Source organism: Canis lupus, chromosome 4 (assembly GCF_003254725.2).
Source record: "Canis lupus dingo isolate Sandy chromosome 4, ASM325472v2, whole genome shotgun sequence".
NCBI lineage: Eukaryota > Metazoa > Chordata > Mammalia > Carnivora > Canidae > Canis > Canis lupus.
Window position 1 is genome coordinate 76,875,592 of NC_064246.1, and position 72,089 is coordinate 76,947,680.

General features: G+C 35.9%; 1 pseudogene; it reads left to right on the forward strand.

Annotated features, from left to right (window-relative positions):
* The first annotated feature begins 44,912 nt into the window (after nucleotides 1-44,912).
* Nucleotides 44,913-47,849, forward strand: LOC112652698 (transmembrane protein 125-like; annotated as a pseudogene).
* Nucleotides 47,850-72,089: the final 24,240 nt, after the last annotated feature.

The window sequence follows — 72,089 nt, forward strand, 5'->3', positions numbered from 1 at the left end:
TTAATCTTTGTACATGGGGAAGGATTTATTTTTCTTATTTCCAGTACCCAAGAAACAGATTCCTATAACCTTGGTCTCGAAGATATTTAAAACAGCCATGAACATAGCACCACGAGGTTTTAGGTTTGGTATGTGGTATAAGGAGAGAACAAAATCTAGTCCTCAAAAATTTCTTTTGCTTTTCTCTAATTGTCCTGTTGTTTCCCGCCTCTTTCTGCTTTCCTTTCCTAATTTCCTCCCCCTTTTTCTCCCCTTCCTCTTCTCCTTCTTCTGCCTGTCTTTCTCCAATAATGAAGTTTTCTTTTAGGAATATTTATGACCTGTGCTTGCTGTGTGTTGTAACTTTGATTTTGTTAATTTTCATGCTACAATCACTCATTTTCACACTGTGAAACTATTACTTTCAGAAAAAAATGCTTTTTTAAAGTCCTTCCAAATTGTAGCTATCTACTACCATTGGATTTCTAATTTTAGATATTAAACTATTTTTAATTTCATTTTTTTTTAACTTTTTTTTTTTTTTTTTTTTTTTATCCATGATAGTCACAGAGAGAGAGAAAGGCAGAGACACAGGCAGAGGGAGAAGCAGGCTCCATGCACCGGGAGCCCGACGTGGGATTCGATCCCGGGTCTCCAGGACCGCGCCCCGGGCCAAAGGCAGGCGCCAAACCGCCGCGCCACCCAGGGATCCCTTAATTTCATTTTTAAAAGATTTATTTATGTAAGAGAGAGAGAGAGAGCAAGAGAGAGAGTGAGAGAGAGAGAACAAGGGAGGGGTAGAGAGACGGGGGAAAGAATCTCAAACAGGCTCCCTGCTGAGTGTAGAGTCCAATGGGGGCCTCGATGTCATAAGCCTGAGATCATGAGCCGAGCCAAAACCAAGAGTTAGATGCTCAACCGACTGAACCACCCAGGTGCTCCTAAACTATTTTTTAAATGTTGGACCCTTCGTCCAATAAGCAGATGCAGTAGAAAGAAAAAAAAAATTTGTTGATACCTATTCTTTTGTTGGTACCTATTTGTTTTTGAGAGATACCTATAACAGAAAGTAGGAGGTACTTAATTCCTTGGGATAGACACATGATTGAACTCAGAAAAGAAGTGATTCTGTATCTTTATGTGTATGTGTGAGTACATATGACTTACATGTGATTTTTGTCATGTTAATGTACCTTCTTTTGGAGGACTAGAACTGCTTTCCCTTTCTTTCACAATGTTTTACAGATTTTAGGTGGTATTGATGTTTCCTTCCTACCTAAGTGGCTGTGTTATGACTGAGACAAGTAAGAATGAAAGTTCTCCCATCCCATGGCCAAACGACTGGTTCCAGAATGTGCTCCTGAGCTAACATGGGCCAATCAGAGTTTTCCTTGGGATTTGTGTTGAGCTTTCAGGAGAGGTATGGCAATAAAGCATGTAGGACTGGGACTGACTGTGGTTACCTTGCTACCCTAGTAAGAGTTTGTCAGAAAAATGCTACACAGAGGCAGGTTGAGTTGAATGAGAGCAAGAAAAGAGATTGAGTGGGTTGATGCCATTGATGGCATTCTTGGAGGTTTATACATGGAAGGCATTTTCCAGATATATATGAAATGGGTGATGGAAAGGATGACTTTATAGGAGAGAGAGCAATCAAAACAAATTCAAGGAGGAAAAAGGAGCATAGCACTTCTGGGACTTCAGGATGGGGTTCCAGGATGTTGGCTCTTTAGTGGCAGAGATGAGCTGAAAGGCAATAAGGGACTGATGATGGGGAGGACCTTGATTTCCAGGCTAAAGAGCTTGGATTTGATCATGAAGACAATGGACCCTTTAAAGGCATTTAAGGAGACATCTGATATGGTTAAGTTTGCCTAGGGCTAGTCTGTGTCAAGGAAGTATATAAACTTGGAATGAGTTTTATTTTTTTAAATTTTAATTTTTTTTGAAATGATTTTTAAATATCATTACTGATGTATTACATTCAGAAGCATCAAGCCAATAATAGGAAAATTTGAAGGTCTAAATCTAACTCTTAAAAATCAATTTTTTTAAACTGCAAGTTTTTCTTGTCATTTATGATATTATAAAACAGCGTGGAGACATTGTTATGAATATATCGATTTGATCTTAGACATTCCAGTTATATTAAAAAAGCTAAGTTAGCAAACAAAAAGCATTACAACTGCTGAAAACCAAATCAGAGAAATAACTAAAGTTAGGAAATAGAAGAGCTAACTTTGCAGTGAAGAACTACAATGAAAACTGAATTTGTTCTAATGCTCAGAGTAGATGACTTTATTAAAAAATCAAGTAAACCATAAGTGTTGTTTAAACATTTGGTATATCCGTAGTCAATTTTTTCTAACCAAATTCTCAAAATAAGTATTTTGTAGATATACTATTTTTTATTTAAAATGTACAAATTGCAATACCTATATATAAAGTAGTCAAATTTGAAATATATATATATATATATATATATATATATATATATAAAGATTTTATTTATTTGAGAGAGAGAGAGAGCACACAAGCAGACAAAGTGGCAGAGGGAGAGGGAAAAATAGACTCCCCACTGAGCAGGGAGCCTGATATGGGGGCTCGATCCCAGGAACCTAGGATCATGACCTGACCCAAAGACAGATGTTTAACCCAGCCACCCAGGCACCCCTGAATAATATATTTTATGTTAATATGCAATGCTTTTTAGTTTGTAATGCTCTTTTCTATCTATGTCTGCTACTCCCGACATCCCTGTGATATAGACCCTGAAGCTTATTTTATGGATGAGGCTTGAAGATGGTGGTAGTAGCATACTCAAGGGCACACAGAGAAGCTGGCCACATTGGGATTTGTGTCTGTGTCTGAATCTAAAGCCCAAGACTTTCTGGTTTGTTTTTGCTTCAAATACTGTATCCTTTACTTTTCAAGGCAGCATAACAGATGACGCAGGCCAGCAAGCTAACTAAGTGAGGACTTAGGCATCTAGCCTGCACCACCGATGCATGGGATGGGTCTGGCAGTCTAGTGGAACCAGTGCCTTCTGCAGATGAGCCTTGTCATTAGGCTTTTGATTACATTTCCTCTGCTATTTTACTTCCCTGAAGGAGAGTAATTTTGCCCTTGATTCTCTTATATCTTTTACTTCTCCTTGCCAAACAAGGTAAAGATGGGAATCTTTTCCAAGTAGTAAGGTGACTAAAAGTCCCATTTAGATGAGTGACTACCTTCCTTCTAATGGGCTGATTACCAAGTATTGCTACTCTACACAACTTGAGGCATTTCTCACTGTCTGAACTCTTGCTGTTGACTTGGTTAGGAAGAAGCCAGCCCAAATCAATATGGGGCCACATGGCATTTTGGACACTACATTTTTAATTGATGACCATATCTTCAGAGATGAGTACTGAGCTGTCCTTACAGATGGATTACCTGGAGCTCCCAGATTCCCAGTCTTGCTCATGTTCATGCCAGCAGGACCTTTCCTCTGGGTTATCCGGCTAATTCCTATTCCTACTCTCAGCTCATACATGTCTTCCCCCAAACCTTTCCAGACAGATTAGGTTTAGGTTCCAGACAGACTTAGGTTTTTTCTCTGAGAATTCCCAGTTGTGTTACAGAGGTCTCTGCCTTGAACTCTAAATGTCAGCAATCACTGGCTTTTTAGATGGGGGGCCTATGTTTTAATCTTTCTGGCTCCATTGCCAGCAACAAGGAGTCTGGAACCAATGAAGGCTTGTCTAGCTCAAAACTGACTGACTGAATGAAAATGATGGGCCTTTGAAATAATGAAAGTACATATCCTGAAATATGTATCTTCCATGTATAGATACTCTCTGTGAATGGCTTCTGCTCTTGGTCTTACTTTAAAATTGTTGGAAGAGACTCAGTGGGAGTATACTAGGAAATACTATAGCCATTCGGTAAAAGAAAATAAAGAGAAGTGAGCTAATATTTGTTGAGGACTATGTCCTAGGACTGGTGAGGACTGGCTTATGTATGTGTTATTCCAGTTACAGCAATTGCATAGGCAAATATATTTTATCTTCATTTTATGGATGAATAAGCTAAGTTCTAAAGAAGTTGAGTTACCTTCAGAAAATCTAACATTTAAAGTAGGACAGAATCCCAGAAAAGAAAGGGCTCAAAAGTCTGCTAGACAAACTTAAATGCTCACTCTGCAATTATTATGGTTAAAATATGGCAAACATTTATTCTTCCTGAGGCTCTTCTGTGTATGTGCATATCCGCGTGTATGGGTGCATCTGTGTGCATGAACCACGGAGCTGAGAATGCCTGGTCATCCGTGTTTCGCAAGGATAAATGAGCTAAGACACATAAAGTGTGTAGCAAAATGCCAGGTATTAGTAGCCTGGGTGACGATCATTCTGCTTTCATAGACTAATAATGACTGAATATACAATATACTCTCTTAGCGCCATAATGTGCTTCCATTAGAACAAGCAAATTACTGCCATATTGTGGATATCAGTAAACAGTATATGGCTCCTAGCTAGCTGCACAGGGGGCAAAGAAACACCTAACAGAGAAATTTTGCTACTAAGCTATTCCTTAAAGAATGACAGAAATCCAAGGCAGACCTAGAAATGAGATCCTGTAATGTTGGCCTTGGAAGGTCCAACCCTGGTAGATTCTTATCCACCGTAGCCTGATATTTGAGGAATCTGACTGTGTTGGATGTTTGAATTGTCTACATTGTGGTCTTTGCATGTTGGGAATCATTCTAGGTATTTGGAATTCTCCAGAGCAGAGGATCCTGCAAGGTGTTCCCTAAGCATTCTTAAGCATAAACAGTTGCTCTCTTACCCTGTTAGTTCAGAGCTCACACTGAGATAGATCTCAGGGACTGTCTTTATTTCCGGAGGGTAAGGATCAAGCCTGGGCTTGGATTACTCTCTCGTATTTCTTTAGCTCCTCTCAAACACAGAGTACCAGCTGACTAACACACTGAGGTAACCTGCAAAAAAGAAAAGGAGAAAAAAAATGCCTACCTAGTACATATGGCATGCAAATACTACCTACATGTGGAAAAAGTTCAAAAAATGTGACAAAGTAATAAAGTCTCTTATTTTTGCAAATTGGAGAAGACTCATCAGACAGAGTTAAGGGAAAAAAATCAAGGGAGATAAAAATATTTCTCTATCTATAGTGGCTGTCAAAGCATTGTGCTTACGGATGCTACATTAACTGCCTACAGCGTGCTCCTGTGCTTCTTAAGGCAATAGAAGCTTTCAGGGCCAAGTGGAGCTGCACTTCACAGTTCCTCTTAATGAAGTCAGTGAGAGCCCTCTGAATAAAAATGCCTCAAAGGATGTGGAATGGAATGAGAATCAGGTTCACCAAAAATGATAAAAAAAAAAAAATACAGATTAAGTAAAAGAAATTTTACCTTAGAGCATTGACAAGAATTGTCTCGGCTCCTTGGGGAGCTCAGCCCTGTGTCGGCAGCATTCATGGTAACATTTCCTTTCTGAAACTTGGCTTTTTAAAAGCTGCCGTAACTTGAATCAAAGGGTCTTGTGAAAACGGAAGTTAACATTTTTTTAAACTTTCTGAGTTATTAGGAAAGCCCCTTCAAATGAAATTAACTTTAGGTCATGGAAAACAGTATTTTGCCTAGGAAACACAGTTCATGCACTTCAGATGAGCTGAAATACAATATTTTATTCATTGAGTGGGTGGGGAGGGTTTAGGAATTACTTTAAAAAGAACTAAAACAGTTCAAAGCTATTTCTTAAAAATATCTTATTTCATTGTAGAAAGATCTCTTACTGCTCTTATTGAAGATTTGGTTCTGTTAGTAATGATTTCTTACCCTTGCCTACAAATTCTGTGATTCATTTCTGTTATAACATTCTCTGTTTTATGAAAAGGTTTTTTTTTTTTTTCCTTTTTTAAATCCAATCTTACCTGTGATTAGTCCTGCCCTACTTTCCCATGTCACCTTCAACAAAGTGATAAAGCCCGAGTTTCCTCCAAAAATAGACATTATTTGAGTCTCCTTGTTCTTTAGCTGTGGTGTCATTAGGGACTTATGTGGCAGTGCAGAGACGAAGAAGAAATATGTCATTTGGTTCTGAGGTCAGCCTAGTCTGGGGAGGAAAGAGCAATCTGGTGGTGAAACACCCTACAAACTAATATCTCTGATTCAATTCACAGGAAGTTCACTGGGATTCAAAGACATCACCCACATTTTTTCCCCATAAAGAGACCCCTGTCTACGTGACCTAGATTATCAGACCATTAAAAGTGAGTATGCATCCTTTGCAAAGTACGATCGTAAATTTGGGGGACTAAGAAGAAGCTTAACAGCTTTCTATTTCAACTCTTCTAATTCTTGAATCTGTCTTCAATAGTTTCTCCATGTGGTTTGGTTCTCTTGTCTTTCTAGTTATATTCCCTAAAAGGAAACCCCATACTCAAGATTGTGAGCTCTTTGAGGGCGTGGGCACTGGGTGTTTTTTGTTTTGTTTTGGTTTTTTTCTGCCTCACTAGCTTCTGAATCTAAATAATGACTGGTACTTATTAAAAGCTCACTAAAGTTTTGTTGAATAAATTAATGAATGAAGGACCACTTCAAACTACTCTTGACATAACTGCATACTAATTATGATGTAAAACATATATGTGACCTACCCTCTTTGTAATCCTTCTCTCGCCATCTCTTCACCCCTTCCTCCTCCTTGTGGCAGGCATAGAAATCACCCACGCTGGAAATGAGAATCTAACACTTAGTTCTTTGTATACTCAAAGTAACTTCTTACCATTCTTGCGATTGAAGGAGGCCTCATTTAATGTAAGTTAAGGTTTTTCTAGCTAGGTGACCATTATACTCAAGTTCTGCACATCTCAATTTTTCCATCTGTAAAATGGAGATAATAATTGCATCTATCTGAGATGATTATGTGAAAACCCAATGCCATCTTGCATATACAGTTCTTCAGAACAGTGTCTGACCTATAGTAAGCACTCAGTACAATTAAAAAAACTGATGCCTTATGAAAAAGCATTTTCTACATGTATTCATCTTTGTTCTGATTCTCTCTTGTTGCATAACTGCATCATTGTCTTTCGTTTTCCTCATGTTGAATGAGCTCACATGTGTGATTGTCACTTGGGCTCCTCACATGTACATGTAGGAATCCAGAGACATCAGAATATTTGCGAGTTGGATGTCTGAGAAGGCACATGCCAAGACTGGGAGTTGGAGCTGCCTGTTGTCTGAGAGCTCAGCTGACTCAACACTAGAGTATCTACTTTTAGCCTTGCCAGATGATTTGAGCTTCTTATAGCTTGGTGGCTGGGTTATAAGAGCAAGCATTGTGGGAAACCCAACTAGAAGCAACAAGGCTGTTATGACCTGGCCTCAGAAGTTCCATGGCACAACCTGCTATATCCTGTTGGCCCAAGCAGTCACAGAGCTTGCCTAGATTCAGAAGGGTAGATAACAAAGACTGTAAAGTGCAAAGACTTTGGAAAGTTTCATTCGCTGCATTGACTATCATAACTTTTTCTTTTATATTTGAGATGAAACTCGCTTATGTATTATCTTTCTTCTCAAATGTTTAAAGCCATATAGAAAAGTTTAAACCCTCAAACCCTCTTTTCATAGGATAGGCTTTCAAAAGTCAGAAGATTGTTAATGTGATTTTAGTGAGTGTTTCTCTGAATAAATATTTGTAGATGCTTCAGTTTTTCTATAGAAAAATATGGTTTAAAAATCTTTTGGTTTTGTTCTCGGTCTTAGGGATTGGATGTGGTGACTGAAATAGGTCGAAAAAGTAGCTAAAAGCAATATACCATACTTGGTTGGTCTCATTAGATTGGGTTGAATGGTTTAGCTAGCCATCCATTTCACTCTTTTATCTTCAGATCAGCCAACAGAAATAAATTTGAATCAAAATCATTCATAATGTATATTACTTGGTTATTCATATTCCTATCTCTACCCTATCATAGTTCTAGCATAATAATAAATAAGATTTTATAGCTCTCCTTAGCTCATATAGTGTTTTTACATAAAATATCTCATTTGATCTTTATAATACAAGCTGGGTTACCTCATATATATTATTTCTGCTTTCTCATGAATATTTTGGAGCTCAGAGGGATTAAAAGATTTTTCCAGTGAGGGGGTGAGGATATAGGTATCCACTTTTTGTAAGTTCAGAAATGCTCATTTATTTATCAAATTTCTGATTCTTTTCTGTACAGTCTTCAAAATCAATAGCAGATCCAACAGTCATTCTCAACATCTTTCCACCTGTTTTATACTAATATAGTATTTAGAAACGCTGTACTTATTTTTCCAGCTTTCCCTGTAGCTAAGTGCTATCGTGTGAGATATTTTTGGCCATTAAGACATAAATGTAAGTCTTCTAGGAAGATTCTGGCAATATTTATCCTTTGTTAAAGAGGAAGGATGAAGCTGATACTGTCCTTTGCATTTTCTTTCTGCTATGAATGTAGTGAAAATGTCCACATGTGTTAAACAAATACAGTCTTCTTGGTTTAAGCTGATAATGGTTGGGTATTGTTACCAAAAGCAGAACACATTTTTTAGCTAAAATTACCCATCTACCTGTCCTCCTCCTTCTCTCTCTTCCTTTTTCCCTTCCCTTCCCTTCCCTTCCCTTCCCTTCCCTTCCCTTCCCTTCCCTTCCCTTCCCTTCTCTTCCTTCCACATGTGATGAATATATGAATATTGAAAAGTGTGAATGATACTAAAGAAGAAATAAAGCTATTTTAGAGGAGTTTGATGGCTATTGTTAAGAGATTTTACTATTGACCTTTCATTTTTAGGAAAAGAAACAAAAACAAAGCAATGGGAATGATAAAGTACTGAACCTAGACATACTCTAATTGGCTAACAAGTTACAGAAGTACTGTTTATTTTCTTGTCTCATTTACTCAATATGAATATTTGATTTATTAACTGTTTAATGATTAATTAATTATTTACTACACTGGTCATAAATTGGCCATAAATGAGCCATGAGATTGGGAAAGATATTTGGAAGTATTTTGTTGTTGTTGTTTTAAGAAAGCACACAATCAACCATGGATTCACTCTGGTGCATTCGATAAACCATGCTGTTGTACTCAAAGTATTAATGTCTGTAAAACAACCAAGAGGAAGTGTAAGTGTATGTTCTTTTTCTTTTTTTTTTTTAAGATTTTATTTTCTTCATTTGACAGAGAGCAAACGCGCACAAGCAGGGAGAAGGAAAGGGAGAAGCAGACTCCTTGTTGAGCAGGGAGGCCAACGTGGGGCTCCATGGCAGATGGAGATCATGATCTGAGCCAAAGGCAGATGCTTATCTGACCCAGCCACCCAGGCCCCCCTGGGAGCGTATGTTCTGATAAACATAGATGATGCATTCATTGCAGTTGGTTACATCTCTTTCCATTACCCTTTTCCTGTCCACACTTTAGCTCAGGGCATGTAGAGTTTCTTACCAGACACTTGCTTGGTCCAGTTTCCTTTGCCTGCAATGTATTTTCCTTTTTCTTTGCTTAGTTTATATTCATCCTACAAATCTCAGTTAAGGCTCACTTCCTCTGGAAAGATTTCCCTGATACATAAGGCTAATTTCTTTTTCCATTTGTTTCCATAGGGCCTTGACTTTCCTTTATCATGACTCACAGTTGCTTGTTGACTTGTCAATTACTTGATAAAGTCTAAGTTCCATGAAGATAAAGTTAACAGCTTTCACCTTTGTATTCTTAGAGCCTTGCCTGGTACATAGTGGGTACTTAAAACTTGTGGAATAACTGACAGAATTAATTCAATCATCCTTTTATAATTCTTACATTTGCTTTAAAGTCTTTACTTAGTTGAAAGTAGCAAGTCTACATCATTAGATTTACTTGTGTGATTTTACTTTTGCCATCATGACAGAAAGAATAATCCTTTCTTTTACTTTTTTATATTTAATACAGATGCCTATCTAATTTTCCAATTTTTTCTTTGACATTCTTTATATGCCAGAGAGTTATCAGTCTCCTTATTTCCCAAATCCTTGTTTGCCAAGTGTGAATGTTCAATGCTGGAATAATTTCGACGCAACATAGACTGCATTTTCCTACCTAAAAGATCAAAGAAAGATACTATGCTTGACATGATTTATTTTTGACAAATATGTGTAGCCTACCTTAATATGTGAAAACATTTTTCATTAGGTTCCTGAGGGGGAGAATTATGTCTCACTGGATATATATCTCCATTTTAACAAAGTGTGTTACTCTTTCCAATTTTGTTTTGTGTTGTTTTATCACCTAGTATCTCAAAAGAATACATATTCTTAAGTATAAATGTTTCTGGGACGGATTTCACAGTATATACTATAGGTGATTCTAAGACCTCTAACAGTGAGGTTGTTTAAACCTAATTTGAAACTCGTTGGGTTTTCTTTTGCAAGATTTTTGTAAGATTCGGATAACATTAACTAATAGCCAAATCAATATTCTAAAACTTAAATCTCCTTTCTTCACCTTCCAAACTGGCTGATTGATCTACATTTTCCTTTGTGTAATCTCATATCTTTCAGTTCATTTACACAATTATTTTCATTTTCTTTTTGTGTTTTATTTTGTGATGTGGCACCTCTGACACTATTCTTTTATTCATATTATTTTTTTAAATTATTTATTTATTCATGAGAGACAGAGAGAGAGGCATAGAGAGAGGCAGAGGGAGAAGCAGGCTCCATGCAAGGAGCCCGATGTGGAACTCAATCCGGGATCACACCCTGGGCCTGAGGCAGACTCTCAACCACTGAGCCACCCAGGTGTCCCTATTCATATTCTTTTTTTTAGAACATCTTACAACAATTATACAGCTCTTAGAAAATTCAAAATTGAAACTCATTGGCCTACTCACTTCTTTTTCTTCTCATACTTTTAGGGAATATATGATGATATGTGACCGTATATAACTCCTTAATCCCCAGCACTTCTTTGCTAACAAAGAGCACCAGACACCACTGTGTTGCTTAAGCAATAGTTGGAAAGCATTTTTTTTTTTTTACTCTTACCTTTTACTAACTCTCCATATGAAATAAATCTCAAAATCCTCTCCATGTGTTCCCTCAATATCTCTTGTATTAGTCTATCTCTCCTCCCCACTGCTACTGTCCCACTGGGCTTTTGTCATTTCTCTAGTTTAGCGAGAAAACCGCCTACCATTCCTTCTTTCCCATCCTGTCATATCTCCTTCCAAGTGATCTTCCATTGAATCTTATTCTTTTGCCTTCCTGATCTCTGACCTTTGGCACATACTCATTCTTTTGGCTGAAAAACTCTCCTCCCTAACCTCACTGCCCCACCCACTTTCTGTTTCTTCCCAGGCTAACTTGTCCTCAGGTCTCAACTTCAAAAAGCCTTTGAAGCCCACCCTTTCCTTCCAAATAGGAGGTTCAGTGTTTTCCCTTGAAGTCCCCTACTCTCCTTCTCCTCTCTCTTAGACTACTGAACTTTTATGGTCCCTTGTGCCTTCCACCTTACTGGAAATTCTGTGAGACTATCTATATATTTTTCCTGCCTTGCCCCTGATTCAGAGCACATAATTGTTACTTATGAAATAAATTAATTCATAAAAGTTACTTCCTGAATGGTTTTGATTGTTTCCTCTCTTCTCTTGGGGACATCTCTAAGAGAGAAACTATTCCTTTAAGGAAATAAAATGCTATATATTTTTTTCTATCAATGTTATGAGCTTTCTAAAATTATGAATTTGAAGTCTATATTTTTAAATCTTTCTCAGACCTCTTTTAGTATTTCAAACTCCACAACTTTGTGATCACTATCTTTCAAATTGTCTTTCTTGAGAAAAATGAGTCACTGTTTGATTTGTATGTGCACTGACTGTGAGACCTTAAATTGTTACTTTATTATGCATAACTCATAGGGGCTTAGATTTACTTAATTGGAAAAGTCCAATTGTGTGGTTTCTAATTCTGCTAATGTGATGCTGTTGGACCAAGGGGAGGTATAGAGAAGTTTTTAAATTACTTGCTATTTCTATTAATTAATAATTGGTTCAGTTTTCCTTAGTAAAATGTAATATCCCTTTAATTGTACTAAGATCCCTCTATTATGGAGTGAAAATAAGGTAAAAAGCTATATGACATGCTATTTTGCAGATAAAGCTTTGCACAAAAAGGTTTAGAAAATTAGTAACTGGTGCTTTGTCAGGACATGAAATGATTACTAACTCTCTAATCTAATAGAGAATATTTTATATGATGAGAAAATGAGATTAAATAATTGCCTCCTCAAATACAAGTTTTTCTAGACTTGGAACTACCAGTATGAGGGAGAAGAGAAGTAAATTTAAATTACACAGCACTAAAGACAACAATTTATGGTCACAATTTTTTTTTAGGGTTTTATTAGTGAAATTTCATAATCCACAAGAACATGAAAGAGGATGCTTACCTTTCTTTTCAACCTTAAATCCTTCAGGAAGATGGATTTATATTCACGGACACAATTCACTTACCAATAGCAACTTATAGATGCATGAAAAAATATTAAGACATTGAATTCTAATATCTAGCCATGAAGTGGCTTCTTAAGATCATTTGGCAGGCAGTTCACTCACTTGTCTCCTCAAATGCTTTCTTTTGTCCAGATAAGTAACCACACACTATTACCCGTTAACCAATCTCTGATTACCTGAGTCATCATATCCTTGTAGTAGACATCTATTCAGATATCATCAGCAGAGCATATCTTTTCTGCTCTCCAAGAGTAGGCAGGCCCTAGACAGCCATATTTCTGTTGTGTGGTCCTATACACCCACCTTCACGGCCATGACATGCCTACCTGCTATGTTGAACCTCAATATATCCAATACTTAGTATTATCATTGCAGATGGTAGATGCTCAGTTCTTTTGAGTTAGTACATAAACGAATGATTGAGTGCATAACTCAGGCTGGACTCCTCGAATCCTCTCACTTTAAAATTACAACTGAGAAACATGGAACTGAGAATTGGTGGCTCAGTCCTATTAATGACAAAGCTCAAGAGGAAAAAGTCTACAGGTTGCTGATTCTAAGTTAGCCTATTCCACTGAAGTATGGCTCCTTTTCCACTGAAGTATGGTTGCCCAGCTGTCCTTTGAGTATATATAGGGTAATCTATTGAGAAAGTTACATCTCTTGCAGTTGCCAATTCATGTACTCTCAGGCATCATTTCGATCTTCTGAAAGTGTGTGAGTTTGTGTGGGTAGGACTATATTGCACATATGCACGTATATATGAGTATGTATTGTGTTAATTATAGCAGACACAAAGGAAATATATCAGTTGGGTGTCTGTGAATTGTATCTGTAAATGTGTGTTTATCGACCTGGAATTACATATAGATTATTACTTTTTGTAGGTTTTTCTCAACATCAGATATGTGTGTATCTGTACATAGAAATTTGGGAAGACATATGTTTCAAATTAGTATGGGTTATGCATGTGCAAATAGATGTATTTCGGACAATATGTGATTTTAGTGTAACTTACCATTTATTACAGTTCTCATTATGGATTAAAAGTCATTATGCCCTCTTTTATCTTTTTCAGATTGGAGGGATTTTATTACTCTATTTTGTGTCTATGTGTTGTTTTTATTAATTTAAAGATCAATCTATTTTTTAAAAAAAGTTCTAAGAAACAACAAAAAGCAAAAAAATCAAGATATTTCTTAGCTACTTATTGTTTGCATCTTCTTCTTTCTCCTCTTACATTAGCCACATTTGTTCTGGTTCATTGGTCAAAGTAGGCATCTTATGAGAAAGATGTTTCTATTTAGAGTTTCTTACACTTGAGAGATGAAAGTGTTAAATAATGTCTAATTTTGAGGTTTCCATTTCCTTTTGTTATATTCTTTCATATTAAAGGATTGTAGCCATTTTTACTAATGCTACTTTGATTAACCTTTCATATCATAGACTGTTTTAAAAACAGAATATTCAGAGTTTGCTGATTATTGCATGATATTTGGAGCTCTAATTTCTGTTTATTCTTTTCATAAGCTGGAAATTATGAAGAGTTAATAGATTAGTCTAAATTTGTACTTCTAAAGCAGAAACTTAAAACATTTCTAAATAATTATGAATATGTCGTTATGAATATGAGTGGATGTTTTCCTGAGAGGAGGGGGTGTTTTAAAAATGCACAGATGTGAAACTCAAGATTCACCGAGCTTCTTGCAGGGTCCCTATTCCAGGCTTGGTAATAATCCTTTAATGGAGAGAAGCTCCAAGGGTCTGGAGGATCCCATATGACTTAAAATTCTAATTGCATTTTTGCATTTTACTTTACATGGTGATGAAATGACTGCATGTGAATAGTTTGATGTTTTGTGTTAGAATTTTCCCATCTCTGCAGGATGTTAATTTTCCCCCAAATATCAACATATTTTGGAGATGATTTTCAGTAGGGTAGGGATAGGAATCATTCAAAGGGAACTGGCTTCAACTTTATTGTGATGTGAGCATTAGGGTTGTTGAGGTTACACGGTAAGCAGTTTTAATACTGGCAGTTCTTTATTTGAATCTTTTCTCATCTTTTGTTCTTAGATTCATTATTTAATGAAGTCTTTAAGGGATGATGAAACAATACAAAGGATCAAATTGTAGCTTAAACCCGGGGCAATCAAAGGACACAGGCAATTGCTTCTTTCTTTGGGGAAGTTTATCTCCATCAACTCAGCTCTGAAAATGTCCTTCATCTCATTGTCAAAGCCAGTTGCTCCCCACTAAATCCATGCATTCCATGTTTTTCTTTAATAAGTAACCTAGAAAATCAAGTGTATCTTTCTAAAACTATTTCATAGATAAGTAGCAGCGTCCATTATATTTCTGCTAGTATTTTATCAGGAAGTCTAGTTAAGAGCCGTATTTACACTGGCATTTGACAGAGGTGATTTTTTTGTGGTTTTATCATTTTAGAAAAGTTTATCTTTCTTGGTTTCAATTGGTTTATCATAGTAGTCTATCTTGCTTTGTTGTCTTGTAGGATATTCCAAGATGGGTCAGGAATTTAGGGTCTTCAAGGTTAACCTGGCAGTCTGAAAGGATGAGGGTATATTTCAAGTAATGTAGGACTGACGTAGGTGCTAAAGCATGATGTCTGTGATGTAGTTTTGATCTGTTTGTGTAAGATACCCTGTGGCATCATACAGCAAAGGCAAAGTTCATTATATAATGGAGATGATTGTACCAGAACTATGTAAGAAATTCTGGTTCCTACTTAAAAATATACTTCTTGAAGTTTTAAGACTATTTTCCACGAAATGTTTTTTTTTTTTTTTTTTTTTTTTTGTAAAGAAATAGGCCTTTAGTGAAACACTGGGGAGTCATGTCAATTCATTGAGAAAAATGCCACCAGCTTATTTTTATTGATCATATTTCCATGAGTTTAAATGTAATTTTTAATTAGAGTTGTTACCAAAAATACCCTTTTCTATTTATTTTTAAAAATCAGATCATAGGGATCCCTGGGTGGCGCAGCGGTTTAGCGCCTGCCTTTGGCCCAGGGCGTGATCCTGGAGACCCGGGATCGAATCCCACATGGGGCTCCCGGTGCATGGAGCCTGCTTCTCCCTCTGCCTGTGTCTCTGCCTCTCTCTCTCTGTGATGACTATCATAAAAAAAAAAAAAATCAGATCATATTTTGACCCTTTTAACTTATAGCTAGAATAACACATTTTTGTGAAGAGTTAGAAAAATTCAGTCTGTGATCTGCCCTTGACATGATTGGTCAGTTATTTCCTATGTAAGTGATAATAACACTTAAAGAACAGGCTATAGAGCTGATGCTTTTTCGCAAACCAAGTATATTAATTTACAAAATTATTAAATTGTATAAAACAGTTTGAAAAATCCACTACTATCTTCCCATATTTAATGATGTTGATTTTAGGAAAAGATCACAAAGACATTAAATACATTGATGAGTATATGTAAAGTATATAATTGTGATATTTATCCAAATAATTTAGTGCAGTCATTATCTTTGCTTGATAAATTATAACAAAAATGGGCTGTTATGTTGGCATTTACATTGGAACTATCTAAAATTTTCAGTTGTGCAAACAATTTTTCTTTAATCTCAAAATTCTTTTGTTTCTATTTTTTATAGTGTAGCAATGAAATCTTATATGAATCTGGAATTTCAAGAGAGTCTGTTGAGTTTTAAATAGTTCAAAGTTTGACAAGTTGTGATATAAAATGATATATATCTGTTCTGGTCCTGGGCCTGTTTTCCTTCAGGTCAGTTCTTGCTTTTTTTTCCCAGAAAGGAAAATCAAAGGGGGATTGCCCCAAAAGGAGGTGTTTCTCCTGTGTATCTGTCTTTGGTGAGATTTATCCAATGAGAGTTATCAGTTGGCAACTGGAGGGCCCTGGAAAGGATTATTTCTCCTGTTTGCTCTACCTCAGAAAGTTTCTTAAGCAATAGGTTTATCTCCTCCATGGGTCCACCTTGGCCCTAGTCTCCTGGTAATCAAGGGCCCTGGGCCCAGATAATATCACCACTGCTTCCTGTTATCTCTCTAGTCTATGGGTAGAAGTGGTTTCATGCTTTTGCTAATCTCTGTGTTGCTTCCTCCCTCCTTTCTGGTCATTCAGCAATTCCATCATATGCTTAACCAATTCCCTGCATTAAATTTTATCAGATTCAAATACTTAGTGATTTCAGTTTCCTGGCTAAACATTGATAACATGTTCTAAAGAATACTGATTGTATAGCCTCAATTTTTTTTTTTTTTGTTACTCAAAATCAGTTTTATAAATTGGAAGATTTCTGGTAGATCAATACTTCAGGAGTCTGCATAGGGTTAGTTTAGATAATATAAAACCAAGAAAGCAATTGGGAAATTCATTAATATTACTTTCTTTTATAACCTGTTATTTGCTTCTCCATTACTATAAAGCATTGAAACTATTTCTGTACTAGGAATTACAATGCTACTGGTGCTGGTTGTGTGAGAGTTTTGTGTGTTTATGTGTGTATGTGTGTGTGTGCCTGTGGATGTGTGTGATCACGTTCCGGGAACATTTATTTAGTGGGCTTTAATGCTATCACAGCTAACATTTGTGTATGTTTGTTTTCTTTATCTCAGCTCTGGTAAATCCATGAAAAACAGATGAAAGCCAAATCTTTCATTATTCCTAAATCCCTGATTATGACATGTTTCTCCTAAGATGTGTCCCCAAAGAGTGAATGAGGCATCTGTAAGTATGCACAGGTTATGGCGCAGTCCCCTCAGTGGCATTTTGTCCATATGGAGCTTAATTCTGTAAACTACCTATAACTAGGTGTAAAATTCAGACAGAAAATAGCAATTTATCACAAGTGTCCAGCTGGTTTCTTCTTCCAAGTGGTTATTTCCTAATCTGAAATCCAGCCCATTCACTGCCCACTTACATTTTTGAGCTATAAAATCAATAATAAATAGCAAGAACATTCCCTGGAGAGATTAGCCATGCATTCCAACTGGGAAGAACAAATGAAGGGCAATGCCATATTACTTTGTACTTGGATTTTAATGTGAAAAATAAAATGTGGAAAAACGGGAGTGCTCTTTTAATCCAGTTGATCAATAATGCAATGTAAAATTAAGTTTAAAATTCCTCCTAAATCTGGAAATGCTACTTAAAAGCAAATTTTTAAAGAGATATGTTTGCAATTAGTATGATCTTACAAATGATTTTTTGTGTATTTTACTGACTCACTGATTTTCCTTTAATATAATTGAAACTGATAAGTTCAAAATACACACTTTGAGCTCTTTTTAAAATGAAATCTTAAAAAATATGCCTTAAAATGTTGATATATTGCCCTCTGAGGAATTGTATCATTACCTCCAAATGCACATCCAACAGAACTATGCTGTCCAGAAATATCTACCCAAGATAATTTCTAATCTGGCTTACTTGCATATGTGCATATACAGATGTTTGAGAGTGTATTTTTGTTTATATAAACCTATATATACACATATACATGTACACTTATGTATATATTATCTATAAACTTAAATAAACAGATACGATAAACATACAAATATATTTATAAATAAACATACAAATATACATACATGCATACACATACACATAAATTTAGCATAAATTATTTAATGATAGGAAATTATCTTTCTATCATGTTCTTATTTATTTGGTTTATTCTTTCCCTAAGTGTATTATAGGAAAATGAAGTAAACAATCATTATTAAATGTTTCCCATAATTCAATGTTTAGTAATAGTATATAAAATAAAATATAATATAACTCTTTGGTTCTTAAGGGTTTACAAACTAAATGGTAAACAGAAACATATAAAAAATGTAGTATTATAGCAAAATCATAGTCAATAAGTACCAATGCTATTTTACTGAATTCTTACCATCACACTAGGAAATAGTTATTACTAATTTCATTTTAGAGATAAGGAAATCCATTCAGAAGTTAATTTAACCAAAGTCACATGGCTAGTGTGTAACTTACTGGAAATTTGAACACAAATATGACCAATTCTAAATCCCTATTCTTTTCAGCATATAATACTGACTTACAGAATAAAAACTGATACAATAAAATGAAATATATTGGAAGGTAGCCTGTAATTAAAAGACAATTGAATACAATAGAAAATAAACTAGCCATATTCAGAGTAGCTTGTGAAAATTTCATAAAAGAGGAGAAGTTTTATTATATCTTAAAAATTAGGTTAGGCTGTAAAGAAGAGAGCAGTATTAATGTGAAAAATACAGAAAGTGAGAAGGCACAGGATACATGTCAAGGAGCCAAAAATAAAATTTAGCTAGAGTATAAGATCCAAGAAGGTCAGAGTTTAGAGATATTGTAGAAAATGTTGATTACATCCAAATTTAGAGAGATATTAATTTAAGTTCATGAAGTTTAAATAATATCTTGGCACATAGGAAACACTCAATAGATGTTTTTTAGATTTAATTAATTAATTTATCTTGTAGGCAGTAGGGAGTGTTGATGCTTGTTAGCGTAGAAGCATGGCATGATGACAGGATTCCTTCACAGTGATTAATCTCGTGGCATTATTCAGCATGGGCAAAACTAAGTTAGGAGACCTTTAAGCATGAGATAAAGTCAGAAGAATTTTAAGGAATGGATGGATGAAGGACTCATTTAGAAGTCATATCAGGAAGTCAACTTTTATGGGTCTCTGGAAATGGAATAATTTATTAAATGCTACTTAAAAAAACATGGGCTGAATACCTACTAGGTGCTAGGTAAACAAAAGGGAACAGAGTAATGAACAATGTGGGAAAGGTACAGGAACATAAGAGATGATTTACTATGAGATTAAGAGTAATAGGAAAGTCATAAGGGACAGCTAGTTCTAGTGGACTTGACCTCAGCTGAACATTGAATCTTGAACTTGTTCAAGGATACCTAGTGCATAATAGGAAATATCTACCGTCTTACAATATACAGTTTTTCTCATAACAAAGTCATTACAATAAGATGAAAATACTGTAAAGTAATTCGGTTTATATAATTAGACATATATGTGCATGATTATTTCCAGGTACTATGAAAGGCAGTTTGTTAGCCATTTGTAAATTCTTTGAGAAGGGGAATTTTGGTTTTAATTTCTGTAATGGAATCTAGAAGAAATCCTAATCTATTTAGGAATATATTTTATATGTCTATATACATTAATATTTGCATAGTTATATATAATATTTATATAATACATGTTATATAAATAATACCTACATATAATATTTATATAATATACAGTATATAAATAAGTATAACCTTGAATAAATTATATAAATAGCTTTATTTTAATATTTGAATAATAGTGTATCTTCAGATTCTGTGAATTCAAAATTTTGATCTTTGATACTTTGGAGTATGTACATTATATATATAAATATTGTTCTTATACATAGAAATATAGATGCATTATATAGTATATAATATCTACAACAAAATAACATCTATATTGCATATTAGGCCTGTTAATATGTAGAGAAGGAGTTGTCATTGGAAGAGTTAATATATAAATTTATTTTTGGATTTAACTCAATTTAGAATTTTATTCAATGAACATTTAATGAATTCAACTGTGAATTCAAACAAAATGGGATTGTAATTCTTTGTTGTTGTTGTTGTTGTTTTAAAGATTTTACTTATTTATTCATGAGAATAGAGAGAGAGAGAGAGAGAGAGAGAGAGGCAAAGACACAGGCAGAGAGAGAAGCAGGCTCCATGCAGGGAGCCTGATGTGGGAGTTGATCCGGGGACTCCACGATCACGCCCTGGGCCGAAGGCAGGTGCTAAACTGCTGAGCCACCCAGGGATCCCTGTTGTTGTTTTTCTTAAATAAATATTTTATTTATTTATTTGACAGAGAGCACAAGCAGGGGGAGTAGTAGGCAGAGCGAGAGGGAGAAGCGGACTCCCCTCTGAGTAGGGAGCTCGATGTGGGTCTTGATCCTACGCCCAGAGATCATGACCTGAGCCAGAGGCAGACACTTCACTAACTGAGCTACCCAGGGACCCCTGATTGTAATTCTTTGAATTCAATATTCATAACCTCTCTTTTGTTAGAAAGTCCATGATGTTTCATATTTGTTTCTGGACAGATAACTTTCTAGAAAAATACATTCCAGCACTAAAAATGTCACCAGCATAAAACTGTAAAAACTACATTTCAAATGCAACAACATGGCGCATGTTTTCCAAACATAATTGATATGATTCAGAACTTTCAGGGAATGGAATTAGCAAACATTTTTCTCTTTTTTTTCTCAAAGGTATCTCCTTCGTTCTTGTGAACAAATAGAGTGAATGACTAATGTAGTGATTTGTGTGTATTGCCAAGTAATCGTGTTCCCTAAACCTACCTCTAAATTTCTGAACTGAATTATGAATGTGAAATGGTGATTTTCAGATGCTTCTGGTTAGTTAATAAGGAATTTTATAAAGTTTTCAGCTTGGTGTTGAAAGAGCTTAGAATTCCCAGTATGATTCTCCATTCTCATTCCATAATCAAAGTATTAACCAAGTTGATAGAAATGTGTAGAGAACAATAAAATCCAGTCTAGAAGTTTTTTTTTTTTTTTTTTGGTAGAAGTGGATGAAGTTTCTCCCCTATTTCATTATTTAAATGAATAATTAAAGAAAACAAGTGTTGACATATTTGAAGGGTTGACAAGGGAGCAATTGGAATGTGAATATGACAGTGATAATCTGCCCTGTTAGATGGTGTGGACCACATTTGCTCTCATAGGGTGATGTTATATTCCTTTAAACTTTGTGCAACCAAAATGCTTGAACACTGGCCATTTTTGTCTCATACACTCTGAAAGGAGCAATTTGCTATCAATGAATAATACAACATAAAGATAGAAGGATGCCTACCGTTATTCAATAAGTAAGACATGAACTAATTTTTTTTATTTCTCAGGATATTCTGAAAGTACAATATGAAACTTTTACAGGAAATGTTCATATAAAAAGTAAAAAAAGTACTGCAACTTTTGGGAAAATTATTTTCTCAAAGTAGCTCATTAGAGATTGTATGGACAGAATAATAAATAACACAAAGAATAAAATCTGGGTGGAAAGTAAGGCCAACTGGAGCAAAATAATCTCCCCTCAAAGTTGTGATTTCTCTTTTAGAAAAGGTTTTTATTTTTGCAGCTTAATGATGCTATATCTTGGAAGTATCTGAGAAGGTTTTACTTCCAATACTAAAATAGCACAGTAGTTTCAAATATGAATCCCAAGATCCAATTTGCCTAAAAGTTAATAGTAACAAGAGATAGGAGTAAGGACATTAACTTTTTTTTCCACATTAACTAATAAATTTGATCCATAGGATGCTCACAATCAGAACTTTGAAAGATAAAGTTTGAAAGTTAAATTGTTTCATTCCTTAATCAATTTTTTAAATCACATAACAAGCGTTTCTTATTTATTAAATAATTTGATGATTTAGTAAATGGCAGGCACAGTGCTACTTGCTAGGAATTCAGAATCTTAGGAGATGATCCCTAGACATTACTGGAAGGATATAATGAAAGTTCAAATTCCTATTTGATTAAACATTCTCACAAATTAGAAAAGATGGACTTTCATTGCTAGCAGGTTTTAGAGAGTGAGACAGAGGAATACTTATATTTTACTACAAAGGGACAAAAAAATTAGCTGAACTAAATCATATGAATTTAATACAGCAAACCTATCACAAACTTTACTTTCTTGGTGAAAATGAGCTTCCAGGGCCTCACTGTTTGATTTTTCCAAGCCTTATTGTTTTATGCTAAATTTGGTATCTTAGTGACAGCTTTAAAGGAATGCCCGTGTATGCTTCTAGAATGGGCTGCAGCTGCTTCTCAAACTAACATCTTGGCTTGGTTTCCACAATTTTCTATTTGAACATGAAACTGTATTAGCGTCCCAAATACTGGCTATTAATCCTCTCGCCTAAATATGTGGCAATTCTAAAATTCTGAATGGCTTGCTTTTAAATTCTTTCACTCACTTCATTTGATTAGTAAGTGTTCCTTTTATGTAACTTAAACGATTATTTCAAATACTTCTTAAAAAGGCAAGTCTGTTCCTATTTAAGTACTTCTATACTACAGCACTTTGTACATGTACATAGCATTTCCATTTCCAAACGGTAAAGGTATGGAAGAAGGAAAAAGAAAGTTTTTAAAGTGATTGAGCCTATACAGGTATGTATTGAGCCTATACAGGTTTTTTTCTGTGTTATATGTGGACTCTTCATAGACGTTATCTTCCTGTTTGCATAAACTTTGTCATCTAGAAGTGGAAGATGGATAGAAGAAGATGCTTAAGGGTTGATTACTGTTCTGTGACCTGAGGAAGCTCAGAAAATTTTGCTTATTATCCTAGATTTTACCAATGTTTTAAACTGGACACCAGAATTGATTATTAGGTCAATATATTTTTTAAACCATTGGTTTAAGAGTAAGCTATTTTCCAATAATAAGATAAATAGACAACATTTCGGGTTAATTCCTATATTAAGACATTCAGAGACCAATTTCTAGATTATATGAACTATCATGGACAAAGAAAATGTGAATTGTTCAGGTGATTGTAAAAACATATCTGAAGATAAAGGAAAACCAGTGATAGTATCTAGAGCAAGTAACTTTGTGTGCCTTATGAAAAGGTGTCAGAAAAATTTGAAAATAAGATAGATTTTTAGAACGACCTATTAATTTAGGGCATCTCAGGTGGCTTGCTTGGTTGAGTGCCCAACTCTTGATTTTGGCTCAGGTCTTGATCTCAGGATCCTGGGATCAAGACCGACAACAGGCTCCGTGCTCACTAGGGAGCCTACTTCTCACTCTCTCTCTGCCCCTCCCCCTGCTTGTGCTCGCTGTGTCTCTCTCAAATAAATAAATCATTTGTAAAGAGTTCTATTAATTCTACAATGAAACATTTTTCTCATATTTGAAAATCTTGTAGAAAATGCAAAGAAATTCATTTGGCCTATTTATTCTGGGAATTCAACATGAGATTAGCATCCAAAAATCAATGAGTGTAATTTACCATGTTAGCAGAATTAAGGAGAAATATATCATATAATAATTATAATATATGCAGAACTGATATTTGATAAAATCCAACACCTTTTCAGGATAAAAAATTTTAACAAAGTAGGAATAAAAGGAAACTTCCTCATTTTCATAAAAGGTATTAACCAAAATGTACAGAAAACATATCCTATTGAGTGGTTAAATATTGAAGGCTGCCCCTTGAGTCAATGGGATAAAAATGCCATTATCTCTTCTATTCATCATTTTTCTGAAGAGCTTGTCCAGTGCAATGGAACTAAATAAGTAGAAAGGAAAAGTTATTGAAAGAGAAGAACAAAATTGTCATTATTTCGACATAATTTAAAAAAAAACTAGTAAAAATGAATGTAGATTCAGCTTCTGAATATAAAGTTTCTATATAAGATATTAAAAATAAACAAAAAAATTATTTCTAATGATAAGGGAAATTTAGAAAAATTATGTAATGATAACTTTAAGAATAGCTTTAAAGTACATCAAATAACCAAGAATAAATCTAACATAAGATTTGCAAACTCCCTTCAACAAAACTACTAGGTATGAGAGAAATTAAAGAAGAATAAATAAATGGAAAGAGGTTCCATATTCATGGACTGGAAAGATCCAATATTGTAACAATATAAAATGTACACTAACTGATCTATGTGTTTAATGGAATTCCAGTAAAAATTTTATCTTTATTTGGTAGAAATTGAGAAGCTGAATCTACATTATAAATGGGAAGAAAGGACCAAGAATTAAAATGATATTTTTGAAAAAGAATAAAGTGAGGAATCTTACTTTATGAAATATCTAGATTTATAAATCTTGAGAAATTCAGTAATTATTCAGTACATAATGGAGACTAGATAAATAAAGCAACACACAGCGCTAAGGAATAGTCACTTGAATTATGATAAAGTTCCCCTTCAGTGCAATAGGGAAAAGGTGTTCTTTTCAATAAATGGTTCTAGGTTAACTGGGTATCCACAAAACAAAACAAACAAAAAACCCCCAACAAAACCCAAAACAATCTTTAGCCCCACTTCAAATGATTAAAAAAGAAATGATGTCTCAGTGGGCTGTAGAACTAAATGTAAAGGTAAAATAATACATCTTCTAAAAGATTCATTAAAAGTCACCTATAAGAAAAAGAAAAGACAAACCAGAGTGGAAGAAGATGTTGGCAATATATATATCCGAAAAAGGACTCACGTCAGGAGTATGCAGAGAGCTCCTTTGAGTCATTAAAAAAATGCAGACAACTCAATTTAAAAATGATGGGCAAAAGTATGAAAGAGGCATTTCACAAAAGGAGATATTCAGATGTCCAATATGCGTATACAGAGTTGCTTAACATTGTTAATTATCAGAGAAATTCAAAACAAAACCCAAATGAGATGATATTAAAAATGAAACAGAATGAATTAACTTAAAAATGAAAATTAAAATTTTAAAAGATGAAAAGTTTTGATGAGGATATTGAGCCACTGGAACTCTTGCATTCAGAGGGTGATTATGTAAAAATGAGTCAGCCACTTTGGAAAATTGTATGGAAATACCTACTGAAGCTGGATATGCACAAATTCTATGACCTGGTGTCCTACCTATTTTCATACCAGAAATGAAAACCTGTGTGCATCAAATGACTTGTATAGATATGTTCGTAACAGCAGCCTACAGTCTTGTATGAGCAAATAAACTGGCATATTCACATAAAGTGATGCCATAAAGTAAGTCAGAAGAGGCACTACGGCTACACACAGCATAATGGATGAGTTTTGCAAACACAATATGGACCAAAAAAAGAATCATAAAAAGACAAGCCATAGTATAGACCTATTTCCATACAGGTCAAAACCAGTTAATCAGAGATGGCCATAGAAACCAGCATATTGGATATTTTTTTGAAAGTAGTGTAATAACTTGAGCAAACAGGAAGGAGGCTTCCGTGATGCTGGAACTGCTCATTTTATTTATCAGAGTGGGATTACATGGGTGTGCTCACTTTGTGATAATTCATCAGGCTGCACATGTGTACTCTGCTCACCTTATGGTGTGTGGAATAGACTTCAATAAGATGTTTATTAAAAAAAGAAAAGATATTCGGCATTTCTATAAAGAAGAAGTCACTGAATTATTTCCTTAAAGTATATAAAAGAAAAAAATGTACTTCAGACTGAAGAGGTGGTATCCTTGGGTAAACACTGGATTTGAGGGAAAGGTTATGTGAATTACTTGGTAGATAAATAGAATCTGTAGTTTGTACAACTTAGAATAATTTCTCCAGTGTCAGAAACAATTTTGCTCCTTGTTCACAGATGCTAAAATAAAACTATAAATGGGTTACACAACTTACTAATCATTACAAGCAGGGGAATATGCAAAAAGGAGACAGAATTATTAAAATCCTACAAGTATTCTCTGTTCAGTCAGAAACTCTGTTGGCAGGTTCTTTCCTCCTTTAATTGGCATTACACTATTTTTTGAAAGTTCTGATTTTAGAGGAGACAATGGTACTAGATAATTCTCCCAAATAGGAGAGCAAATTTCCATAGATCAACCTGTAGGCATTTTGCAGTTGGTAACTTGATGATGCTTTTTAAAATGGTTTTGAACGTCTGAAAATGACTCTGTAATATCACATTGCTGGGAAAAATGCGAAAGGACCCTTTTCATTCACCAGGCCATTGTGCTCAGTGTCCTGCGGTGTTCTGTGCTGTGAACTTTATGTGGTTTTAATTATTATTGTTTACGATGATAATGCCTGAATTGTGAATGGATGCTACGTCGGTCCTGAGTGTCTTGGTGGAAGCTTCATAATAATTAAAGATACCATTTATATAGTTCCTGGAAAGTAAAGAAATAGCCAGGGCTCCTTAGGTAGGTTCTTGTGGGAGCTACTTGCACAAAGAATCAACATATTTCCTATGAGACAGTAGGAGGTAGGATTAAAAAGCACATTTCTTTTCTTTTTAAATTTTTTAAAAAAATATTTATTTATTCATGAGAGACATGGAGAGAGAGAGAGAGGCAGAGACACAGGCAGAGGGAGAAGCAGGCTCCATGCAGGGAGCCCGACGTGGGACTCAATGCCGGGTCTCCAGGGTCATGACCTGGGCCGAAGGCAGCGTTGAACCGCTGGGCCATCGAGGCTGCTCTCTTTTCTTTTTCTTTCTTTTCTTTTTTCTTTTCTTTTTTTCCCCCTGCCCCCAGCCCAGTCCCTGCTTCTCCCACTGCCTTTGTGACTAACAAGGTTTACTTGTTTGTTTCTGTTTTTGTTTTCATTTGATCTTTCGCAGTGTCACCCTATTCCCGGCAGCCTTGATGCCATTATCTCAGCCTAGGCAATATACGAAAATTGTACTAAACATCCATGTTTCAGTGGTAATGTTTCTTTTTGATGGGAATTTTAACTTTTGCAATATCTATTACTATGAAAAAAGTATTTATTAATATATTTAATGAAGGAAAGAATTTTGCAAAAATGTGAGCATTTCTGTGCATTGTGGTTTGTTCATTATTATAATTGGGCATCATATCATGGTTTCCATTGCTATGAAAGCGATTTTAATTGAGGGGTGCCTGGGTGACTCAGTAGATTAAGTGTCTGATTCTTGATGTCATCTCAGATCATGATTTGAGGGGCCTGAGATGGAGCTCTGCCCATGACCAACTCTACTCTCGCTGAGTGTGGAGCCTGATTAAGATTTTTCTCTCTCCCTCTTCCTCTGCTCCTCCCCCACTCACTCTCTCTCTCTCTCTCAAAAAAAAAAAAAAAAGATTTTAACTGAAATTTTCATTTTTTGAAAGTCAGTAGTTTATATAGTTTATTAATGCTTTTGTTCATTTTTTTGAGCAAGGAAATATTAGTTTTTCTGGGGGAAAGCATGATGACTGAGTATATTATTTCAAATGTATTTCTGTCTTTTCTACTAAAGTACAGGCATTATTTAATGATTACAAAACTTCATCTGACCATATAGGTTAAATAAGTCTTGTCTTCCTTCTGTTATTAAATTTATGACCATGCATTGGGTATGATCATATGTAGATCAAAATTCTTATTCTTAGGGTTGGATTTTATGATGTCTGTCATGAGGAAAATATCTAATATTTATTTACTGACTTTATTTCTTAAAGGAAATAGAATATGAACTATCTCAACTGATCAATTTTCCAGGAAGATAAGGATATAAAATAGAATTTCATGCTTTTTAGAGATTTTATACTGTAAATAATTATATCAATCTTAACTTGAGAATCCTATGAAACAGCTAACAAATGTTCTGTTACTAGTCTTTGGGTGTCTGACAACTAGAAATGACTTAATTCTACTGATGATTACTTTAAAAACAAAAAAGTCACCACAAAATGGAATTTGCATTTCTGAGAAAATGAAAATCATCAAAAACTTTTTAATAGAAAGCATTAGGAATTCTTACCGTAGTGCTACAATTTTATCCTGAATTTGTTTGAAGGATTAAAGATGAGGAGCTATAGTACCAAGATGTGTTTCACAGAGAATATTTAATATGTAATATTTTAAATTTTATATTGATGAAATGATTTGAGAATATGCTTTTTAAAAGAGAATAACTTTAAAGAAGAATAAATATACAAAAATTTATCTCCTAAGTATAATTCTAGCAGGTGAGAATGTACAAAATGCACATATTTCATTGACTTTCTTCTAAAGTGAGCATAGCTATTAACTATTCACTGGAAAGATTGAATTTACTGCATTCTGACACAGAGGTAAAACACAGTGGTGAGGAGACTAGGGGAGTGTCTGGAAGAGCCAGTAGGAAACATATTTGTCTTTATTTTCCTGATTGAGATCAACATTTTGCAAACTATGAATCCACCTGGATAGGGATGAGGACAAAGTTCTGGAGAGCTCATTGAATATTCTATTCTGGACATTACTCTGTATCTTCAGAGGTTCAGTTTAATCATACACACTGTAGCTGCATCTGAAATTCTTTTAATGGTACCCCAGGAATCCTTGAGCTATAGAAATGGCCACTCCATCTCCCCAAGTAGAACTGACCATTCCTTTGTTCTTCCGTGGTATCCTTTTTACAGTGTGTACCCATGAATTTATGCATGTATTTCTCTTCCCCAGATTGTAATGTGATTAAGCTGTCTTCACAACCTCGGGCTTATTACACTGCCTCACCATAAATGTGGGTTCAGTAACTAATGTGTAAATGGATGAATAAAAGCTTTAGTAAACCATACTTTACTGACCTGGAAATGTGTATATAACTTAGTGGCAACTCGGGAAGCTACTTTAGAGGACTATCCAAGAACTCAGTATAATCAGTTAACTCTTTGGTGGTTGGAAAGCAACTTAGAAAGCAAACCTGTCCAAGCCATAAGTTAACTGAGAGCATGTACACAACACCAACTGGAAATTAATGAATCACCATATGTTTTGGCTTTGAGTGTGTCCAAGTAGGAGTAACTGTGCTTAGAGCCATAGAGGTTTAATGAATATAGATTCTATACAAGGTCTGTAAAATTGAAAAATGGCGGTAAGATATACTAAGACTTCTATGAAAATATTTATCAATATGAATATAAGGAAATGCGTGGCATGCTGTGGTTTGGTATTGGTCATAGAAAATAGCTATATAGTGATGCAAAACAACTGAGAACCTTACATGAGACAAGCATCTTGAGGAAAGCAAGATAGGGGCATATCCTACGCTGAGAGGTGTACCAATTCTGCAGAACTAAGGCCCTACCCCTAATGTAAGGACTTCACTCTACACATGTTTTCCACCAGAGCTCCAACTAATTATACTTTTGTTTTGGAACTTTGATATATGGCAATGGGAGTTTTTTTTTATGATATCAAAAATGCAATTTTAATATTTCTCTTTACTAAAGTAATTATTTCTTTCAAGATCTTGCGTGACAGTTAAAGGAACAATTCATTAGTGTAGTGGTTAGTAGGAGAGAAGTCAGAAATAACCATGTTCTTTGAAAGTAGAGTTGGAGCACATCATAGTGGGCACTGGATCAAGGTTGCTGTGCACCAACCCGTAATGGGTGTTTTGGGTTCGTGATGGTAGGATTGGGGCTGATTATTTGGGCCATTTGGACATCTGCCTCTGCCATACGGTATTGCTTTTTTGGCAGAAGCTCCCAGAGCTCCTTTCCAAGTTTGCACCTGATCACGGACAGGACTCTGCTTCTTGTTCTTTTTTATGCCTTGTCTCTTTGTGCCCTATTATTGCACTCTGGATAAATGCTTTCTCTAGGTTCTGTGAGCTAACCCCTTTATTGCCCAATATTGAAAATGAATGTCGAGATTGAACCTAGTCTCTAACTCTCTATTGCATCCTTTCATTTTCTCACAATTTTCTTTTAACAAGTTATGTGACATCTGAATGCAGAATGGTAACACCTGTGGTAAAAGGGAGGAGTTATGCATATCAGGCAAATGGAACCCAGACCACTTCCAATTCCCTGCACTCGTGTATTTTTTTTTTTTATTTTCATTTTTGGTACTTTCCCTACATTTCATTTCACTTTTGTACTTCGGCAAGCACACACATTCAGCTTCAAATATTTTTTTTCCTTTAACCTTAATAAGAATGAATCCTGAAGTTTTATTCAAATGACAGCAGAATTTCCAAATATAGAGGTTGGAGTCAGTTATGAACACACAAAGTATAATGAGATGAACAAAATGAGAATAAAAAGTAGACAGGAAAAGAGGACAGAAAAAACTCCTACAAAATTAATGAAACAAAATGTGAAAACATATGATAAAGTCATAAGTGATGTTAGCATGTTCATTGTAAATTAGCCGGCATTTCTTCTCGTCTTTGCCTCTTTTCATCTCTGAACTTGTTACAGCTACACAGGTTCAGCTTATGGTAGTCATTGTGGTAAGCTTATTAAGAGCTCTGAAACCCCATCCATCATTAAACCATCTCAATGTATTATTAAAACAACAGAATGACTTTTCCTCCAGGCAGACAATAAAACAAACTGCAACAACTTCATGCTGTGTCTATAGAACGGAGAATGAATGGAAATTTCTCACTCGCCACTTATTTTGGTCAATGTGCATGACTAAATGAGAGAGCTGGAGCCACGCTTTTACTTTGTAGCCTGAAGAACCTGCATGGTTGCATCTTGATCAGATCAGAGCACTAAGAGTCAATTTTTTTTTGGTTGCTTTTGTTTTGGCCCAATTATATATTTTAGAGAGGTTTTAGGTTTTTTAAAATCAGTTATCTCTTTTTCATCTTTTTAAAAAATATGCTGATTCAGAAAATAATGTGATAAAGGAAATTGGATATGTTTGAATGGAGGGAATGTAAAGAAATTAATATGTTCAGAGATTCTTAGATGAGATGATCAGAAAGCTATGGAAGAGTTACAGCACTTTGGGATCTGTTTTCTGCACCTCCATTATTTGTTTATTCCTAAAACATGAATAATACTAGGCACCTTCCAGGTACTTTTGCAGGTATGTATAGAAACTATAGTCCCTTCTATCAGGAAACTCAATATCCAAAGAGAGAGACAGACAGAAAAAAGAAATGATTGCTTACAATGTAATGGGAAGGGATAATGTACGAGTCATAAAATGAGGGTAGACTTAGGATTCAGCAGTTTCCCATTGAAGTTGATAATGATAATTATCATGAATGTTCACTATGTATTAGGCACTGTATTAAATTCTCTGCATGCATTAATTCATCTAATCTCCAACAAAATTTTGAGGTAACTGTTGTCAGTATTTTCATTTCACATATGAGTAAGCATGTTTAGAGAGACTTTTCGCAAAAAAAGCCTAAGTAGAAAAACATAACCTGACCCTAGGTCTGTCTGATACAGTAGCCTCTGCAAACCTCACTTTCAACATACAAAATTCCTTAGAGACTCACTTATCCTTACCTCCCACTAACTAAAGAGTATACAGTCCTCCTCACATTTACAAGTGCACCTCTTTCTGCCCACAGGTCCTGTTCCTGTGCTTTAATAAAAGCACATTTTGCATTGGGGGGGGGGGGAGTAAATACTGAAGGATGGCCAATGATTGATTTTCCACTAGGAATTGCAATTCTAGGTGTGTACGTTAGGGGGTGCTCACTTATATACATAAAGAGTTTGAGATAAGGATGTTTACTGCAGCAATGTTAATTTAAAAAAAAAACATAATAAACTGATGAGGGAATATTATTAAGGAATGTTAGATATTTATAAAGAATCCTCTGAAATATTGTAGAGAAGAATCAGGTCATTTGGATTTATAACCCAGCTCTTTTGTCTCCTTACAGTGTGACCTTGGGGAGGTAAATAAACTTTTCTGTGACTTTATTTTCTCATCTGTAAAATGGCAAGGATAAGAGGATCTCACCTATTTGTGACAATTAAAGGAAACAACACAGTAAAGCAACAAAAATGTCTTGCACATAAGTGTTCAAAGAATATCAGCTAATATTATGTAATAGACCTTCATAGTTATGAAGAACAGATATAAGTACTCAAAATGGAAAGTTCTCAAAGACATATTTCTAAACATAAATAAATAAGTTTCAGTTGACACAACATGATATTTATAAGCTATATATTTGCATAAATACATATTATATATAAAAGCACATTTAGCAAAGGACACTTGACAAAATCTCCATCTCACCCCAAAACAGCCCTTCAAAGCATCAATACAGCTCTCATAACTATCTAAGTAATAATTAATTGTGTCTATGCATCTATTGGGGGAAAAAAATGACTTGGGTGAGGTAAGGAGGAGGAATATCCGTTAAAGTTACACTTTTCATTTTTTTTATATAAACATGTACATATATGAATATGTGTGTGCCTTTCTAAAATTGGAGAAAGGCCAAGTTCTGTTGTTCCATTGAGAACAAAAATACATTCTGGAAAGATTTCAAATGTGCTTCTGCCAAATATGGCTTTCATCCTATTTTCAAACAAATATTGATGTCTTTTGCTAGCAGGATTCTTTAAAAAAGTAATGAAGTATAAATGTTTTCCTATCACTAAAACTATGTGCCTCTTTGGGAGATGTTTAGATTTTCTTAAATTCCTTGGAATTTCTTAGCAGTCATGATTTGGATGGGTATTTTTGAGTAATAGGACTGCTTCTTTAAATTCCTTCATCTGTGTGGGTATAATTGTTAACTATCATTTGCCCTTTGCCAGAATGCACGTTTTATATACCCTTCTTAGGCATGTTTTGATTGCTCTTGTAGCAAGGCAGAACCAGCTTAGCACCATTGATTCTAGTGCACTCTTTCTCCAGCCATGCCAATCATTTCGCTTAGACTAGAGGAGTCTCAGCAGGGTTTATGAAAAGCATAGGCTCTCTAGAAGTATGGGGAATGACCAAATTCCTGAGATGTCATTAGAAGAAGATTTTTGGGAAAACAAAGAAACTCTGGTATTATCTAAACCTTTAGAAGCTCAAACAAATGAACATCTGTGTCTTGATGCTAAATCCATTACTTTTTGGTTAAGGAATACAACATTCTATTTTTAATTACCTGCTTTCTCGATTTAAAAAATTATTTTGATAGAGAATATATATATAACATATATATATATATATATATATATATGAATTAATGTATGTCTATCTATCTATCAGAGTACCAAAGATGACGTTTTTTTAAAGGCCAGGAAAACATTCCTTTTAATTTTAGAAGTTGACAATTTATTTTTAAAGTGGAATAAATTTTCTTTTTTTTTTTTAAGAGGACTTCCCAACTAGAAAGTATGCAGTTAATCTGTATTTAGGACATTACGTTATTTGAGTGTTATTAACTAATTGAGGTCCTGGGTAACAAAATGAGAAAATATTCTACTTAAATATTTTAATATAATTAATAAGTATGTACTTATTTTGAAATTTACAGACTCCCATTAATTTTGTGTTTTCATCTATTTGTAAAATCATTCAATTTTTTTATCTTATTAAAGAAAACTGATTATCTTTTCCTAAAGATAACTAAACTTTTAAAATCACATGTCATCCCTTCCCCCAAGACTCTAATATTTTTGATAAATGAAGAAAACTTCTAAAATTAAGTCACTGCTGGCAGAAAATCAACAAGGAAACAGTGGCTCTGAATGACACACTGGACCAGTTGGACTTAACATATACCTTCAGAACATTTCACCCTAAAGCAGCAGAATACACATTCTTTTTGAGTGCACATGGCACATTTTCCAGAATAGATCATATACTGGGTCACAAATCAAGCCTTAACAAATACAAAGAAGATTGAGATCATAACATGCATATTTTCCACCCACAACTCTATGAAACTTGAAGTCAACCACAAGAAAAAATTTGGAAAGACCACACCTACATGGAGGATAAAGAACATCCTACTAAAGAATGAATGGGTCAACCAGGAAATTAAAGAAGAAATTTTAAAACATATGGAAACAAAGGAAAACATACTGATCCAAAACCTTGGGGATGCAGCAAAAGCAGTCATAAGACGGAAGTCTATAGCAATTCAGGCCTAGCTCAAGAAGCAAGAAAAATCTTGAATACACAACCTAACTCTACACCTAAAAGAACTAGAGAAAGAACAACAAATGAAGCCTAAAGCCAGCAGAAGAAGGGAAATAATAATGATTAGAGCAAAAGTAAATGATATAGAAACAAATAGAAAGACAGTAGAACCAATCAATGCAACCAGGAGCTGGTTCTTGAAAGAATTAATAAAATTGATAAACCCCTAGCCAGACTTATCAGAAAGAAAAGAGAAAGGACCCAGATACATAAAATGACAAATGAAAGAGGAGAGATCATAACCAACACCACAGAGATACAAAAAATTATGAAAATATTATAAAAAATTGTATGCCAACAATTTGAGTAATCTGGATGAAATGAGTAAGTTCCTAGAAACATATAAATTACCAAAACTGAAAAAGGGGGAAATAGACAACGTGAACAGACCAATAACCAGCAAAGAAATGGAATCAGTAATCAAAAATCTCCCACCAAACAAATGTCTAGGGCTAGATGACTTCCCAGGTAAATTCTACCAAACAAACATTTAAAGAAGTTAGTACCTATTCTTCTCAAACTATTCCAAAGAATAGAAATGGAGTGAAAAACTTTCAAACTCATTTTACAAGGCCAGCCTTACCTTGATTCCAAAACCAAAGACCCCACTAAAAGAGAATTAGAGGCCAGTATCCCTGATGAACATGGCAAAAATTCTCAACAAAATATTAGCAAGCATTAAAAGAATAATTCACCATGATCAAGTGGGATTTATTTCTGGGCTTCCTGGGTGGTTCAGTATTCACAAATCAATATGATACACCACATTAATAAAAGAAAGGATAAGAACCATATAATCCTCTCAATAGATGCAGAAAAAACATTGGACAAAGTACAGCATCCATTTTTGATAAAAGCTTTTCAACAAGTAGGGTTAAAAGGAATATACCTCAACATCATAAAAAACATATATAAAAGACCCACAGAGAATATTATCCCCAGTGGGGAAAGGCTGAGAGCTTTTCCCCTGTGGTTAGGAACAAGATAGGATATCTACTCTCACCATTGATATTTAACATAGTACTGGAAGTTTTGGGTTCCAAAACTTCCATTGCAGATGCCACAATACTCTAAGTAGAAAGCCTGAAAGACTCCACCAAAATATTTCTAGAACTGCTACATGATTTCAATAAAGTTGCAGGATACAAATAGTGTATAGAAATCTGTTGCATTTCTGTACATCAACAGTGAAGTAGCAGAAAGAGAAATCAAGGAATTGATCCATTTACAACTGCACCATAACATACCTAGGAATAAACCTAACCAAAAAGGTGAAAGATCTGTGCTCGGTAAACAATAGAATACTGATGAAAAATTGAAGATGACACAAAGAAATGGAAAAACATCCCATGCTCATGGATTAGAAGAACAAATATTGTTAAAATGTCTGTGCTATCCAAAGCAATCAACACATAATACAACCCCTATAAAAATACCACCAATATTTTTCACAGAACTAGAACAATCAATCCTAAAATTTGTATGGAACCAAAAAGACCCTGAGTAGCTAAAGAAATTTTGAAAAAGAAAAACAAAGCTGTGGACGCACAATTCTGGAATTCAAGATATAGTAAAAGCTGTAGTGATCAAGCCACTATTATGGGTATTGGCTCAAAAACAGAGCCATCGATCAATGGAACAGAATAGAAAACTTAGAAATGGACCCACAACTATATGGTCAACTAATCTTCGACAAAACAGGGAAGAATATTCAATGGCAAAAAAGTCTCTTCAATAAATGGTGGTTGGGAAAACTGGACAGAGACATGCAGAAGAATGAAATGGGCCACTTTCTTACACCATACATGAAAATAAATTCAAAATGAATGAGAGGCTTAAATGTGAGACAGGAAACCATCAAAATCCTAGAGGAGCACAGACAGTAACCTTTGACCCTGGCCATAGCAACTTCTTACTAGGCATGTCTCTTGAAGCAAGGGAAACAAAAGCAAAAATGAACTATTGGGACTTCAAGATAAAAAGCTTCTGCACAATGAAGGAAGCAATCAACAAAACTAAAGGGCAACCTTCATAATAGGAGAAGATATTTGTAAATGACATAGCCAATAAAGGGTTAGTATCCAAAATCTATAAAGAACTTACCAAACTTAATATCAAAAAGACAACTAATCCAGTTAAGAAAGGGAAAGAAGACATCAACAGACATTTCTCCAAAGAAGACACAAATGGCCAACACACATGAAAAAATACTCAACTTCACTCGTCATGAGGGAAATACAAATCAAAACTACAATGAGATACCACATCACACCTGTTAGAATGGCTACAATAATTTAGGAAACAACAGATATTGGTGAGGATGCAGAGGAACGGGACCCATTCTTGCACTGTTGGTGGGAATGCAAAGTGGTGCAGCCAGTTTAGAAAACAGTATGTACATGTTCCTCAAAAAGTTAAAAATAGAATGATCCAGCAATTGCACTTCTAGGTATTTACCCAAAGAATACAAAAATAATGATTTGGGACACATGCACCCCAATATTTATAGCAGCATTATCAACCATAGCCAATTTATGGAAACAGCCCAAATGTGCGTCAATTGATGGATGGATAAAGAACTTGTGGTAAATATATATATATAATAATATGTATTATATATATATATATATATTTCTCAGCCATAACAAAGAATGAAAACCTGATATTCATTGTGATGTGAATGGAGCTAGAGTGTGTTATGCTAACTAAGCCACATAAGTCAGCCAGAAAAGGAAAACATAGGATTTCAGTCATATGTAGAATTTAAGAAACAAAACAGATGAACATGAAGTAAAAAAGAGAGAGAGAGAATGGGAGAGAGAGAGGTAAGGCAAACCATAAAAGAGGCTCTGAACTCTAGAAGACAAATTGGGGGTTGCTGGAGGGGAAGTGGGTGGAGGGAATGGGCTGGAAGGGTGATAGGTATCAAGGGGGGCACTTGTGATGAGCGCTGGGTGCTATATGTAAGTGATGATCACTAAATTCTGCTTCTGAAACTAACATCACACTGTATGTTAACTAACTGAAATTTAAATAACAACTTGAAACAAACAAAGAAAAAATAAACCATTGCTTTCCTTATACTGGCGCCACTTTGAACAGAAACATTTTAGTTTACATAGACCTGCAAAAACAGTAGCTTTAGAACCGGAAGGTTTGCCTTAATGTTCTTCTATCACTAGCTGTAGATTTTACAAATTATATAACAAGATGACCTTCTATTTAAAATCTTTTTCAATTATGAATTTTTCAAAATCTTTCTCTTTTTTTTTTTTTGGTCAATTTTTTTTTATTGTAGATTTTCAGTCCTCTTTTTGGAATTTATTTTAAAATAGCACTTATTTTTTTCTGATTTTTTTCCTGTCATAAATACAAACCTAGCTTTTTTTCTTAGAAGATTTAGAAATTATAGAATGATACAATGCAAGAGAAAATAAGTCAGAGTTCTACCATCTAGAATAAAAAGAAAAGTTAATATTTTGGCTTACGGATTTCCAGATTTGCATTAGAGATACAGTCTTAAAACACAGGTGCTATGCAGAGTGTTTTATAACCCATGTTTTAAAATAATATATTTTAAGCATTTTGTAGGTCAAGTAAATGCATTTTAAAATATAACTTTAAAATTTCATGATATTTTCTCGTATGCTTGTATCAAAGTTATTTTATTTACTCCCTACTCCTTATCATTTAGATTGCTTACTAATTTTGCTTTTAAAATTAGTGCTAAATTAAACATCTTCATGCATTCATCTTTTCGCACTTGTCTAATATGTTTTTCTACAAGATGAATCTGAAAAAGTGACATTTTGAAATAAAGACTTATATCCTGAAAAGGCACATTCAGCATATGGCCATTTTGTTTCCCCGGAAAGACTACTAATTTGCATTGTCACCAGCAGATTTCTTTGAAAAATTTGTTTTGAGTATAGTTGACAATGTTACATTAATTTCAGGTGTACAACGTAGTGGTTCAACTCGTAGGTAAGCTGTGCTCACCACAAGTATAGCTACCATCTGCTACCCTATAATACTATTATAGTATCATTGACTCTATTGCCTATGCTGTGCCTTTTAATCTGTACTTACTCATTCCATAACTAAAAGCCTGTATTTCCGACTCCCCTTCACCCATATTGCCCATCTCCCCCATTCCTCTCCCCTCTGATAGTTAATACTTTGTTTCCATATTTACAGCTCTGATTCTGCTTTTCATTTGTATATTCATTTGTTTTGTTTTTTAGATTCCATATATGAGTGAAGTCATATAGTATTTGTGTTTTTCAGTCTAACTTACTTCACTTAGCATAATATCCTCTAGGTCCATCTATGTTGTTGCAAATGGTGAGATCACATCTTTTTTATGGATGCATAATATTCCTCTGTGTGAGTGAGTGAGCGTGTGTGTGTACACCACATCATCCTTATCTCTTTGTCTATTGATAGACATCTAAGTTGCTTCCATATCTTGGCTATCTTAACTAATACTGCACTAAACAAAGGTGTGCATATATCTTTTCAAATTAGTGTTTTCATTTGCTTCAGGTAAATACCCGGTAGTGGAATTATTGGATTGTGTGGTATTTCTATTTTTAATTTTTTGAGAAACCTCTATTTTGTTTTCACAGTGGCTGTGCCAACAACAGTATATGAGGGTTTATTTTTCTCCACATTCTTGCTAACACTTGTTATTTCTTGTCTTTTTTATTTTAACCATTCTGACAGGTGTCAGATGATATCTCATTGTGATTTTTGATTTGCATTTCCCTGAGATGAGTGATGTTGAGCATCCTTTCATGTGTCTGTTGGCCTTTTGTATGTCTTCTTTGAAAAAATGTCTATTTAGTTCATTTGCCCACTTTTTAATAGATTTTTTTTCCTTTTTTTGTGTTGAGTTGTAGAGGGTTTATTTATTTATTTTTTTACATATTTTGGATATTAACCCCTTATTTGATATGTAATTTGCAAATATCTTCTCCCATTTAGTAGGTTGCCTTTTAATTTTGTTGATGTTTTCCTTCACTGTGCAAAAATCATAGTTTGATGTAGTCCCATCAGTTAGTTAATTTTTACTTTTTGTTTCTCTTGCCTTGGGAGAGACATATCTAGAAAAATGTTGTATGGCTGATGTCAGAGAAATTATTGCCTGTGTTCTCTTCTCAGATTTTTCAGGCTTCAGGTCTCACATTCAGGTCTTTTATCCATTTTTAGTTTATTTTTAAGTATGGTGTCACCAACAGATTAAGTACCAATCTGCACTTACCCACACCTCCACTGGTATAAACATATTTTAAAAAGTTTTTGCTAATTTTTAAGTGAATAACTGAGCAGCACTGCTACTTTAATTATACTTCTCTGATCCCTATTGCGGTATAGTGTAACATATTATGCTAACATGAGACTTAATTACGCCTTCTTCGCTGTTGAAAGAGTTAGACTCATTCTATTTGGTCTTTTGATTGGTGTAAATTCTGAAGTATGTATTGGTATAGGAGAAAGGAAAGGATGAATTTCACAAGAAAGTAACAAGTTACATTAAGATATAGGTAGAATTGATGAGACTGGAGGGAATGTAGTTAAGTGTGATAGCTGGCATCCTCAGGAACATGAAGAAATGTGATGGATGTTCTGAATGGGTAAATAAATATTGGAGAACATGAGGAACTTGTCATCTGAGAAACAGGAAATTATCTTTTTTTAGGGAAAAAGCACTTTTAAATTGGAATGATCACCTCATATGACATCTTCTCAGTGAAGCAGAGGTGAAAGAATCTTTGTAAAGCAAAGATGTGGATTTGAGGAAAAGTAAAAGTTGTACTAGACTTTCAGGTCAAGAAATTCAAAAGCAAATACTTCCACAGTGCTGCAGAAATTCTACAACAGTAAATTTTACAAAGTAAAATATGACAGGAAACAAGGTGGGGATGGGGAGCAAACACAAAGAAAGTACAAGGATAATACTTAATTTATTTAATGTGGTTGTTTTTATAGTTCTGACAAGGATTTAATGAAAGCTGTGAATCCTTTTTATCAGATAAATGCATGTTCATAGTATTTTACAAAGAATTTTAGCTAGTGAGATATTCTCCTACAATGAATTAAGGATCTTTACACAGTAAGGGAATATTTTTTAAAGGCTGTTACTCATTAAGGTGATATATAAGACTTTCTCCCAAGGTTTTCAACCTTGGGCTGCCTATATTGAGATGGAAAATGGAATTTTCAGAAACACGATAATGTCACCATTGTGGCATGTAGGCTTAAGTAGTTTTTAAAAATGAGAATAAATGGAAAGACATAGAGACTCATTTACATTCTTTGATTATTACTTGGTTCTGCTGCTGCTGCTCAGACTCCTTTTTGGGTGAGCCTCCTCTGTCTTCCTTAATATGTAAACTCCTAAGGGATGTGAGTATGTTCCCTTGACTGTAATTGCTTTTTCCCTTAAAGGTTAAGCATGAACTAGGTAGGACCCTATGAAGATGAGAGATGGAATCTTTTTTTTTTTTTTCAGAGTGGCTTCTACCTCAGACCTAAAACTAAAAGTCTAAAAAAGGGGTTGTTGAGTTCCATCCATGATCCCACTCATGTTCCTATAACAGGAGCACAAGCAGATATACTGCAACCAATAAAGGGAGTACATGTGACTCATATATACGTATTTCAATCTGCGAAGTTTGCATTGAGAATTGGTAAAGTACATGACTCATAATGGGAATTCCATTTGTAATAAATCCCTTCTCTTCTTAAGGAATTGAAAGGAAATTAACTAATCATGGTACTTACTGAAAATGTGTCTTATTTAAGGTCATGTCTCTCTGACTGAAAAAGAGCAGACTACGTCATTTTCTGCTATACTAATGCCAATGTTAATGTCTGTGTGGAGTTTTTCATGGTTGATTTGATCATTTCTTTAGAGTTGGGCCATTCTTATAAAATGTTACCAGACAAGTGGAATCAATGGTAGTGTATTGACAAGGTTTATTATCTTCTCCGAAATCATTTGAAAAGACAGACATGTGAATTTCACTCAGGAGAAAACTGATTTTGGTTATACAAGTTCTTATCCTCTTTGAGTCACCCGCCAGAAACATTTGTATCATTAAGGACATATCTTAGGTATAATGTGACTAGGATGTTACATATATTGTGCATATAATGTAGAAATCCAAGTAAAAGTGGAAATATTTGATATAGTAAGAGTAACAAAAGAAAACAAATATGAAATGATAATCTTGCAAAAGTAATAACTGAGATAATTTTGAGTGTTGAGACACATTTTGGTCTCTAGGTGTTTAGTGCTGAATCATGTGAGCATGGCACTTTGACAGAAACTAACACAACCAAATGAAATTCCATTTAAGATGCAAATGCAGGTAAAGTCACCTGTTCCAAGCCTCTATGCAGAGATGAATATGACAATAGGAAAAAAAAGTACAGAAAAGTTGATGGAATGATTGAAGCTTGCAGTAAGTCTATAGAAATGGTATCTGGGGGATGATCCAACAAGAAGATAAAATAATTTTAATTATTTATGCACCCAACACAAGAGCACCTAAAAACATAAGACAGTTAATCAAGAAACCGATAGTTTCAGGAACTCAATAGTAATGCAATAACAGTAGGGAACTTGAACACACCACTCACATCAATGGGCAGATAGTCTAAACAGAAAATCAAAATCAATGAGAAAACAGTGGCTTTGAATAACACACTGGGCCAGATGGATTTAACAGATATATTCAGAACATTCTATCCTAAAACAGCAGAATACACGTTCAAGTATACACAGAGTATTCTCCAGAATAGATCACATAGTCAGCCACAAAATAAGTTCCAACAAACTCAAAAAGATTGAAGTCATCCCATGCAGCTTTTCTGACCACACTATGAAACTAGAAATCAACCACAGGAAAAAATCTGGAAAGAGCACAAAAATATGGAGGTTAAATAACATGCTAATAAACAATGAATGGGTCAACCAAGAAACTCAAGAAATAAAAAAATTACATGAAGATAAATGAAAATGAAACACAATAGTCCAAAATCTTTGGGATGCAGTGAAAGAGATTCTAAAAGGAAACCGTATAGCAATACAGGCCTACCTCAAATTTTTATTTTATCTTTGATATTTATAATTGTTATATCTTCTTGTTGGATTATCCCCTTTATTAATATAGCATATCCTTCTTTGTCTCTTGTTACAGTCTTCATTTTTTTAAAAGATTTTATTTGTTTATTCATGAGAGACACAGGCAGAGGGAGAAGCAGGCTCCATACAGGGAGCCTGATGTGGGACTCGATCCCAGATCCCAGGATTATGCCTTGAGCCAAAGGCAGGCACCCAACCACTGAGCCACCCAGGCATCCCACAGTCTTCATTTTAAAGTCAATTTTGTCCAATTTTGATACTTATAAGTATCACTTTAATGACATCCATTTGCATGATAAATGTTTCTCTATTCCCTCACTTTTGCTCTGCATGTGTTTTTATGTCTGAAATGAGTTTCTTATGGGCAGCAAAAGGATAGGTCTTGTTTTGGTTTGTTTGGTTTATTTATTTGTTATTTATTATTTTATTTATTTATTTATGAGAGACACAGAGAGAGAGAGAGAGAGAGAGAGAGAGAGAATGAGAGAGGCAGAGACACAGACAGAGGGAGAAGCAGGCTCCATGCAGGGAGCCTGATGTGGAACTTGATCCCAGAACCCCAGGATCATGCCCCGGGCCAAAGGCAGATGCTAAACTGCTGAGCCACCCAGGCGTCCCTGTTTGTTTGTTTGTTTTAAATTCATGCTGTCATCTTATGTCTTTTTGATTGGAGCATTTAGTCCATTTACATCCAAAGTAGGTATTGATATATATGTTTTTATTGCCATTTTATAGCTCATCTTGTGGCTGTTTCTGTTGTTTTTGTCTGATCCTTTTCTTGCCCTCTTTCATTTGTCACTAGCTTTCTTTTGTGATATACTTGGATTCCTTTCTCTTTATTCTTTGCATATCTATTACTGGGTTTTGATTTATGGTTACCACTAAGTTTGTGTATAACCTCTTCTGCACTTAGCAGTCTGTACTAAGTTGATAATCACTTAAGTTTGAACCAATTCTTTTCTCCTCTCCCCTCCATGTCTTAGGTAAATGGTGTCATATTTTACATCCTCTTATTTTGTGAACCCTTGACTGATTTTTACATATATACTTGCTGCTTTTGTATTTCCTACTTTTCATACTCTTATTTAGGATCTTTTCTTTGGGTTCGCTTTAACATTTCTTGTAGGGCTGGTTGAGTGGTCATGAACCCATTTAGTTTTAGTCCGAGAAACCCTTTATCTCTTCTTCTATTCTGACTGATAGAGTATTCTTGGCTGCAGGATTTTCCCATTCATCACTTTGAATGTATCGTGCCACTTCTTTCTGGCCTGCAAAGTTTCTGCTGAAAAACCTACTGATACCTTTATAGGCTCTCCATTGTATATAACTGTCTTCTTTTCTTTTCTTTTTTTTCTTTTCTTTTCTTTTCTTTTCTTTTCTTTTCTTTTCTTTTCTTTTCTTTTCTTTTCTTTGTTTTCTTTTCTTTTCTTTCCTTTTCTTTTCTTTCCTTTTCTTTTCTTTTTTCTTTTCTTGCCTGTGTAGGCAGGGTGTGCAAGTTAGCTGGAGCGTTTTCTCTTTTCTTTTCTTTTCTTTTCTTTCCTTTTCTTTTCTTTGTTTTCTTTTCTTTTCTTTTCTTTCCTTTTCTTTTCTTTTCTTTCCTTTTCTTTCCTTTCCTTTCTTTTCTTTTCTTTTCTTTTCTTTTCTTTTCTTTTCTTTTCTTTTTCTTTTCTTTTCTGTTTTCTTCTTTTCTTTTCTTTATTCCAGTATAGTTAACATATAACCACTTTAAAAATTGTTTAAAGTTATCTTTTTATCACTACTCTTTGCCATTTTACATACCTTGTGTCTTAGTGTGGACCTCCTTGGGTTGATTTTGTTGGGGGATCTTTGTGCCTCCTGGATCTGGATATGTTTTCTTTCCCAGATTAGGGAGGTTTTCAGCTATTACTCAAATGAATTTTCTGCCTCCTTTTCTCTCTCTTCTCCTTCTTGGATCCTTATAATGCAAATGTCATTATAATTGATGGAGTTGCTGACTTCCTTAAGTCTAGTCTCCTTTTATATAATATTTTTTTCTCACCTGCTCAGCCTGATTCCTTTCCATTACTGTCTTCGAGGTCACTGATTTATTCCTCTACTTCCTTTAGCCTGCTGTTTATTCCATCTAGCATATTTTTACCTCCATTTATTGTATTTTTCATCTCTGATTGGCTCTTTTTTATTGCTTTGTTATGTTATGGGTTTTATTAATGTCCTCCACTCTTTTTTTCAAGTCCGATGAGTATCTTCATGATTCCTACTTTAAATTCTCTATCAGGCATGTTACTTATACCTGTTTCACTTAGATCTCTGGCTGTGGCCTTACCCTATTGTTTCATTTGAGACAAATTACTATGCCATCTCATTTTGTTTAAGTCTCTGTGCATGCCTCTTTGTGTCAGGAAAGTCAGTGATATATCCTGCTCTTGAAAGTAATGGTCTTATGAAAGATAAGTCCTGTAGTGCCGTGAATTATAGGATTCCCTGTTCCCCAGAATGTGGAATTTCAGGGGGTGTCTCCTATGTGTCTTGGATGAACCCTGCTGTTTTGTCATGTCCACTTTTTCCATTAGTTCAGTCATCTGTAGAAGGTCTCTTTACCTATCATGGGCAATGTGGTCCCTTGCCAGTGTGGGTCTTGCAGTTTTAACAAGGTATGAGTAGGTCTGCTTGTGAAATGAGATGTGCCAAAGCCATTTCTGGCATCTGCGTTGTGTAGGCAGGGTGTGCAATTTTAACAAGGTAGACCTCCTCTTCCTGCAGGGACCACCACCACTGCTGGTAGGACTGAGGCCCTGCAAAACACACAGGTGGGGAAATGCAGTGTTGGCAAGCTTTGGGCCAGTCTTCTGGGTGAGGGGACTCAGCTGGAACTGAGGCATTCATAACTGCAAAGGGCAGATCCACCCAAGTGCAGTGGGGCAGGGCTTGGTGTAAGCAAGTTAGTTGGAAGCATTGGAACTGTGCTGCTTCTCTCAGGTGGCTATGCGTTTGTGCTGGGGGGAAAGGGGAGGGAGATAGCACCTGCCAGCTCCTTTGCTTCTGGAGAAGTCTCTCTCTAGGACATTCTTTGGAATGAATAAACTGCTCTCCCTCCCTTATGCTGCAGGTGTTTTTCAAACTGCTGTTTCTACACTCTATCTCCTAGGGCTGTTTTTTTGCGCTATCTCTTTAAGGGTGGGACTTGGCTTCCTATTGCTCTCTGCCTTTTCCTAAAACAGAGCCCACTGATTTATAAAATTCCAGGCTTTAAGTCCCTCTGTGTGATAGTATGTTTCTTGCCTTTTTCCACACCTGTGGCCCTCTCCCATCTCTGCACTCCACGGATAGCCATAGACCATCTACTCCCCCTCCTGTGAGGAGTAAACTCTCTTCCTACCCTCTTGTATATGGCCTCTTCTCTATCTTTAGTTGTGGAGTTTGTTCTGCCAATCTTTGGGTCATTTTCTGGGTTATTTATGCTGATGTGAGTGTTATCTAGTTGAAGCCATGGGATGAAGTGAGCTTAGGTTTCTTTTACTCTGCCATCTTCCCAGCCTCTAACTTGAGAGCACACTTATCTTGATGAGTACTGAGTAATATATGGAACTATTTAGTCATTATATTAAAAGAAAGGAGGGATGCCTGGCTGTCTCAGTCAGTAGAGTATGTGACTCTTGATCTTGGGGTTGTGAGTTCAAGCCCCACCTTGTATGTAGAGATTACTTAAAAAAATTAAAAACCCAAATGATATCTGCATTGATGTACTACCATAGGAAGAGTGATTAATTATTTGGCCACAAAATTTTTGTGTTTTAATCATGTTTAACTTATAGCTGAAAACAGATTATTTTTAAAAAATCACTTACAATCCCCACCCCACATTGATTCATCTAGTATTTTCAACAAAACAATTTGTGGGTGATAATTTAATTATAGATCATTTATATAATGTCTTACCTCTGAGGACTTCAAAGACTAAAATTATAGAACAAGAGAATATAGCAATTGTGGCAATGACATATGCATAGCAAAATGAAGGGAGCTATAAATTTAAGATACATATAAAGTCTCTATATTTTTTTGCTTACTTTTAAGTTTCAATGAAACTAAACACTTTAGCCCAGTAACTTACTTAACAATCAAAGAAAGCATATTTGCCTCATGAGTCAGAAATGTGCTATAGAGACTGAAGGTTACTAAGGCAGGCCCAATATTGGAGACCCAGGACTCCTCTGATGGGTTCAGGTTGTGCCAACAATTTTGTCAAACTTTCTTAAAACCCTCATGCTGTCTACTACCCTTGTACCCAGCTTTTCTGTTTTTTCTCTTCCCTCATAAGGACTTCTTTTCAAGTTTCCCTCACAGATGTTTTCCTTAATAAATCTTTGCATAGCTAATTCTATCTTGGTATCATGTGCTTCTCAGAGTATCCAAATAACACAAGTGATATTGGGAGTTATCCAACAAAACAAGCAATAAGACAGGGACTTTGGACTGGCTTACTCATTGCCTGGTGGGGAAGAGGATGTTGTCCTGTTTGGCAGATGGAGCAACACTAATTCTTTGTACAATCAGTATTAGAATTGCTCAAGGTTACAGTGATGGTGAATTTCATTAGTGGTGACAGGAAAATGTCAAGGTGGAGGTCAATGCTGTGGCAAAATTTAAGGATTCAGACATTTGAAAGTTTTGGGTTAACAGTGCCTACAAAGATAGTGGAATTGGCTGGTTACTTCCAAGTTATATTGATACCCTCCAGAGGGATAATAAGGGACTGAATGAAGGCTGTCCACAAGCTTTTGTATCTTATGAAGAGCTCATCTCTCGTAGTGAAAGCACAGACAGAGCTGTGCAGTGGGCTGAGGATCTGCAAAATTCCAGAGATAGTTGAATGATCACTCAATGGTCTGCTTTGTTATACCAAGGCCAAGGTGCTGGTTGGAAAAATTGGGGGCCCTAAAACATGAGATGGAAATATCTTGGCACAGGACTCTGAGGATGTATCTACATTTGCCTATGAGCATTATGGGGTTCAGAGATAGACTACCTTTCCTGACAAAGACCTATCATTTCTGCTGCAGGACTTGTAGTGGGCTGTGGCATAGTGGCACAGCACTGCTGTCCTCCACCAGCAGCTGCTTGATTAAATGGTGGCTGGTGGAAGGCCCTACTTCTGCCTGCTTCCCCTGCTGGTTCTGGTTAAGCAAATGATAAGCTCAACCACTCAGGACATGAATTACACATACCAGCCCCACTATGTTTCCCTAATATGCAGTTGTGGAGCTGTCAGTGTCCTCAGGGTGCTGCTCAGTGGCCCTGTGCTGCTGCTGCTGGTCACTGGCCTAATGCTGGCTGGCCTGGTCACTGCCCCTGCTCAGCCATTGGCTGCCTTGCTGTTCATGGGCCTAGCTTGCTCTGCCTTTGTTCTTGCTGCTGGGTTTGCTGCTGTATCATGTGAGTGTGACTGGACACTGCCTTCGCATCTGTGTGGCCACTCCCTCCACCCACAGTGACCGTGTTGGCAATGGCAGAGTCTTCAGCATCTCAAGATGGTTGTCTGCTCGTTAGTGTCATGAGACCACATCTAGCATCATCATCCTCATCTGATACAGCAAGAGCCTCTTTCCTACCACCTGCCTCAGTGTTCGCATATCTGTGCCAGGGCATGAATGTGTATGTGTGTGTGTGTGTTTGTGTGTGAATGTGTGTGCATGTATGCTCATGCACAAGCAAGAAGGGAATAGTGAATATATGTGAGTGTGTACACATTCCCAGAACAATATAGCCCTTCTGTGGGATTGAGTGATATGTGACTAAGAGCCTGTGTGAACCCACATAATCACACCATGGGGAGGTAAATGTATGTTTCCTTGCAACTTTGTTTTTTTGCTCACAGAACTATCAGAATCTTCCTGTCTATATCTGGGGTCTCTAGGCCAAGAAGTGTCTAGGATCTCTGAAGATTCTTGACCCCTATTGCCATAATTCTTTGAGTCTAAACTCACCCTATGACACCTGTTAGGGATCTCCACAAGAATGATTCATGGCCACCACAGAGACCCTTCATTGAGGAGAATAACTGGTTGCAAAGTGGAAAGAACATGGGCTCTGGAGTGTGACAGTTCTGGATTTGGATTCCCCTCTATTAATTACCAGCTGGGGAGCTTGGGCAAGTGATTTAAGCTTTCTGAGCCTCAGTTTCTTGAAGGTCATGGTCATGGTAATTGATTGGTAAGGATGCAATGACATCTAGTATGGAAGGACTGGGCACATGGCAGATGTGCAATAAAAATGGTGGCTGCTGAAACAAAATAAACAGAAAAAATCTCCTCCCAAGGAAACAGGTGATTCCCTCAGGAGTTGCCCTTTTCTTCACTTTTGGCCATAGGCTGATAAGTCCTAGAATAGCCATATTGGGCCTGATAAAGAAGGAAGTAGACTTTATACATTGAATGAGTTCAAATAATTAGATATTATATGCTGGTTTAAGTCAGAAGAATACCTTTGTGATGGGACTTTGAATGTGCTTCATCAAAGAGGCCAGAATGTAATCCTAAGCAAGTACTGTTGTAAGTAAGCAAGTACTGTTGATGTGGGGCAGTTGATTTTCTTGGGACAAAGTATATCCTAGCAAAGACTCTAGGAGATGGAGCAAACTTGCTGCTCTGGTGACTCTTGGATGCCATAGAGAAGTGATGGCCAGCACTAAAGGAAGCAGAAATGCCTGGGTTGCCATATCAAGTGTTAAAGGAAGGAACAAAGAAGCCATGCTAGAGTCCATGATTTATGTAATGCCAGAAGATCCAGTAGACAATTCTGTTCTGCAGGATGACCCAGAGGTCACATTTTCCCCAAGGCCATCATCAATGTGCTAGTGATGCTAGTGAGATACCAGCATCAGAATTTCAGTGGTGGCCTCCTCGTGTAGGTCAGGGATGATAGTACAAGAAACAGATACAGTCTTCAGAAGCCAAGCAGCAGAGTCAGATGCCAGGAGGCCACAATTACCCTAAAGATTGGCAAGGTCAAAGGGCCAGGCAAATGAGCTTGACCTAGGGGTAGATGTGAATATGACTAAGAGAACATGTGTCTCTGGGAGCAAGAGTGCTGGTCAGTAGTTGTAACAACAATAGCAATGCAAGCGCAGGGATGGAAGTGGAGGATGATTGCTCCAATAAATAATAACAGTCTCTGGCTCATTTCCCACATTTGAGGCAATTTTCACATGAGAACATCCAGTGGATGCGACTTACAATGAAAGAAGTAAATAATAGGCTATGGGATCCACTGGTTATGTAATACTGTGCATCACCTAGAATCAACCAGCTTCACAGAACCCTGAAATAGGTTCTAAAAATTCAACTGAAGAGCCAGCCTAGAGCAATACTCTGGAATTATGGGAGCCATCCTCAGGATGTGGTGTATGCATTAAATAAGCAACATCTATATAAGACTGTGTCCCTGAGGGGAAGAATATATAGATCTCTGAACCATGAGTAAAAGTAGGTGCATCTGTACTTACCATCACTTTCAATAGCCAGCTAGGGATTTTATTCCTCCATACTCCTGTTGACCTTAAAAAACAAAGGAGTCAATTATTTCACAAGCAAACTATATTACACCAGCTCCCTGAGCACTTTGAACCGCTTGTACCCAAGACCTAAGAGTAGAAGAGAAGTCATCATACTGCCAGAAGCACTTGGCCCTTACTGCAAGAGGACATGGGGCTACTTTTTGTACAATAGCTGTGGGAAAGGATATGTGAAGACCCCAGATAATTTACAAAGGGACCCTCCTAGTACCCATGTGCCCCACCATAGCTATGAATGGATATATACAGCAGCCCCACCTGAGGAGCGTATGATTGCCAAGCAAACAGACATCCCAGGACTGAAGGTTTGGCTCACAACAAGATACACTACCAGCAACTTGGCTGAGGAGATCACTGAGTGTGAGGGGATTCTGAATGGAAAGTAGAAGAGGGATAGTTTGAGTATCATTTGTGGTCTTGAGATCAAGTGTATCAAAACTACCTCTTCTGATCTTCTCAGGAAGAGGGGACCATGGGGACCATGGTTAAGCCACTCCCCAGTCTGGGAGGGGAGCATAACTGAGCAGTGTCTCCAGCTGCTGCATTTAGAAATCCATTACCGCTATGGCATCAAAACTGCCCTTCCCAGTCACTTTTCCCAGTTTGTGGTGAGTTCACCAACAGGGTAGGGCATTCCTGGGAGATGGGGAACTCCTCTGATGGTCTGCTTTAGCTTCATCTTTCCTGTTGACCATTAACCTTGCCAAACTCTCTTAGAACTGCCTTCTTCCAATCAACCTTCACTCCTCTCCTTCTCCAGAGTCAAACAAATAAACGTCTTTGGTGAGGTCTCTCCAAGACCTTCTTAGTTCCCTCCCAATCTTCTCTCATAGGCATTGTGCCTAATAAATCTCTCAACCTGTTTTAATTCTGTCCTAACATCTCCTTTTAAGAGAACCTATAGCATGCATCACCGTTGAGTGAAAACACGAGACAGCCTGTGGCATTTAATTAAACTGTATCCTAAATCTAGATTGTTTTGTAACACTAAGAAGGCCCTGAGTATTTCTTGCTGCTTGTGTATACCAAGTAGCTTTCATTTGTTCACTAAGGATAACTTGTGCTCTTACTCCATTGAGCAGCCTTTCAATTCTTTCTCACTTAATGTAAGTCAGGAAGAATCAGTCAACAAGACAGTGAGAATATGTACAGTTTGCTCACAATTACTAGAAAAGCATCTCAAAACATGCGCCCTTCTGACAATAGACTACTTCTCAGAGAGGATCTATATTAGAAAGTGAAGTAGGAATATGGAGGAGGCAAAAATAACGAAAGTCAAGACCTCCACTTGCTTCCAATATCTGATACTTCTGCTTTGTGTAGTCTTTTCTTTGGCTTTGAATTCTGGTAATTAAGGAAGCTCACAAAATGGTTTGCAGAAAGAGAATATTAGTGAAAGTCTTATCACATAATTCACCCATAGTCTATTGATCAGGAATCACACATTTTTACAGTGCTAACCAACTTCTTGAATTAAACAGATGCTTGTGATTGGATGAATTTATAAATTCATATTTACATTACTAATGTTATGATCAGCATAAATATTTTATGGCATCTAATAATACAGAAGCTTTCAGGCGACTGATGCCTCCAGAAATATTTATTGATCTGAAATAAAAAGTATCTTTGAGAAATGGGTTTGATTAGATGCAGACTGTAGGGGGTAAAACTCATGAGCTGGTGTGACAAAGAAATAAGGAGAGCGAGGTGTCATCAAATGGATCCTTCTAATACCATGTGTGGGAGAAGCACACCACTACATGAGCAGCTTAGCCTATGATGATTACAGCTCCCATCCGAACAGCCTAAATGATCATCGTGTTGTTGTCACAAAGCAGTTGATAATTTGGAGAAAGGCAAATTCAATGTGTATGTTTCAGTGTAGAACTCGGTCAGAAGACTCTACAGTGTTCAGTATAATCATGATTCCTCAGAAGGTAGGAGGCAAGTTTCTGGCCTTTGCAGATTTTTGACATCTGGAGAAAGAAAAAGTTCTCTAGTTTCATCCCATTTACCACTCTTCCCACAACTGTATCTCACAGTGGAGGTTAAAGGAAGTTAGTTATAGGGAATTTCTGTTAAATATGGTAATAGATAAAGAATAAAAGGGAAATGATGGCATATGCCAAAATTAAGGGGACGAGAATCCTTTTATGGATGTGTTTTGAAGAATCCAAACAGTTTTGTGACATTTTAGACAGAAAAAGTCATTTTTATACTGAAGTAATGTAGGGTTTGTGCAAACCTTCATATCAGCTGATAAAGAAAAATATTACTTTCATAGGTTCACACAAGAAGTTCAAGTATTTCATCTCAGCTTCGATTTTTAAGCCATTTTCCTGCAAACTGGCAAATTTCTGCCTACAGCAAACTGATGAAAATTCATGGGTGTTTTCATTCCTCTAGTTTAGGGAGGAATAGTAAAACTTTTGCCTTAGATCAAACTTTTGAATATTTGAGGGGGAGAAAAAAAAACACATCACTTCTCAAATGTGAATACCCAAAGTGAAATGTGGCCGTTTCCTACATTTTTAGATGCCTGGAAGTTTTCCACAAACTTCTATAACAGTCACTCTGCAGGCTTCTGCTATAAATGTTTCAGGAACTATCTAGGGAAATATTCTATTGAGAGGGAGAGGGAAAGCAGGATTATCTAGCAGATAGAGCGTGGAATTTGGACTTAGACAACCATCTGAGACCTGCACCTGCCTCTTTCGATGCCTTATGGTGCAACACTGTATAAATGATTCAGACTTACTTTGCTTATATTTTTCCCTGTGGCAATAGAGGGAAATGGGCAAAGCATTAGCCCCTTCTTAACAATCAGAGAACACCATCAAGGTAAATATGACATTGTCTATAAAGTGCTATGACCTGTAATCCAGAAAAATAGTGCAGAGATGTAAGGCCACAGAGTTTGTAGACATTTTAACATCCTCTCATGGAGACCTGTCTAGCTTGCCCCTTGGTTCTGTGTTTAGTCAGGGGTCCCTATGACACAGTTGACAGTGAGTTTTTGCCAGTTTCTAATTTCTTCAACACACATCTTTCTTTCAGCATCTGGAACATATTAACCTTCCTCTCACAAAGTCAGTGAAGGGAAACAACCCATAACAGCCAATCAACTTGCATCTATTGATTGTCTAATATGCCAAATGCATTCTACTAAGTATTAGACCTTTCTTTAATGAGAGTCTATTAGAACAATAACAATTTATAAGGCAGAGTTGCTGCTCTCAAAATGTTTGTAATCATAATCTAGTTATAAAGGAGGTAATTCTGGAGTGTTAATAATCATGTAAAAGGGACATAGATGACAATTGATAGAAATAATGGTTAGAAGTTTAGAAGACAAAGGTATGAGGGTTCAAGGTAACTCTTTTACATGCTGTTTTAATTTATAATTAGGAAAAATAGTACACAAATATAGAAAGAAAAATGCATATACACTCTGAAGTATAAAAAATAAAATTATACGTTTGGCAGTTACTATGCTAAAAAGATGGTTCATTAATATCTATGGCTGCCATCATATTTTTCACTATTCTCATTGAATTTAAGCAATTTTGCTCTGTCTTATTATTTCTTTCATTTGCTAAGTTTGAGAAATGTTGATGGCTTGTTTGAAACCCAGTTCAGTTAGTTAATATGAAATATGAATGTGTCTATGAAATAAATTCAGAGTCAGGTGCTGCAAAGGGAAGAGAATCAAATAAAGATCACATTGATATCTCTCTGAGCGATGGGCAGTCAATCTCTCAGGGCATCTGTGTGTTCATTTGTAAAATAAATGAGTTGGGCTAAATTTCACAGGTCAGTTCTAAAATTTTCTGGAGAGAAGTGCTGCTTCAAAGTTCTATATTTCCTTGTGTTGCTAGGGAGCTCATCTGGCTTTTGTATCTATCTGGATCCACAACCATTTTGTGTCATTAAGATCAATATCTCAATTTCATAGACCATGGATGCTGCCCATAGAGGAGGAACAAATGGTAATACAGTGCTCTCAAAAGCTGTTCTGACTGTAATTCTTAATGTAATCATATTTAGACTGGACATTCCCAAGCTCTATTAAATTTTAATACTCAACTCCAGAGAGCTTTAGTCTTGCCTGTAAGTACGAACTTAAATGAATAGGCTGGTTCTTGGTAATAGAACTTGTGTGTCAATGAGCAAGGCATCTGTAAAGCAGAACTGAGCACACGTGCTGGGGGTGTATTGCCCTACACTTCTATTTCAAAGCATATTGGCAAAATATTTGTAAATATGATACTGTGTATTACCAAAAGGATTGACAATGTCAAAACATCCAGTCAATTCAGAGAAAATAGTAACCCAATTTTAAATAAAGTATGAAATTTGTCATTTGTGTGAGTGCAAGATCGGAAATTTAATTTTTTTTGAACTGGCATGTTTTAATGTGTCGTGTTGACAGCCTATGAGAAAACTAAAATTTATTCATCCTGCATGCTATAAATAATGCAAATGATGTTGTATATGGAATAAAAGGTCAGCTTTGTTGAGCATAAAAGAGAAAATCACTTCTCCAAGAAACTTTCTAGACTTGTAAAAAATATGGTTTTAAATAGCTGACATTATAAACTGTCAATAAATAATTGTGGCAGAAACGTCTATTTTAACATATTTTGGAATGGGTTCACTTATGCATATGAAGGACTTTTGTGATAGTGTACAATATATTATGCACAGTTTGGGCCAGCACTGTCCAATAGAAGTATAATGCAAGTCCCATGTACAATTTTAAATTTTGTAGTTTCCATACTCAGAGATGTAGAAAGACATGGGTAAATTTCATTTTTGGGGGGTAAAGTTTAATACAATATATGTAAATATTGTATCTGAACATGAAAATTATTGAGCTACTGTAATTTTTTTATGAAGGCTTCAAAATTCAGTGTGTATTTGGCTTATAGCACAAGTCATTTTGGACTAGCCACATTTCAAGTTTATGAAAACTGTGTGTAGCTGGTGACTATAGGATTGGCAGCCTGGGTCTAGAGAGTGGGATACAATAATAAACAACAGAGGCATGGTGACTCCTTACAGAGAGTTTATAGTCTGATATGGAAAACAGACTCTGAACAATAAGTCAAAATGTAAAATTTTATACTTTTTATAGTTTCTAAAAAGGATTACATAAAATTAATATTGTTAAAACAGGTATTTAATATATTTTCACTTTATGTATGTTATAGATAATGTGTTCTCTATATGGGTGAGATCATTCTTGTCATTTTTTAAGAAATGCATTCCAAATTAACACTCTTTTGTAGTCCATTAATATCATTTTATATTCATACATCCCATTTTTCCTCCATCAGTATTGCACTATTACGTTTGAAGTTAAAGAATCATGAGCCAGGAGCATAATAATCCTTTACTCATTATATATGGTTAAAAAATAGAGTAGCTAGGTACAAAATAAGGATAAACTATCAGAAAGAACTTCATTTATGACAAGAAATTCAATATTTTTTTCATGCCCTTCCCTAGCTTTACAGTTTTTGTGATTTCTGCTGACATATGTTTGCAAAGTCTTTTTACTAGTAAGTCTATAGATCTTCTCTAGGTTTATTATAGAAGTAGTTTATTCCACGTGAAGTCTGCAACTATACCTAATTTGTACATGAAAACTGATATGAAGAACTTAGGCATTAAAATAATAATATGAAGAACTAAAACAATTAAAAATATACAGAGAATAGTGTATACGTGACATAAACGCAGTGTTGCTTAAAGACTTGCCTTAATAGATTCCATGTAGCTCAGGCTTAATTACGGACGACAGTGCTGAGGATGGTTATGTATTTACTGAGATTTGAAGAATGCCAGAAAGCACAGATGAACTAGAAGTGTAATGTTCACGCATATAACTAAAAATACATCTTTTCCCTTATTGCTTCCTAACTAAAATTGCTATAGAATGTCAGACAGAGAAGATTGTATGGACTGGAAGAGTCAATTCCATGAGAGAAATTTCCCTTAGCTGAAACTTAATGACTGGGTAGAGCTGGATTTTTCAGGAAGATGTAGGCAGGTCTTTCTCACTTAGAAAAGCAACATAAATAAAGTAAGAGAGTTGACATTGGCAAGGGCTGTTGGTAGAATAAAGCAGATGGTATAAGTTTGAGAAATTACAGTGGAAGTTAAAAAAGGGTGAGCAATCTAAGGCTAGTTAATGGAGACTTAGAATCTTAAACTTGATCCAATAGGTGATATGGCACCAATATAGTTTTAAATCAGTGAAGTGGCATAATGAAAATGGCATTTTTGGAAGATTCCTCTAGCAGAGGTGACGGGATTGATTTAAAGAGGCTGAAGGAAAATATCAAGAAGGTTGAGTTGAGGGACCAGATCCAATAATAGATTTGGAGGATTTAAAACAGGCCTTCTTAAAATGGGAGACTCATGCTTTTTTGACAGCATAGGAGATAGAACTGGTAAAAAAGGGACTGTAAGAGAAGGCTGAGGAAAAAGAGAATAAATGCATGATTAAGTATATTCAGAAAGTAGGCTATAATAGGATTCAGGGCTCTGGTTGTAGAGGGAGGTGGACATAAAAAGAACAAAAGACAAACTGACAGTACAGCAGAAGGCAGTGATATTTTGAACTGTAGAGGTGAGTTTTCTGAAGTTTCTCTTGTCCAGTATAAAATATAGTGGGGTTACATTTTATATTATTGCTCTTAGACCTCATTCCTCAGAGCGAAAGTAAATTGAAAGTTGGTTGAAAAATTACTAAGTGAACTATGGCGATACCTCCATCTCCTTTCTGAAAGTGTACATATTTTGGGTTGAATTATTTAGGAAGTTATGCAGCAAAACAGGATTTATGTTTGCTTTATTTTGACATATGGTTTACATTTTTAAAACTTTGCCCTGGGATGGCATTGGATAAAATTATGATGATAAAATTGGGCATAGTGAAAACAAAAATCACAAAATTCAAACCAGTAATAGACTTTATAAATCATGTAATGACATGTGTAGAAAAACAACAAATATTTATTGACTATCCATCAGGTGCCAAGCCTATTGAGGACACTGAGTATACATATGTAGAAAAAAAAAAAGAAAGAAAACAAAAATATGCCCCTCTACAGTCTGGTAAAGGAAATGATCATTAAACAAATGAATGAACACACATAATTATACATTTTGAAAAGTGCATCTTATGAGTTGAATTGTGTCCCCTCCCAAAATTCATATATTTAAGTTTTAATTCCCAGGACCTCAGGATATGACCTTTTTTTTTTTTTTTTTTTTTTTTTTTTTTTGGTAATAGGTTTGTTGCAGATGTAATTACCTTCAGAGGAGGTTATGCTGGAATTGTGTGGGCCCCTAATACAAGATGATGTCTTCATAAAAGGGGAAATTTGGATATAGACATGAACACAGGGAGAACACCATGTGAAGATGAAGGTAGGTGTCAGGGTGATGTTTCTATAAGCCAGGAATGCCAAAGATTGCTAACAAACTGCCAAAAACTAGAAAAGAAAGACCTAGAACAGATTCTTCCTCACAGCCCTCAGAAAGAATCAACTCTGCTGACCCTTGGGTCTTGGATCCAGAATTGTGAAACAATACATTTCTGTTGTGTAAGTCACCCAGGTGGTGATATCTTGTTATGGCAACCCTCACAAAATAATACAGTTTGTAAAGGAGAATGATTGGTGATACTGGGGGTGAGTAAGGGAATAGAGGCTTACTTTGGATTGGATGGACAATGGAGGCCTCTTTCAAGAAGTTATATTTAGACTGTACCTGAAGAGGGGGAGTGAATCAGCCATGTGAAGTAATGTGGGAAGAGCAATCTGGGCAGAAGAAAGATGATACGCAAAGAAAAGTACTTGGGACAAGCAAGACCAGTGTGCCAGGAGCATAGCCAATGAAGATGATAGTGGCACAGATGAGACTAGATAGACCTTGGTAAGGAATTAGAATTTTATTCTAATAGCAATAAGGAGACTGTCACGGCTTTAAGTAGGTGGTGACATGATTCAATTTACATAATTTTTGAGAGATTTTATTTATTTATTTGAGAGAGAGAGAGAGAGAGAGAGAGAGAGAGAGAGAGAGAGAGCGATCACAGAGGGAGAGGGAGAAGCAGGCTTCTTGCTGAGCAGAGAGCCTGAGCCTGACTTGGGGCTTGATCCCAGGACCCTGAGATCATGACCTGAGCTGAAGGCTCAACCAACTGAAGTCAGAAGCTTAACCACACAGGTGCCCCCAATTTACATTTTTTAAATAAATTCTAACTGCTGTGTATAGTACAGAAGGGGAAGTGGAGAATGTATTAGAAAATGACAGCATCAGACCAGATACTCAGCTTTGAGATAGGTTTGTGGCAGCAGAATAATATAGATGAAGTTTGTCCAGCCAAAGAAAGGTCTAAGAAGAATTGGGGGAAATGGAAGTTAAGTGAGGTGCATGGTGACCACAGTGTATCAAACATGAATAGCACAGTTGAAGTCTTCTCATTCCTGGTCCTGTGTCCTTGCAACCTGCAAATGTGCAGTCAGTGACTTTATAGTATTATGTGAACTAGATTGTAAGGGGCTACTTTCATGGGTTGTATTGAGAATAAATGCACAGGCACCTGTGTGGTACATAAAAAGGCCAAAATGGACAGAAAGTAGTGACACAATGTCAAGAGCACAGAAATTAGATCCCCACTTGGAATCTACTATTAGTCTTGCCACTGTTTGTTAATTGTGCCTCGGCAAAAGGAGTTAATGGTGTCAGATAATTTCTAAGGTGCCTATTAATTTTAAAATTTGATGTCTCCCCAGTAATTGCTCTTCTGGGTACATGGCCTAATAATATTCTTGTATATTTGCACAAGGGGACATGTATAAGGATCTGCACTAAAAACATTGTCTAAAACAGCAAGTAAAAAGGAACTTAAGCAGGCACCAACAAAAATAAATAATATATACTATGTTTATATGACACGATGCTATTTAGCGTTTTAAAAAATGACCTGTATCTATATCTCTCTATATAAAATCACAAATACAGAATGTTGAATGCAAAAAATAAGTAGGTCTTAGAATGATACTTGTAATCGTTTACCTTTTATAGAAGCACATGTATGTAAAAATGCTAGAAGTAGCTAGGAAGGAAGGAATTCTGATTAATTATTGGGCTGGAGAAGGAAACCAGACTGGGGACAGGCTATAAAGAAAGCTTTTCGAGTTAATGTTTTATATAAACTGATATTTAAACTATATATAACAGTGTTTAAAACGTTTGTTATGTTATTCTTTGTATATTTAAATTAAATTAATTTTATGACTCCCATAAGTAAGTTTAAATAGATTATTTACATTTTTATCATGGAGAATAAAAGTCTCATTTTGGTATATTGTATATTTTAATACCACACCATTAATTTCCTAAGCTTAGAGAAATCATAGTATAACTTCCACTTATACCTAACTTTCATAACTCCTTAAAGTTGGTGTTTCATTCAGTTAATAGGTAGTTTAAATATATTGAACACAATGCTCACATATTTTGCATATAAGACCTATAAAAATTTTAGAAATACACATTAGTAAGTGAAGGAAAATAAATAATATTAGCTATTCTGTTTTTTTTTTTTAATCATAGAAAAGCTAATTTCCGTGTTATGCCTTGGTTTTATTTTTCTGAATGTAGCTATTACAGTTCTGCTCTCTTTTTTGGAGACTTAATAGTATGTGGTCATTTTTTTATGTTAAAATGGACAAAGATTTTGCTGTACTAAGGAACAGAAGTGTTTCGCTGTTATGGAGGGTGTAACTCTCTTGGTTGATTTTTCTAAAAAAAAGGAAAAGTATAAGACAACTTAAAAAAAAAAACCTACAACAAACATGTTTTGACAAGAGGTTCACAAATGTAACTTTACAGCCATTTAAATGTTTGCTTCTCTCTTTCTTGTCTTCTCAGCACATTGTCCCCATTCTTCATCTTACAGTTTTTGTTATACTTGAATGATGAGCTCAAAGCATGAAAAGCTGTTGTTCTCAACCTTTATTAATGTTTCCCAACTTATTTCCCTGTTTGCCTGTTGACAGCCTGCCAAAATCACCCTCAGGTGAATTGTAAAAAGATTGGGGTAGCAGCCATGGGACCCAAAATGTGTTGCAGATAATTAGTAGATCAGATCTTTGTCACAGCAGATACTTGGCTACCCACACATCTCTATTTTTAAGCTTTGTGTGTCACACAATGTGTATTCATTGTCTGCTTTAGTGTGAAGAGCACATCTCTGCATCGTATATAATAGAGCTGCGTTTGAATGAGGAATGCTATTATTCTGTCGTTTTGTACAGTCACTGGTTAACACATACGATGTACATATTTGGTGAATAATTGAAATCACCTTTGGCTTTTAAGTAGCTTTAAAAAGGGAAATTACCTGTTTTGCTACTTACTGAAGTAATCCAACCACTACGTCTTTGTTTCCCAATAAAGGCAGGAAACAAACATCTCCTTAGATGATCGCATTTGTTTTCATGCTAATTAGTTCAGACTAATTTGATTGGCAGGAATAGGAGGTCAGGAGATTAGTTCTTGAATCACACAAAATAGAAGAGCTGTTTTCAGTGTAAGATATGAGGTGATAAATTGAGGTAAAGAGAAAAAATTAAATTTTAGGGTGATGAAAATGCTAGGTTTATCATCAGGCTCTCACCAGAGTTGATTGCAGAATAGCAGGTCATGAATTATTACCTAGATATGTGTTCCTTTTAAATACTGTCTAATGGCATAGCTTCTGTGTGCATGGTGTGTGTGTGTGTGTGTGTGTGTGTGTGTGTGTGATACTACAGAGTTGCATTTGACACTTGCTCCATTTCATCGTTGTCTAACTTATGCCAACCTGTTTGATTAGCCAAGGAAATTTATCAGTTTATGTAGTATCAGTGGTCTCAAGGTATGATAATTATGTAGTTATGATATAACCAACTACTTGCTATAATATTATATCCAGAAATGACTTATTCTTAAAAAAAGTAATAACACCAAAATCAATCTTTAAGTCTGAAAAAGCAGGAAAGATCATGCTTCCTCCTATAACTGAGAAGATTAACGTAGAGAAGTCACATAAACTAAAAATTGTAGATTCCTTATCTGTGAAGTAGGCACAAAAATAGCTGTTATTTCTATTTACAAGGTTATTATTAGGTATATTTGAGTTGATACAGGTAAAACCCCTCTGAAATTTCTTAGATGTGTTTTACAAATCTAAGGCATTATTAATAATCATCTAAATATTGACCATGGCTTCTTCTTTCCTAAATCAGCTTTCATTATTTTTCAAAGATTAATAGGTGCCTACTATTTTTCAAGTATGTACTGTTCTAGGCATTGGGAAGATAGCAGTAAACAAAACAGGGCAATTCTAATAATTCTAATTCAAAGAACTGAAACTTCAGTGAATTAAAATAGCAATAATAAGTGAAATTTCTAATGTTAATTGGTGATAAGTGCTATAAAGTAAAATAAGAGAAAGAAGATGCTTTAAATATGAGTCATTTATTGAATTAACTTGAAGGAGACCATGGCCTAAGCAGTGAGTAAGGCCAAGTTGCTTACTGAAATGCTAATTTAAAGAAAATGTTCATTCTTGAATGAATGGTCTTTTATTAGTTAATCAGAGCCATGTGTTTACCTTATCAATATTTGATTTAAAAAAAAACTCAGCCAAGTGAGTTTGCCATTTAAAACTTTTTTTTGTCACCCCATGGTTTTATATTTCAAATAAAAAATTTAAAACAGGTGCACCCTTCCTCCACTTTGACATGCACACAAAAATTAGTAATACAAGAAAATGAGTGAAATGGGGTATTTTTTTGGTAGGGTCATGTGAGTGCAGTGTAACGCAAATTAATTTGGGATTTAACATATGCAAAGTCTAGGGTAAATCCACTCTCCAAAATAACAATGTAAGTTTTGAAAGTTTTTTCAAAAAGGATATTGTATTACCCTTCCTTTCACACATACAAACAAATGCACCCGTTCGTGGCACAGTTGCTCTAGAAAACAGGTTTAAAGACAAAAACTTATGTGTTAACATTTTATTAGGGAGGGAAATACCTAATTCCCTAATTAGGAGGGAAATTCCTAATTTTATTAGGTAGAAAAGGAAGGAAGAAGTGCAATTCTAAATTAGCTACAGTATCTTAGGCACGCCTGGCTGCTCCATGGCTTCAAGGAACATCATAAGAGAATTCCTATGAATTTCTGAATACCCTCAAAGTCTATTGAGGTGATGCATGAAGAGGAATTAAATAGAATTTATTTGGTGTCTCCTGTCTCCCATTGATGTTCCCATGGAGCTCTTCTGGGTTTGGCCATCTGAAATTCCAGATGCCAAGACAGCACCAATGGCACCTGGGACCTGGAGTGCTTTACTATTCATGTCGTTCCATACCTGCTCAACTACAGTTTGCAACCTCATGGGGCAGGCCAGATGATCCAGTCACCTTGGGTCTGTGTTGAGTGGATCCCAGACTCTCATCTTTCAGTGGCAAGAGGGAACGTTTGAGGTAGGAGGTTAGAGTTGTGTCCCAGGAAGTGTCTGAGTGTGCCCATGAGGAATAAGAGAACCTGGGCTCATCCACTATCTCATTTCTGGCCTACTGAACAGATGGAACATAAAATAAACCAGATAGAATTGGACCTCAATGAATTTCCTGCCACTAAAATCCCATCTTCTCCATGGCCTACAGGCATGTGACAGATGTTAGGTAATCTTAATTGGGGGTGGGGGAAGGTGGCCTCAGTAATACTGAGTTAAAACTATGGCCCAGTCATTTCAAGAGGACCATAAATTTGTCTAGGTCTTATTGCAACCTATTAAATTGTTTAAATTGTAAGAAAGAGAAATCTCAACTGTATTAGAAATCTATAAAATATAAATTAAACCAAAAAGATAAAGTTATCTTTTAAAATATCTATCAAATTGGTTAAGATAAAAGCATCAATATTTATGATGTACCATATTTTTGTTATATAAGAAGGATGCATTTTCCTATAAAGCTAATGATTATATTAATTGATTTGACTTATAGAACTGTATTTCACTTTTTTAATATTTTTTATTGCTACACAATAACATGTATTCTTTCTCTCACACAAACACACAGTCATACAGCAAAACAATAATTGTGAATTAGATTAAGTCTCATATTTCTCAGAAGAGAGTAGCCACATGATGTGGGAAAAATATAGTGTACATTAGTTCAGTTGTTCTTGGTTCCCAAATTCCTAATGAGAATATATATCCCCTCGCAGTGAAGTGTATAAAGAGTTGGGCCTTTCCAGGTTGGGAAAGCCCATTTATTTAATGCACAGTTCCTTTATACCAGGTGTAAGGAAATTATGGCTAAAGGCTAACTCTGGACCACTATATTATAAATAAAGTTTTATTGGAGCACAGCCACTCTGATTCATTGACATATTGTCAAAGGCTACTTTCCAGAGCTGAGTAATTGCAACAAAAACCATATAACCTATAAAGCCTACAGTATTTACTGTTTGACCCTTCACAGTAAAAGTTTACCAATGCTGTTTTGTATTATTGATTTATATTAAAATTCATGAAGACTATATAGGCACAAATAAAATGCCCTTACAAAGAGTATTCATAGACATCTGAAGCATTTTTGGGTTTCAAGCTAAAAGCATGAGCAAAACCTTATCCCTGTTGAGGATGGGTCAAGTGTTCCAGGTTTCCAGCCACCCAGAAAACTCATTTTCACATAGTCTACCCCCTGACTGTAACTATTTATACAAGGTCATCTTAATTAAAGATCAACAAAGTATCTAATCATAAAATTGAGGATGCCTATACATATGCATGTATATAGGCAAACTATGTAAAATGGCTTTTGTTTTAGCACATTCATCTCTGCAAATGTATGCTGAAGACATATTTGTGTACAATTTTGCTAAAAGGTTTTTCATTTATATAATGTTTGCATCAGAGAAATAAAAACAATTCTTAGGGTTCAAAAATTGGTGAATAAATTCTATGACCATTAAGTTGTAATTATTATAAATTACATATTGTGTAAAATGGCAAAGTAGTTTACTATGAGTGTGTAGATGGTCACATTTTTCAAAAATTATGTTTGAATAATATTGTGAAATATAAAAAGTATTGTGAAATATAATTGATGTCATTTTCCATTCTTGATAACTATGTTTTAATCCCTACCCCCTCCCACCATTAGCAGCAGGCTACAAGATAGAGAACTTCTTGCTCTAGGGAGAAGAGTGAAAGCATCTTACAAAAGTGTTCAGTTCTTCCCTTAACTTTCAAGATAGGGTTTTTAAATTCAATTACCAAAGAAATAATCTGCAAACCGAAGCACATTTGATATGTAAGAACTAGAGGGTTAAGATAGAAAATTTTTCTCTGAGTTTTCCTATACGTTGATATGGAAGATCATAAGCCAGAGCCTTGAGGACTCAGACCTGAGAAAAATCACTGAATACGGATGAATGCATGGGAGGACATAAAATCATAATGCTCCACACTGGGCGAAATTAACTGCTGCAAGTATTTTTCATATTTTAAGCTGTTGAATTCCTGTGAAGTTGATGTTATTTTATTACTGCTATTTTCTAGGTAAGAAAACTGAGGCATAAGCAGATTAGTTAACTTATACAGGGTTGTACACAAATGGTAGTAGAGCTGGTATTTTAATTCAAGTGGTTTGGCTCCAGAGTACATGCCATTCACCTGTACGAAATGCAGCCCGTCCAAGATACAGTATTTCTTTGGCTACAAAAATAAACTTGATTCAGCCACTTAAGGGCTAGAAAGAGGAAAAGAATCAGAATCAAAAAGGAGATCAAGAGAGACAGTGTAGATGCATACACATGATTGAATCTCAGTTCTGCCTTCTGGGTTTGAACTGTGCTATCGAGTTAATGTTTGTGTCTTTTCATAATTCATGTGATGAAACCCTAATCCCCAAAGCGATGGTGTTGGGAGGTAATTATATTATGAAGATAGGGCCTTAACAATGGAATGAATACTCTTATGAGAAGATACCAGAGAGAGCTTGCTTCCTCTTTGTCTGCCATGTGTATGCAGCAAGAAGGCAGCCATCTGCAAATCAGCAAGAGGACCATTAACAGACCTGTACCATGCCAACACCTTGATCCTGGACTTCCCCCACTCTAGAACTCTGAGGAATGTTTCTATTTAAACCATTCAATCTATGGTGATTCGTTATGGCAGCCCAAACTGACAAAAGCAAACCCTAAGGGCATGGGTGGCAGTGGGGCATAGAAATCTTTTTTTCTACTAAAGAAATTCTAGAAGGAAACCCAAGGAGCAAATTTACTTATACCTATAAAATCATATATCTCCGTTTCCCTGGACAGTCCCAATTTTACCTATTATTATACTACAGTAATTATCAATAACACCTCTTTTCCCTCTCAAAAGCAACCCAGCTTAGGGAATATATTGTCCATCTGTTACCACCTGGGACTCAGGTAGGAAGCTCACCCACAGAGTGACCTTCTCCAACACCAGCAGAGTAGAACATAGAAATGGTGGCATTGAAGGTCCAGGCAGAGAGAGGACTTGTGATAGCCATCACTCTGACTGTCAGTTAGCTATTGCTATATAACAAACTGTCCCCCAATAAATGGCTTAAAACAACAGTCATTTGTTTAGCTGTTGATCCTGTGAGTCACAGTTTGGTCTGGTCCCAACCAGATTTGCTCTTTCTTCTGTAAGCATCTGCCAGTTTTGCGATTAGTTGGCAGATGACTGCTGGATGCTTGCTGTCTCAGGTGGCCTCACTTAACATGTCTGACATTTGACTGGCTGTTGTCTGTGACAGCTCTGGTCCTTCAATGTGGCTCCACGTCTTCCAGCAGAATAGCTGAGACTTACTCACATAATGGCCTTAGTAAGTGCAGCAAGAGAGAGGACATGCTCCAACCCCTAAGCGTATTTCCAACCTCTGCTTGAGCTAAATTTGCTAACATCCCAATGGCCAAAGGAAGTCACATCATTAATCCCAGAATCAGTATGGAAAGGTTCACAAAGTTAGGGTGTATGTTACTAGAGAAAAAGGAAGAGTTTAAAAACTTTTGGAATGGAGGAGTTAAGTAGTTATCATGTACCCCATTGTGGGAGGGAGGAGGGTGCAGAAAATAGTTGGGTGTCCCATTTGTCAGGGAAATCATCTATATCTTTGAGCAGAGAGATTGCTCCAACTAGGACCTGAATGGGAGTTCAAGCACGGGCCAAGGTGACAACCTAGTCAGCAACTGAACATAATACCAGGGAGCTCTGCAGGAGAAACTGCCATGTGTTGCCTGTGACAAGGAAACATCGGCAGCAGATGCATCAGGAGCACACACACATTCAAATCCGTGTCTGTGGAGACCCCTCAGCCAAGGACCATGTCTCTGTGCAAGCTGGGGCCTTCCCACCATGCCATCTGTCTTAGTCTTCTCAGGTTGTTCTAACAAAATACCACAAAACAAGTGGTTTATAAACAGCAGAAATTTATTTCTCACAGTTCTGGAGGCTGCAAGTCTTCTCTCAGGGTACCAGCATGGTCAGGATTACAGACTTCTAGTGGTAGGTGGTAGAGGCTCAGGAACGCTGTGGGGACTCTTCCACGGGCTCTGCCTTCATGATCTAACCACCTCACCAAATCATCCCCTCCCTGCCCTCTTCTAATGCTATCACACTAGGGACTAAGTTTTAACATATGAATTTCTAGGGGGACAAACATCTAGCTCTAGCACCATCATATTTTGGAGAGAAAGGAAAAGAAAAAGGAGGGAGAGGTTGAAATTTTGAAATAATGAGAGTGATCTAATGCAGAAATGATTAAGTTAAACAAAAAGTGTCTACATCATTTTAATATGGAAAATTCAAGTTTATTTTCTCCTGCAAATGTGAAAAGGAAGATTTGTGAACAAATCCAGTTATAAAGAAATAAAATCAAATGCCTGCACCTCTAAGTAGTGATATTAAATTTTAAAATACCTCTATTTTTATGCACATAAATAAACAAAAAGTGAGTATAGTCACCCAAATGTTAAGAGTAGTAATATTATGTGGTGAGCTTATGGATGACTTCTGTTTCTTTAATTTTTGTATGTTCTCTACTATCCTCAAATGAACATGTATCAGCTTTGCAATAAGGAAGGAAATTTTGTTTTAGAACAGATGCATTTGTGCCTTCACCCATTCTGTGCTCGATGAAGCTAGTTAATCTGAAAACTATTCCACCTTGAAGTGTTAATGAGCTAATAAGTCATTTCAGGGTGAGTTACTTTTCAAAACTGCTGAGATCATACCTCTGACTGCACTTATATTCTGTCTACTGGTAGCAAGGGCCTGGCTCTGGTGGATACTATCTAATGTAAGAAAACATGAATAAATATGCTCGCTGTCTACACAAATTCCTATAAACATCTAATTAATTGAAATAATCCCATTTTAATAAGTTGGTAACTACCCTTTGCTTCCACTCATTTCTCGATGTGAGGCCTTGATAGAACATGGCTTAATCATTCATAAAGTAGCAATAGAGTTCAAATTGACTTATATTCATTCTCAAAAACTTTGCCAGATATTAATACAGTTTTAAACCATTCATTTAATTAGAATTTGAAAAAGTAAAATGTAAACTGGGCTGTGAATAACTATAGACGAGAAGCTTGTGATTAATTGTGATTAATCATAGGAATGCCCCCAGTCCTATAATGTAAATATTGTATCTAACCATGTTAGAAAATCCATGTAAAGTATTGGCTGTGCAAGACACCAGTTGATGTGAATTGTAGCTTTAGAATGATTGACTTACAACACCAGTGTCTATACATACATACACAGAAACACACACAGACATAGATGCACACACACACGCACACACACACACATACATACCACTCCAACACCACCACCACCACACACAGAGAAATGGAGAAAGAGAAATGACTTGATTTTGAGTTTCCTGTTTCTCCTATATTTATGTATTTTCCTAGGGTGTCAGAACTCTGGTTCACTCTCTTTCAGTTTCTTCTTCTTCTTTTTTTTTTTAATTTTTTTTTAAGTTTTTTTTTCTTTTTTTTTCAGGTTCTTCTTTAATAATTCTTACAGAAATGGTTCTCACTGTTATTAAACTCCTCTAGTAATTAATTATTGGTTGCAAAATGAAAGAGGTACTTTTATAGCTATCACATTCAAGACAAAATGAAACAGATTAGATTAGATGAATACCTACCATTTACATCAATGTAGATGGAACTGAAGGGTATTATGCTAAGTGAAATAAGTCAGTCAGAAATAATAATTATCATGTGGTTTCACTCATATGGGGATGTAAGAAACAGCATAGAAGAGGGAAAACTGAATGGAGAGTCATCAGAGAGACAGAAAAACCAAGAGCAACTCAACAGGAAACAAACAAAGGGAGGGTTGCTGGAGGGGAGGTGGGTGGGGGGGATGGGTAATTAAGTGATGGGCATAAGTAGGGCACATGATGTGAAGAGCACTGGGTATTATACACAACTGATAAATTATTGAACACTACTTCTGAAACTGATGATATACTAATGTTTGCTTATTGAATTTAAATTTAAAAAAAGTTTTAGTAAATGATAAATAGCAAAAATACTGGGTTTAAAACATCAACTGGTTAAAAACTGCTACATCCTTCAGAGATGACAATCCTGGTATATTAGTTAAAATGCCTTATGCTGCAAATAGTGAAAATTCAAACTAACCTGGCTGTGACGTTAATTTCATGTATCAACTTAACTGGGCTAAGGGACACCAAGATATTTGGGTCAGCATTATTCTGAGTGTGTTTGTAAAAGTGTTTCTGATTGAGGCTGACATTTGAATTGGTAGAAGGAGTAAAGTAAATTGTTCTTTCACTCCCCAAAATGGGTGGGCCTGATGGTCTTTAAGCTGGGACATCAGTCTTCTCCTGCTCTCATACTTGAACTCAGTTTGGAACTTATACCATTGGTTCTCCCAGTTCCCAGGTCTTTGGAATCGAGCTGGGATTTACTCCATCAGCATTTCTGCTTCTCAGGCCTGTGGATCATACTGGATCATACTGGGTTGTACCATCAGGTCTCCTGCATCTCCAGTTTATAGCTCTTGGGGAGATTTCTTGGCCTTCATAATTCTGTGAGCCAATTCTTCATTTTATAATGTATATATATATAATACACTCAAGTACTGAGAAGTCCATAGTTAAGGCGGGTTTAGGGTTGTTGATTCAGTAGCGCCAAAATTCTGAAGGATCAGTTTCTTAGATTCTCAGTGCTCTGCTTTCTACAGTGACAGGTTCATATTAAATCTACTTAACCTGGTGGTTAGAGAAGTTTCCAGTAGAAATCTGAGTTTCAGTTTCCTTCTTAATTACCAGTATATTAAAATAGAATTTTGCTATTAAGTTGGCACTGATCCAATGACTATATCCAGGGGAATAGTAGGTGAAAATTGAATAGTCTGTCAGGATTCACAGCTATAGATGGAAGGAGTATCAGTGTCTGAAACATGATAGCTGAGTTTCAGAATTGTGGGCAATGATAATCTGGATAACAGATATATGTAAAAGGGTTTTGATTCTAGAGGTGCTATAATCAATGACCACTCTCCCTGAGTTTGTAGGGAGGATCCTATATATAGGGTCACAGTTAGCAGATAATATTTCTTTAGAAAGCTTGGGGCAGTTACTTTTGAGTTTAAAAATCCTCGTACCTCAGAGCACCTGGGTGGCTCAGTTGTTTAAGTGTCTGGCTCATGATCTTGATCTCATGGGTGATGGGATGGAACCCTGAGCCCTGCATCAGACTCCATCTCAGTGGGGAGTCTGCTTGAGATTGTCTCTCTCTCACTCCCCCCACTTGCATGCCTGTATGCTCTCTCTTTCTCAAGTAAATAAATAAATCTTAAAAAAAAAATCCTTGTGCCTCAAGTTAGAGATATTTACATTATAATAAATAATTACAGATAATATATGATCAACAAAACTGGTTGTAGGAATGATATCAATATCATGGCAGTATAAGTTGTGCCTTGCTTCTATTCCTCCTTAACATCTAAAATTCATCAATCCAGGAAGAAAAATTCCTTTGTGGGAGTTGGACCAGCACTGTGTGCCAAGAGACATATGAGGAGTATCACCCACTTGTGCATTGGATTATAGGAAGACATATCTGGTGTGGACTATGAACCACCAGAAATGTATTCCTCCCTTGACCATGGCACCTGGCAAATGCTGACTTCATTGGATGCCCACAGATATGAGATCCTTTGTATAAGTTCAGTTTCTAAAGGAGAAATTCTAACACTCCACTGAAGAAAAAAAGTTTGGACATACTGGACTGGGCAAGAGGAACTTTGCCAGCATCTCTCCTCTCTGGAAGGTGGCACAGCTTACAAAAAGAGGAAGCTGGGGATCCCTCCTGCAGGGAGAAAGGAAGAGTGATGAGTGACCATTCAGTTTCCCCAGTTGTTCATGACACTGCTAAAGAAACCTATTCGTCTCCCAGAATATTAAAGCAAGAGCTGTATGATGAGGGGGAGGGGGGAAGGATGGGGCAGGGAGAAGGTTAAGAAAGAGGCAGATAAGAGTTTTAGAGGGCATTAAAATGACAGTTCCTGCTGACCGTGTTCTAGACTTCAGCGAGAAGAGCACCTATAAGTGGCTGGCAAAACTTCATCAGAACATCTCTCCAACTGGCCCCAGGCATTCCTAATGCCCCAGGTGCCAAACCCATACCTCCCTCTTCTCTGTGGCAAGCTCCTTATGCATACTTTCTCAAGGGTGACAGTGAGAATAGACTCGGTAGACAGGGAATATATGTAGAAAACAAGACAGGGTCTATAGGGGAAGGGAAAAACCATAGCCTTGAGCTGTAGCACCACCTTTGATGGGGACATGGGAGGGAGTAAGGAGAGATTATCCACAACTAGCCTGATGCATTGTAAGATTGAAGTAAGACATGTAAGCTTAAGAATTCTACCACAAGTGGGAACAAGAAATGTCAAGCTGGTGTATCCATACAAGGTCAGAGAAAGCTCCAGAATATAAGCAGGACCAATAAAAACTACCTCTCACCTGAAGGCAAATAATAAAGATTGGAGGAGGTGATGGCGACTTCACATGCATAAAGATAGATGCAAAACTCCAGGGGACATGAATAATCAAGAAAAATGACATCACCAAAGGATCACTATAAGCTCCCAATAACTGAACTCAAAAATCCAGGTGGCAAGACAGAATATCCAACAACTGCAGAAAATTTTTAAAATGTGTCACACACATAATTTAAATACCAGAGGAGGAAGACATAGAGAATGGAGCAGAAACAATATTTCAAGTAGTAATGGCTGACAATTTTATAAAATTAATAATAGACACCAAAACATAGATACAGAAAGACCAAGAAAACCAGAAAGGATGAAAATTTTTTAAACCCAGGCATACCGCAGCCAAAGTGAAGAAAACAAAAAAAGAGTACTTATTAAAAATCTTGAAAGAAGTCAGGTGAAAAAAAATGTCTATAGAAAAGTCAGAATAAGAAATTCAAAAGATTTCTAACAAGAAAACATGCAGACAAAAAGACAATGGAATGGAGTATTTAAAATGTTGAAAGAAAATATCTACCAAAACTAGAATTCTATGTCTAATGAAGTTATCTCTTAGAAGTGGTGAAATAAAGATTTTTCTCAAATAAAAACTTAAAGAATTTATTGCCAGCAGGACCACTCTGCAAAGAAGCATAAAGAAATTGTTCAGGGAGGAGGAAAATTATATAAGAGTATCAGAAGAAAAAAAAAATTAAAAAAAAAAAGAGTATCAGAAGATAATAAATGGTAGTAAAACAAAAGCTTTTATTTTTTTTAATTGACCTAAAAGACATTTCTTTAAGGCAGTTGTAATAACAATGTATTAGGTGATTATAGCTTGTAGATAAGGGAAAGAATAACAGAAATGTCATAAGAGACAAGATGGCAGATTTGGGGATACTTTCTTATAAGATACTTGAAGTACACATGAATTGTTATAATGTCAAAATAATCCCAGTCAGAATCCCAGCAAGCTTTTTTGTACATATTGACAAGCTAATTCTAAAGTTTATATGGAAAGGTAAAGTACCAAGAATAGGCAACCCAGTTCTGTAGAAGAACAAATTGGAAA